This window comes from Tursiops truncatus, chromosome 16, assembly GCF_011762595.2.
Source record: "Tursiops truncatus isolate mTurTru1 chromosome 16, mTurTru1.mat.Y, whole genome shotgun sequence".
In the NCBI taxonomy this organism is placed as follows: domain Eukaryota; kingdom Metazoa; phylum Chordata; class Mammalia; order Artiodactyla; family Delphinidae; genus Tursiops; species Tursiops truncatus.
Window position 1 is genome coordinate 30,005,950 of NC_047049.1, and position 69,497 is coordinate 30,075,446.

The window sequence follows — 69,497 nt, forward strand, 5'->3', positions numbered from 1 at the left end:
CTTCTTGCTTTGTCTTCACATGGTGGAAAGGGCTAGGCGTCTCTTTCATAAGGCACCAATTCCTTTCATGAGGGTCCACCCTCACGACTTAAACACCTCTCAAAACTCCATCTCCTAATACCATCATCTATGGGGGTTAAGATTTTAACATTTGAATTTGGGGGTGATGCAAACCGTCATTTCATCATTTTGTAACAAGGCGGAAAATTCACACTGTATCAAGTGAAGGAAGCAGAATGCAAAATCTTTGTCAGCTTCTGGTTCATTTACAAGATGGACTCATTGAAGTGTCTTACTCAGTGAGAGTGAAAAAAAAAAGTTTGTAAAATGAATGTTTAAAGCCTAATCAGCCAAAAGCCCCAGGATCAAGCCTTAGTCTGACAAAATCATATTTACTGACTTGAATTGAGGGAGGGAATTCTGGAGGAATCTTGGAGTGCTGCTCTGCAAGAGAGGGGAGGGAAGCTCTTTTGTAAAGTTTGGGCTCTGGCTAAAGGATTCTGGGGAGTGTCTCAGGGGAGTGGGAATCTGGATTGCTTTCTGGTTCTGAAGTGGAATTAGGAGAAGAGGATATTAAGTAGGTGGAATTGAGTGCTGTCATGAGGCAAGGGTGGTTTAGCAAGTGGGTATCCACAGTAATAAATGAAAATAGCTAAGCGGGTTTAGACCATCACTGCCTGCTTTTTTCTCTTTCCAGCCCAAACTAGTCTTCACTCCTCAGGTCTGGCCAGGTTTTAACTCTTTTTTTTTTTTTTTTAATTGAAGTATAGGTGATTTACAATGTTGTGCCAATCTTTCAAAATGATTCAGTTATACACATACATACTTTTTTTAAAATTAATTAATTAGGCTGCATTGGGTCTTCGTTGCTGCACGTGGGCTTTCTCTAGTTGGCAGCGAGTGGGGGCTACTCTTTGTTGCGGTGCGTGGGCTTCTCATCGCGGTGGCTTCTCTTGTTGCAGAGCACGGGCTCTAGGCACGCAGGCTTCAGTAGCTGTGGCACACGGGCTCAGTAGTTGTGGCTCATAGGCTCTAGAGCACAGGCTCACTAGTTGCGGTGCATGGGCTTAGTTGCTCTGCGGCATGTGGGATCTTCCCGGACCAGGGCTCGAACCCGTGTCCCCTGAATTGGCAGGTGGATTCTTAACCACTGTGCCACCAAGGAAGTCCCCATTTTTAAAAAAATATTCTTTTCCATTTTGGTTTTTCCAAGGAGATTGGATATAGTTCCCTGTGCTATACAGTAGGATTAACTCTTTCAAATAAATTTGTTTCTACGCTTAAGTTTTGAAATTAGATTTTTTTCAAATAATATAAATGTACGTTTGTTTTTTAACCTGCAAAGGAATTCCAGTTTTATAAGACTCACTCCTGGGTGGGATAAGAAGAGTGGGAGGGAGACGCAAGAGGGAGGAGATATGGGGGATATACGTATATGTATAGCTGATTCACTTTATTATAAAGCAGAAACGAACACACCATTGTAAAGTAATTATACTCCAATAAAGATGTAAAAAAAAAAAAAAAAAAAGACACTCCTGCGGCCAAGAACCCTAGCCCTGGAATAAGAGCCCCAGCGACGCCCTAACACCAGCACTTCTTCCCTAGGAACTGATCTCCTCGGAGCCCCTCCCAGATCGGAGCCTGGAGAATACGTGAACCGGATGTTGACTCTTTTGCCATGGTAACGGACGTGAATACGGAAGTTACGCCAGAGGAAGAGGAAGTGGAGCGGGCTGCGAACCCACGTGGGTCCTGCGTGTGCTTCTAGGTCCTTGGAACCCGGTCCTTTAAGCTCACCCCCGGCTTAGTAGACATGGGTCGTTCGGGGAAGTTGCCCTCCGGGGTCTCGGCCAAGTTGAAACGCTGGAAGAAAGGCCACAGCAGCGACAGCAACCCGGCCATCTCCCGCCACCGCCAGGCCGCCCGCAGCCGCTTCTTCAGCCGGCCCTCAGGTAGCAGGGTCGCGACCCAAGCGCCGCCTGCGGCGGTGTTCTGGGTGGGCCTGGGTCTCAATGGATTTCAGCCTCTCTGCAGGCCGTGGGGCCCAAGCATCGGACCTTTCGCCTCCTAAAATGTCCGATCTGGAGCCTGTTGTAAAGGTCCACCCTTCCCATTTAAGAGATGCAGAAACTGACTCCACAGGAGGGAGATGACTTGGCTAGGGTACCACGAGTATCAGTCAGTACTCACGCCTGTAGTTAACCGTGGTGGCGCTTTACAAAGCGCTTTCACCCTCATCTCTTTCCCAGGCCCCTCACTGCAGCCCCCACCCGACTCCCACCGGGTTCCCTTTCTGAATCTGATAAGTTCTAGGTGTACAGTGGACTGCTGAGGCAGACCGCGTTCAGAATTTAGCCTCACTGGTTGGGGGCCTGGACTCCGCCTGTTTGTTTCCTAGGGGTAGTTCTTGTTCTCTTAGCCAAAAGGAGGTTCGGGTAAGAATTGGGGGCCTTACCCTTTGCCTCCGGTTCTCAGGAAAGAGCGACTTGACAGTTGATGCGGTAAAGTTGCATAATGAGCTGCAGTCAGGATCCCTGCGTCTGGGTAAAAGCGAAGCCCCTGAGACTGCCATGGAAGAGGAAGAGGTGGGACCAGCTCTCACCGAGAAGTCTTCGGGCACCTTCCTGAGCGGCCTCTCCGACTGCACAAACGTCACCTTCAGCAAAGTGCAGCGCTTCTGGGAGTCCAGCTCGGCTGCCCACAAGGAGGTAGGGGGGACTCTCAGGACAGCCGGAGGCTAGTGAGGGGAGGCCAGCTGACTGCTGTCCGGTGACAACAGGTGGAATCTCTGGATGATGTGTCACCCCTCCTACCCTTTGTGTCTGCTGCTTATTACCCCTCCTAGGGCAGGTTCCACTTTCTGCTTTTTCTAAGAACATCTTCCTGGCTCAAGTGTGAAGTCCCTCAGGGTATTTTCCTGACAGTTTTCAAATGTCCAAAACATTTTTTGCAAACATTTATCTCTTCAACTATACTTAACACAGGCCTTTTTATATATTGATAGAATGTTTTCAGGAAACATTTGTTGAGTAAATTGATACTGAATAACAGTGGTTAAAAAATGTTTTATCTAACAAGACCTAAATGTTATTTACCTTTTTTAGTTTATAAATTATATATACATATATTTTCATTGTTTAAATGAAAAAATGTCAAAACTATAAATGATAACAAAGTGAGGTGAGTAGAATAAAATATGAAAGTTGTTCTCCCAGCTTAACTCCTTTGTGGTAGTTACTGTTAACAGTAACAGTACTTTTCTAGACCAAAGCTGTCGAAAAGAGATGTAATGTGAGGCACATACATAATTTAAAATTTTCTAGTAGCTATGTTAAATAAAAGTAAAAAAGATGCAAGTGAAATTAACCTTAATTTTATATATCTCATTTAACCTGGTATACCCAAAATATTGTTGTTTCAACTTATAATCAATATTTTTAAAAGTGAGGTGTTTTTGCATTATTTTTATCATACTAAGTCTTCAAAATCTAGTCTGACACCTCCATTTGGAGGCTAAATCTTCATTGGCAATACTTGATTTGTATTTAAAGTTCATAAAACTTACAGTTGCAAAAGTAGATTCATATACCCAAGTAGTTCTAAATCTGTTTCCCAATAACTGGATAAAGTATTTGTTTTTAAATATAAATAATTTACAAATTTTAAGATGCAGTTCCTCAGTCACACTAGCCACATCTCAAGTGCTCAGTGGCCTCTTGTCAAATTACCGTTGTAGACTTTTTTACCCACATTTTGTTTAGGTTTACTGAAATGCCATTATATTTTATATATACTATTCTACAACTTTTTTCGCCACTGATCAGTGTTTCTGAGTTAATCTATGTAGTTGTTCACCATTATTTTCAATAGTTACATAGTGTTTGAATTTGTCATTATTATACAGTGAGTACATTATTAATCCCTTGTTGATGGCTGCTTTATTGTTCCAATTGGTTGCGGCAGTGAACACTTGTGCTTGAATGTTTACACATTTGTGCAGGTGTTTCCATATATAAGGGGTAGAGCCTTAGAGGTGGGTTTTGGGCAGATGTGTGAGTTTTCCTGTTGCTGGGCCCCGTGTGTGTTCCCCTGGCTCTGCTCTGGCTGCTGCTCATCTTGTCTGCTCTGGGCTTTATCAGGAGAATAATTTGTGAAGGAGGAAGGAGAAGAGGCTACCCTGCGGTGGGGTTTGATCGGAAATAGATGTCATAGGTACCTTCTCCCTCATGTGCAGATCTGTGCTGTCTTGGCTGCTGTCACCGAGGTGATACGCTCCCAGGGTGGGAAGGAGACAGAGACTGAGTACTTTGCTGCCCTGGTGAGTGGGTGTGACTTGCAGGTGGGCGGGCTTTCGGAGTAGCATGTTATTCAGGCTATAAGGAGAAGGCAGGGGCCCCTGCATGCGGGGGTAGAGAAGGACAACCTTAAACAGGTGAAAGCGCTTCAGTTATTCTCAGGTGGCTTGGTAAGCCTGGTGGGATTTGCTACATTATTCTTGTAAAACAAAATCCACTACTCTCGTTTATTTTTTTCTCCTAATCCATGAAACTGAGTTACGCCCAGGGGATTCTCTAGTAAAATTGTTTTCAAAGTGTAGTCTGGGGGTTCCCAAGACCCTTTTGGGGGTTGGTTAAGTCAAAATTATTTCCATAATAATGCTAAATCATCATTTACCTTTTTCACTCCCATGACCGTACCCCGGAGTTTCCAGAAGTTACGTGATGTCTGATGACATTTTGACAGCTCATAGAATTGTGCTTGCACATTTGTGTGTTTTAAAAAATTCTCAGTTTTAATTTTTAATATGATAAATATCAATAGATATAACTTTTGTAAACCAAATCTCTTTGGGCAAATCCTCAATACTTTTTAAGGGTGTAAAAGTGTGAGAACCACTGCTGTGGAACAGGGGCCAGCAAACTATATAGCCCATGGGCATAATCTGACTCGTGGCCTGTTTTTGTATAGCCCTAGGACTGGGAATGGTTTTTAGATTTTTACAAGATAGTTAAAATACACAAAGAAGAATACGCAGCAGAGACCATATGTGGCTGCAAAGTCTAAAGTATTTATTATCCGGCTCTTCACAGAAAAAGCTTCCTAACCTCTGCTCTAGACTAATGAAGCAGATAGCACTATATGGTTTTCATAATGTGTCAGGCAGTGTTCTAAATGTCTGATATATATTAATTCAATTAAACCTCACAACAACTTATGATCCCTATTTTACAAATGAGGAAACTGAGTCACAGAAAAGTTAAGTTGCTAGTCCAAAGTCACAGTGGTGGAGCTGGGATTTGAACCTCTGACACCAGCGTTCTTGGTCATAACCGTCCTGCTGGGCACACGGTGCCCGCATACCCCATTTGCCCAGCGTGACACATTTCCCATTCACACCCCATGGTCTGGCCTCAGATGACAACAATGGAAGCGGTGGAGTCCACGGAGTCTCTGGCCGCTGTTGCTTACCTGCTGAACCTCGTCCTGAAGCGGTGAGTCCTGGCTCCTTATAGGGGGAAGAAGGGAGTGGGGGTGGAAGGGAGGAAGAGGACCAGGGAATTATTAAAAGGAACAAAAAATGCTAAGTATCAGGTGGCATTCTACTGGCTCAGCCTCCGGGGTGGCCTGGGATGTTACAGGACAGAGTGTGAGTACTGGGGCCTGGGCAGGGGCAGCCCTGTGCAGCGAGTGGGGCAGGAGGTAAGGGTGGAGTGTTGAGCCACGATGTCTGGGCATCTGCAGCCAGGGGGCAGGTGGGGAGAGGACTTGGGGGAGTTTATAAGGGCCCAGCTGGTGGGTAGTGGAGAGCGGGTTGTGGAGAAGGTGGGGCAGGCAGGGAGCTCAGGTGCCATGGAAACGCACTGAACTGGGTGTCAGAAAGGGTGGGCTCGCAGAGTGACTGGGCCAGCGCTGCCCCGCTCTGTCCAGCTTCTCCTGCAGACCAGCTGCTCTCAGAGGCCCCTCTAGTCTTCTGACCTTCTTTCTTCTCTCCCTGTAGCGTGCCCAGCCCTGTGCTCATTAAGAAGTTCTCTGATACCTCCAAAGCCTTCATGGATATCATGTCAGCCCAGGCCAGCAGTGGCTCCACCTCTGCCCTCCGATGGGTCAGTGTTTGGGTCTCGGTGTCCCCCTGCCGTCTTCCAGAGCCCATCTGATTTGGCTACAGCTTGGACACTCCCTGGGAGGGGTATAGGCACCCTGTGGACCCTCAGAAAGCCCTTTGGCATTTTCTGGAGTTGGTGAGAAGCCGGGCTCTTTCCCACCTGGTTGAAGCAGGTGGAGCTGAGAGACTGCCTCTCCTCTGAAGGTCCTCTCCTGCCTGGCCACCCTTCTGCGGAAGCAGGACCTGGAGGCCTGGAGCTACCCCGTGACCCTGCAGGTGTACCATGGGCTGCTGAGCTTCACTGTGCACCCCAAGCCCAAGGTGAGGCCATGGGGCACCAGGACATGGGAGGGGGCAGCCACTCTAGTAACCGGGCTGGGCCTGGCCTGCTGAGTGGACTGGGGAGGTCGCCCTGAGCGCTGGGCTCTTGTGCAGAGGTTCTCCTCCTGCCTGAAGCCCTATCTGCTAGCTTCTCCTACAGGAGGGAGGGTCACAGTCAGGCCCATTTGAGTCTCTGCTGCCTCATTGGTCAGTGACGTGTTTAGTTACAGTGGCAGGAGAGTGGGCTGGAGAGGGGCTTTGAGTCACACACACCTGAGTTGAATACTGGACTCACTGGTTGTGCTGTGACCTTGGGCAAGTTACTTAACCTCTCTGAGTCTTGGTTTCCAAGCTGTAAAATAGGGATGATAATAACAACTTGGCTGCAAGGTCACGGTGACACTCTGGTGCTCCCCACAGGCCTGCTGCAGGTCCTGGCTTGTAGTAGGTGCCCAGTAAGTTGTGCTTGGCCACTCTGCTTCCTCCTGAAATTTAGGGCCGGGAACGTGTAACAGTCGTAAGAGTCACTCCCTGTGCTAAGTGCTCTGATCCCAGGCAGGCTCATGCCTCCTTCCCTGTGTATCCCTCCAGTGGTTCCCTCACTTGCTTCAGGTCTCTGCTGAAACATCATGTCACTGAAGTGACACTTTCCTGATCGCCATATAAAAAGTAACAGCCCCTGTTTTATTGTCTGCAAAGTACTTTTACCTTCTGGTGTACATTTCTTTATTTCCTACCTCCCAATGAGTTGTTGGTTCACTGCTGAACTGGCGGACACTGCATATTGCTGGATGATTGCATGAATGAAGGAATCCGTGTTGTAAAGGTGAGATACTGAAGCTCAGAGACTAAGTGGTCTGGTTTGCTCAAGGCCAGTTGGTGAGTTAGCAGAAGAGCAGGAATGGAAAGCGAGGTCTGTCTTACTCGGCAGCCCAGGAGTCCACACACACGCAGCCCCAGGCGTGTCCTTGGTCCTGTAGGAGGTGTGCGATCAATGCTTACTACTGGTGGTCATGAGAACCACACACACTGCTGGTTGAACACTGACCCGGCCCTGTCCCCCTTCCTTGTCCCTCAGATCCGGAAGGCTGCCCAGCATGGAGTGTGCTCCGTCCTCAAGGGCAGTGAATTCATGTTTGGTGAAAAGGCCCCTGCCCATCACCCTGCTGCCATGTCCACTGCCAAGTTCTGCATCCAGGAGATCGAGAAGTCTGGAGGTGGGGAAGCGCAGTTGAGAGTGGGCGGCGGGGGGCAGGGCCTGCTGCAGAGAGTGGGCTGGAGTCTCAGCTGCCCTCTGTCCACCAGGCTCCAAGGAGGCCACCACCACGCTGCACATGCTGACCCTGCTGAAGGACCTGCTGCCCTGCTTCCCGGACAGCCTGGTGAAGAGCTGCAGTGAGACTCTTCTCCGGGTCATGACTTTGAGCCACGTGGTAAGCTCGGGCCCCGGCGCGTGGGGACGCGCCGAGGAGGAGGGAGGGCAGAGCTTCAGACCCCAGGCCCGTGGTGCTGGCACTCGGGAAACTCACTGTTCAGGCCAAAAGCAGGGGCCAGGGTCTCCTGGCCCCCGCGCTGCTCTTAGCTACACCCAGGGACAACATCTCACTCCTGGTGTCGGATAGACTGGGCATCTTCTGTTGGGAGATGAGGTGAGGGAGAGGGTGGAACCATGGCAGGGCTGGTAAAGCATCAGTCCTCCCCCTACCTTGAGCTCTACCCCAGCCACAGACACGGTTATTTCTCTCTCTTTTTTTTTTTTTTTTTTGCATACTTAATAACGTCAGTATGACAACTTTAAAAATACATAAAAACGATCCCTTGCATTTGATATGCTGGCACAATTCTGTTAATCTCTATGTATTCTCTTATACTGTTTGTTCACATACGTATTTTAAAGCATTCATTATATAAATAACATGATCATTGTTTAAAAGGAAAAAAAAACATTCTGAAGTATATAAAGTAAAAAAATAGAAGTCTCTTTTTTCCTCCAAGTCTCATTTCCTAAGATAAATAGTACACAGACAACTTGCCGTGTATCCTTTCAGACATTTTCTTTTTAGGTAAGCAAACACATAAAAACGTGAAAATACAGCTATAATTATAGTGTGCCAACGATTCGTAGCCTGCTTTTTTAGCCCATTATGTTAAAAAAACATTTTGTTCGCATTTCTCCGTTGTTCTTGTTTAAATCATTTTTTTTCCTGGTGGCTGCCAGGACTTACTGAAGCAGCAGTTCTCTGAGTGTCAGGTGTAGGAGGCATGTTTGAGGTTCAGGGGGCCCAAGTCCCCGCAAGCCCACCGGCTGGAGTGGGATATTGAGGAACGCAGGGCCACCGTGGGCTTTGCGGTGGGTTCCCCACTAAGCCTCCGTGTCCTCTCCAGCTGGTGACAGCCTGTGCCATGCAGGCCTTTCACAGCCTCTTCCATGCCAAGCCAAGCCCGGGTACCCTGCCAGCAGAGCTCAACGCCCAGATCATCACGGTGAGGCCTGATGAGGGGACGGGGACATGGCTGTGCTGGGGGGCGGCCCTGTTACTTGTCTGCAGAGCGAGGTTGGATGGGCCGGGTTGGGCCGCCCCTGTGTAGGAGTCAGGTGGACGGGCAGCCAGGAGACTGGCCACCAAAGCCACATCAGTGTCCACGGGAGCTGGGGGCCCTGACTCTTGACTTTGTGGTAGTTAACCTAAAAAACCATTCAGCATGGTCTCATGGTATTAACAGGTACCTTGAGCAAAGGTTCTCAGTGTTAGGGATCTCTGGGTGGATTTGGGGAAGGGGGCACAAAGCCCCCCCAAATTGCAAAATGTTCGTATATGCTCACTTACATTTTCCGGAGAAGGGTTCTGCCTTTTGTCAGGTTCACAAAGGGTTGTGTGACCCAAGTTATTCTTGACTGCTCCTAGAGACTTTTTTCCCATAGAAGCAGAAGCGGAAGGGCTTCATTGATCAGGGAAAGGAAGGCCAACGGGGCTGTGAGTGCAGGGGGCCCCGTGTGCAGGCCCTGGGACGGGACAGTCACGGGGACGTGCTGTTGCCTAGGGATGGGAAGGGGTCGTGTCATTGGGCTGCTGCTGAACACACTTGCTCAGTCACCTGCTTATTCCCTGTCCCGCCCCTAGGCCTTGTACGACTACGTTCCCAGCGAGAATGACTTACAACCCCTGCTGGCCTGGCTGAAGGTCATGGAGAAAGCCCACATCAACCTGGTTAGGTAGGGATGCGGTGGAGGGCGGTCCCTTGGCCTCCAGCCAGGCCCCCTGCACTGCGGTACAGATGGGAGGGACATGAGCCGGAAGCTGGAGGGGGTGCGGCTTTCTGGGGAGGTGTGGTTCTGCACTGAGTGTGTGCAGACCACCTCTTGTGTTCGTGAAGGCGGGGCCAGGTCGCACAGCTTGTGTTAGCCAGGGCTGCCGCCTTTCCTGCCAGAGCTCCGAGGAGCTGAGCAGCAAGGCGGCCGAGAGCACCTTCCCCACCAAGAGGTGGGGCCCGAGTGCCATCCTGATTCCTGTCACCCCCGCCGGCTGTGCAGCTGGTTTACTTCTCAGAGGATATCATCCCCTTTCTGCGGCTCCACCCTACTCCCCACCTGGGTTAATGGTCCCCTCCTCTGGGATCCTCAGTCCTGCGAACCCAGTTTCTGTTTTGTGTCTCTGTCATAACAGTCACTCTTTTTACGCGGGCCTCTCACTGTTGTGGCCTCTCCTGTTGCGGAGCACAGGCTCCGGACGCGCAGGCTCAGCGGCCAGACCCCACAGAAGCCTTTTGTGTTGACAGGCTGCATCGGGACCTGGGACTGGGCCACCTCCCTCGCTTGTTTGGAACTGCGACAACCTGCCTCCTCTCCCCCCACTCGCAGGTGGTGACAGCTGCCACCCAGTGCCTTCAGGTACCTCAGCCCCCAGCCCAGCTTTAGCGAGGGAAGCAGAGAGCCTTAGAGCTCCCAGAGCTCACCCCAGGCCTCCAGCTGTGTCCCGGGGAGGAAGTTCTCAGGGTGGGGGTGAGCTTCCTAGAAGCTTTAGGAAGCAGTCACCTGGGAAGGCTGAGTGGCACTGGGGGGCTGTTTTGGGCCCAAACAGCTGTGGCCTCTTTTTGCAGGAGATCCTGAAGGAGTGTGTCGCTCCCCACATGGCTGACATCGGCTCCGTGACCTCCTCGGCCTCAGGCCCTGCCCAGTATGTTGCCAAGATGTTCAGGTGAGAACACAGCCTCTGCGTGAGGAGGGAATAAGGTGTGCCTGTAGAAAGTTCCTCGTGATGACAGGTACTCCTCTTGTCACTGTGGTGGGCCTTGCGCACACTGCCAGAGCAGCTGCTGTCGGTTTGAGCACTGGCCACACTCCAGGTGCCATGGTGTCATGCTCATGAGTGTGGACTTGGGGGCCCGTCATCTGGGGCTAGTTCCTCCACCTCTCAACACCTCAGGGTCCACATCAGTCTAATGGAGGTGTGGATTGAATGAGGTCATATATGTAAAGTTCTCAGAACAGTACCTGGTGCGTAGTTAAGTTCCAATAAATACCAGAAATTACTGGTAGTCCTTACAGTTCTAGGAGATAGGTGCTGACCCCATTTTACAGACTGGGAAAGCTGAGGTCACTCAACTAGTAAGTGGCAGCCTGACCGCAGAATCCACTCTACTCATGTGCTGTGCTGCCCTCCATGCCTACAAGAGAAGCCATTCACAGACCGGCCTCCAACCACCCAGGCCCTTCCAGCCGCCAGTGAGGAGCTTCAGAGCACCAAGAGGCTAGGATCTTTGGTGTTTCCTCTGGGTCTGTCTGCTCAGCTCCAAGGTGTGATGCTTTGGGTTCTGTTCCTTATGAGGACATAGGCCTGTTTCTTCTGGATACACCTGGAATGAAGTTTCTGGAAAACTGAGGAATAGAGCTGCTCCACCCCCAGCTCACCCCTTTCCCCACATTAGGCCATTCTTGCCTAGAGCCTCTGGGGCTCGACTTCAAGAGATGAGCTGACCACAGCGTGACTGGGCCGGAAGGGGCTAGCAGCCGGCCGGGCTTCCCCACTGTTGTGGCTTTTCTTCCTCTGCCCAGTCCACCTGTACCTACCCCATCTTCCCACCACTGGTCAGACCGAGAAAGCATGGGACAGTGACAACACGGGCTTTGGCGGCCCAGTTTGGCCACTAGAAGAGTGACACTGCTGGGCTACTTAGTCCCTTTGAGCCTCAGTTTCCCCATCTGAGGATGGAACAAATAACCTAGCTCACAGCTGATTTTTGAAGTGTGAGGATTATATAAATGAAACTCTTAGCACAGGGGGTACTTGGTAAACACTAGCTCTCCCCCTTGGCCTTTCCTGGGGCCTCACCCTTGCCGTGGTCTGTAGTTCCTGGTGCTGGCCATGGACTTCCACGGCCCTGACTGCCCACTCCCTTGGCAGGGCAGTGGAGGAGGGCCTGACATACAGGTTCCACGCATCATGGAGCTCCGTGCTGCAGCTGCTGTGTGTCTTCTTTGAGGCGTGTGGGAGACAGGCCCATCCTGTGATGAGGAAGGTGACTGGGGCAGCAGCTGGGCCGGGGCAGGAGGTGGCTGGGGCTGCTAGAGGGGCATGTGTCTCCGTTACCTCTGCGCTTTACTCCCCCACTGCCAGGGTCCACTGCAGGTGCCCAGTACTGTGTCCCCAGGAAGGCGACTGGGCCAACGTGGGAGGAACGAGAAGAGGGCTAAAACCACCCCTACCCCCACCGCCTAATGCCTTCTCACTAGTCTTAGCTGGAGTTGATGGTTTTGAAACTCACAGGGAACCAGTGTGATTCTCCCTCACCCCTATCTATTATCTTTTAATTTTTAATTCTCTAAATTTTCTGTAACAGGTGAGCATAGTACTTTAAGCAGCCTTAGGTCCCAGGGAGGTTACCAAAGCCCAGAGTAAACCATTTAAGGCTCAGGAATCACCTCCAGCTCAGGGAGCAGGTGGGAGCCTGAGGACAGGGCACAGACCCCTCACCAGCAGGCGGAGCAGCTCACGGCCTCGTGGGGCCTTCCCCAAGGGTAGGGCGTTCCTTGAGAGGCCTGGCCCGGGCCCCACTAGATTAGGTTGGCAACACCTGGCTCCTGTGAGAGGTTCTCAAGGAATGAGGCTCGCAGAGGGGCTCTGAGGGGCTGTAGTGAACCAGAGGGGGCAGCTCTGGTCTCGAGGGGCAGCTGCTCCGCAGTGCCTGCTAATTTATACTAATTGTACTGTGGGTCTGCGTTTCCCATACCTTCCCGGTTTTCAAGATAAACCGGATATCTACGTTTGTATATGAAATCTCCTGATTTTTACACTTTACTAACAAATACAGAATTTCTTTTCAAATCCTGGGGCATTGAGGAAGGCTCAAACACATCCAGGAGTTGAATTTGGTTAATGGTCTGTGACCTCTGGCGAGAGCATAACCTGACCCCACGCCCCCAACCTCGTCCTCTTGGAGACTTTGGCCCAGCCTCAGCCACGGGTGCCTGTGCTGCAGGCCCGTCTTAATGTCTGACCCGCGTCTCTTTGCTCCAGTGCCTCCAGTCCCTGTGTGACCTGCGCCTCTCCCCCTACTCCCCCCACATGGCAGCTCTGGACCGCGCAGTGGGTGCTGCCGTGGCCAGCATGGGCCCCGAGGTGGTTTTAGAGGCTGTGCCTTTGGAAATTGATGGCTCTGAGTAAGTGCAGCCCTGCTTGGCTTCCATTCCAGCCCCAGGAGAGCCACGTGGCTTGTTCTCTGCTGGGAGGGTGTCCACACCCTCGGCTGACGTCTCCACGTGCCGTGCGGGTCAGTGGGGGCGGCCAGAGCAGGACCTGTCCTGTTCCTCGGCTCCATGGGGAGACAGCTGCAGGCCGTCACCCCTTCCTCACCGCGCTTCCCCTCCCTCCTCCCAGAGAGACTCTGGATTTCCCTCGGAGCTGGCTGCTGCCCGTCATCCGAGACCACGTCCGGGAAACTCGACTTGGTTTCTTTACCGCTTACTTCCTGCCTCTGGCTACCACCCTGAAGAGGAAAGGTACGGGCCCACCACAGTCCTGGAGCCTCACTGGAAGGGTCGGGAAGGGCTCCTGGTCCAGCGCCCCAGCCTTAGGACGTTCGGCAGCCTCCCTGGGCCGAGCAGGTGGTCAGCCAGTGCTTGAGCGCCGTCATCAGCGGGGTCCGAGGCGTGGCCAGGCACCCCTGCCCCGAGGCAGGCAGACGGGCCTTTTCTCCCACCAGAGGAATAATTAGACAAGCACACACCGATTTATATATACAAAGATGTTCCAAGTAAAAGTCCTGACACAGCCCACACATCCCTCAGTGGGGCTCCAATGAAGTCAGTCATAATAAAGCCCCACCGTGGGACACAGAGTGCTCACTGTACAGAAGGAAAGAGACCGACAGGGGAATGGACGTGTTTAGTCCATGGTGAGCTGAGTAGATCAGATTGAAAGCTCAGCTCAGCCGCTCCACCGTTTGGTGACTTCAGGCAAGTTTATTCAACTCCCCTGGGTCTGCTCATCATCTGTAAAATGAGGGCGATAATTGCGATGGTGTGAGGATTAAATGCAATAATCACGTAAGTGCACATTACACAGGCTGCCATGTCGAACCTGCTTGATAAATGTTACCAGCTTTATTCTCAAGTAAAACCAGGTTTCAGAACAATATATTTATAAGACAATCCTTTTCACGTCTTTAAAAGTGTGCACGTGCTTGGAGAAATATAAGAAGGTCAGAAATGGGGAGGAAGATTTGCGGGGGAGATTGTGGGGAGATGTCGCTTTCTGTTTTACATAGGTCTTTTCATTTTTTTAGAACAAACGAGTGTTTGTTTAATAATAAGTGTTATGTTTCGTCTGTGGAGCAGGGGAATCGCCCATATTCCTGTCCTCATCATTGGGCTTTTGGTTTGGGTAAACATGAGGCCTGTCAGTCAGGAGCGTGCCCAGTGTCACACTGTGTCCTGTGTCACTCTAGCAATGGACCTGGCCCAGGCAGGCAGCACAGTGGAGTCCAAGATCTACGACACGCTCCAGTGGCAGGTAAGGGGTCAGCTGGGGGGTGTGAGGAGGACAGGTGGGCACAGGTTGCTGGTCGTCACTCTCCTCCATCATCCCCTCCCTCCCCAGATCTGGACCCTCCTGCCTGGGTTCTGCACGAGGCCCACAGATGTGGCCACCGCCTTCAAAGGGCTGGCGCGGACGCTGGGCACGGCCATCAGCGAGCGCCCAGACCTGAGGGTCACTGTGTGCCAGGCCCTGCGCACCCTCATCACCAAGGGCTGTGAGGCAGGTACGTGTGGGCTCTGGGGTCGGGGCTGGTGGAAGATGGCTGTGATGGTGCGAGTCCCCTGACCCTGCCTGTCCAGCTCATTGCTTGAGCCACCGCTAATCCTTTTCAAGGACCTGAGTGTCCACTGGGGACCCGAGGAGTTAGTAGGATGCTGAAAACGGCCCCTTCTCTTTCTTTACTCTCAGTGTACTGACAGCTGCTGGGAGTTGTCCAGCCTTTACGTGGGGCTAGCACTTGGCTGGCCCCATAGACTGTGGTGGCCCCTCGTCCTCTGTGCTCTGGCTTCAGCCTCTCCTGTCCCAGAAAAGCCCCAAACCCATGACCCTGTCACAGGTCCCCCAAAAGAATGCCTCTGGGCTGCAACCACAATGGCCTTTGAGGCAGGGTCATCTCCTGGCCCTTTTGTGCAAACTTTGGTCCTCCTGCCAGAGGCCGACCGTGCTGAAGTGAGCCGCTTTGCGAAGAACTTTCTGCCGATCCTGTTCAACTTGTACGGGCAGCCCGTTGCAGCTGGAGACACCCCGGCCCCTCGCCGGGCCGTGCTGGAAACCATCAAAACTTACCTCACCATTACTGAGCCTCAGGTGACCTGGTAGAGGAGGGGGAGGAACAGTCTCCGGTGGGTGAGTGTTGGGTTGGGGTGTTGGAAAGGTCAAGACCCTACCCACCATGGCTCACTTGGCCCTCTGCCCCCAGAAGAACAGGGGACCATATGCCAGCAGTAGGCTGGGCTCGAGCCTCCTCAAAAGGGAGGAGAGGAGGGGGAAGAGACGAGGGTGCAAATCTGTGACCTGCTGCTGCTGTGTATTTTCTCTTGAACAACTCCCTCCTTATCCCTTTGGGCTGCCAGTTGGTGAATGGTTTCCTGGAAAAAGCCAGTGAGAAGGTGCTGGACCCTGCTAGCTCTGACTTCACCAGGTAAGTGCCCCACTTGAGCTGGGGCAGCCCAGGGAGCTAGAGAGTATGTCTAGCAGAAGCTCTGTGTATCTGTCTGGAATTATTTAGGAAAGTCTTGAGATATTGAATGTCCCAGCTCTACCCTGAGGCCTGACCAGTTCCTCCATCCTGGAGCACCATCGTAGTCTGCTAGGGAAGTGTGAGGACCCTGGAGACACGCTGCCCGGATTCAAATCCCAGCTCTGCCCCTTATAAGCTGTGACCTTGGTTGAGTTATTTATCTACTCTGCTCTGTGCCTTCATCTGTAAAATGGGCATGATGATAATGCCTGCAATAGAGTTGCTGTGAGGATTGAAGGGGTTAAGACATGTAAAGCGCCAGGAACAGTGCTGGTACCTTATGAGTGCTGAGTTAGGTTACAGGCAGTGATTATTGTTCATGGGCTCCTTCGAGGCCCCTTGTCCTCCTCACCCTGACCTTTCCCACCTCCCCCGTACCCAGTAGACACGAGGACACTGATAGTGCATACCCTTCCCCAGCCTCCACTAAGCTCCTCCCTGGTCTCCTGTTGCTGAGCAGATTGTCCGTCCTGGACCTGGTCGTGGCCTTGGCTCCCCACGCTGATGAAGCCGCCATCAGCAAGCTGTACTCCACCATCCGGCCCTACCTAGAGGTGAGCCGTGGAGGCCGGGAGCCCCTCACGCCCACACCTGGGGGGGTGCGTGGGCCCTGTCTCCATGCCTTGCTGCTGCCCAGGATCGGGTTTTAATCTGCTTTCTCATGGCATGGCTGCCCTTTGTATCTGTCTAGCCCTGTACTCTATCATGTAGGTGCCAGAGTGACAGAAATGCACGGCCATGCTTGGGCCTCACCTGCTAAGATGCCTTTTGTAGAGCCGAGGCCTGACTCACTCACTAGGCCCATCACCGCCTGGCCTGATCTTCATCCTACCCAGCCTCATCCCCCTCTGAGCAAACCTGCCACTCCGGCCTCATTAGGCTGCTTTTAAGGGTTCCAGATATAACAGCCCCTTTGTGCCTTTGCACGTGCTGGATCCCCTGCCTGACATGCTCGCCCCTGCATGCTGTGGCTAACCACCAGGCAAAAGTCAGGCCTGCGTGACCTTCTGAAAACTGTCACCACTGCAACAGTATAATAAGCAGTTACCCAACAGCGTGAGAAGTGCTCTGGTGGAACGTGCAGGCAGACACACAAGTCCAGGGCAGAGTCACCTAACCTTGGGAGAGGTGTCCCGGCGGGGAGCGGAAGGGATGGAGGGCTGGGTAGGCTTCACTCCCCTCAGAGTCCCCTGCCTGGCCCAGAATCAGCCTCTCACTAACCTGTGTTCTCCCTGCCCTCCCATTGGATGTCACGAGCTCCAGAGGGCAGGGCCAGCTTCTCTGAGTCCCCCCCAGGGCCAGTCACAGCTCACGTGGCTGCTCTGTGCATGTTATTGGACCAGGTGAGGGTGGGGGGCTCCCCAGCCCCCTCTCTCACCCACCCCTGTCTACCATACGCCCTCCCAGAGCAAGGCCCATGGGGTACAGAAGAAGGCCTACCGCGTGCTGGAGGAGGTGTGCGCCAGCCCCCAGGGCCCTGGCGCCCGCTTCGTGCAGAGCCACCTGGACGACCTGAAGAAGACCCTTCTGGACTCGCTACGGAGCACCTCCTCGCCCGCCAAGAGGGTGCGGACTCCAGGGGCCCCGCTCTGCCCTAGGGGGGACGAGCAACCAGGAGAGGACCAGCGTGGAGACGCTTAGCGACTTCAGGGGCGGAGGTGGCACTGAGGGTCCTGACTGTTGTCCCCCTGTCCCGCAGCCCCGTTTGAAGTGCCTCATACATATCGTGAGGAAGCTCTCCGCCGAGCACGAGGAGTTCATCAGCGCCCTCGTCCCGGAGGTGCGGGGTGCGGGAGGGGAGTGTGTTGTGATTTGGGGTTCCTTGGAATGGGGCTCCTGAAGGCCTACCAGGATCGGGGAGGGCAGTAGTGGGAGTGGGGGTGGGCTGGATTCACTGTCTGGGAGCGTGAGTGCCCTTACCCGTCCGCTCTGCCTCAGACTGCCAACCCTGGGGTGGCCGGCTTGGGGAGCCCGTGCTAACGGGGCTGTCTGGGCAGGTGATCCTCTGCACCAAGGAGGTGTCGGTGGGAGCTCGGAAGAATGCTTTTGCGCTGCTGGTGGAGATGGGCCACGCCTTCCTTCGGTTTGGCCCAGACCCAGCAGGTGAGGCCCGGGTGGCATGGGGCTGGGGTGGGCGCTGTGCTCCCGGCCTGGGTGAGGAGGCACCCTGCACTCACCCATCAGAGAGAAAAGATAGAGGGAGCTGCCGGGCAGTGGCCCTGGGCGGGCTGCTCCTCTCTGGTGGGAGCCCCCCTTCCGGTTGGGCCCACGATGCAGCGCACACGGTGGGCTCTGCCCTGGGCAGCTCCTGCTCTCTGCCCTCCCAGAGGCCCTGCAGCGCTACCTCGTCCTGATCTACCCCGGTCTCGTGGGCGCTGTGACCATGGTCAGCTGCAGTATCCTGGCCCTGACCCACCTCCTTTTCGAGTTTAAAGGTAAACGCTATTTCCTTGAAGGCCTGGGAAGCCCTCGGGGTAGGAAAATGCCCAGGAGGTCAGGACAGGGTGGCTACTGAAACAGGGAAAGGTCCTGGGAGGGAGGACGAAGAGCTGGAACCAGGCCTGACCGCCTCCCGCCTCCTCTCCTGCCCAGCTCGGCTTTCCTCATCCCACAGCTGCCCGCATCCCGCTTTCAGAGTGGGTCGGAGGAGGTTAGGTCCCACGCCTAGATTTTCGTCCCGGTTCTGCCTCTTACCAGCCATGTGACACCTTGAACAAACTTAGGAACCTCCTGGAACCTTACTCTCTCATCTCTAAAATGAAGGAGAAAACCAGCACCTGTTCACAGGGTGTCTGAAGGACTAGAGGAGATGCTGGCAGAAAGTGACTAGACACGTGCCAGGCACTTGGAAGTGTCCCCCAGGTGTCAGCTCCCACTCTTGTGACGCGGCAGGGGTCTTAGGTCTGGGTGGGGTTCCAGGTGTCTCTGACAGTGGCCCTCTGGCCACCACAGGTTTGATGGGGGCCAGCACGATGGAGCAGCTGCTGGAGAATGTGTGCCTGCTCCTGGCCTCCCGTACCCGCGACGTGGTCAGATCAGCACTGGGCTTCATCAAGGTGTCAATGGTCGTCATGGACATGGCACACCTGGCCAAGCACGTGCAACTGGTGGTGAGTGTCCCCTTCCCCTCGGCCAGTGGCATAGTGGCCCGCGAGCTGCCGGCAGAGACCCAGTGAGCCTTGAGGCCAGCCAGCTTCAAACACTTTTCTGGCTACACGCTGTCTTGTGCAGCAGAAGGTAATGCAGGAGCCCTGGAAGAGACCAGTGGTGGAGGTAAAGGGCACAGCACCCAGGCTGCCACTTGTCACCCCCCGCAGCCCCTCCACAGCAGCAGGGGCTCTGCAGGGCAGGGGGCGGTGGGTAGGGCCACCCCTTGTTTTACGGATAGAAAACTGAGGCCAGAGATTTTCCCAGGTCACAGTGCTAGTGAGAACAGTCCTGGGAACAGAACTGCGACTCTGGGCTGTCGCTCGGAAGGGACCCAACCCTCCCTTTTTATTTTCCCTCTTGCACTGTGACCTTCTGGGTTTGAGAAGGCTTCTCTAGATGCCCCTGCTGGGCTGCAGAAGGGCCTGAAGAGCCCTCTGGTATTGGGTCCCTGGCCCCCTCCTGCTGGGCATAAGGCGTGCAGCAAGCTGGGACTGTCCTGTGAGCCCTCCGTCCACTGCACCCGCCACCTCAGTTTCCCACTTCCAGCTGGGTTGAATCGCATCAGGGCTCTAGGTCCCTCTTGCCTGTCATCTTTGCATCTGGCCTTGGGTTGGGTCAAAGTGAGAAGGGGCAGATGAGAGTCAGGATGCCTGCCCCTGCCTGCCAAACCCTGCCGCCTAACTGGGGCCAGCGATGGGGAGGACGGCCTGAGTGGTGACCTGTCCTGGAGTGACTAGGGTTTATACAAGCCTTCAAAGGATCGAGGGGGCCCTGCACCACCAGCCTCACTGAGGGACACTGCAGATGATACCTGCTGGCCACGTGTTTCTCACGAAGGCTGGAGTGCGGTCCAGCCAGAGATTCATGCAGGGCAGTAGGAGGGACTCGTGGAACCAGGAGAAACCCATGGTGTGGGGGGCAGACAGGGTGAGGGGGCGCATCTTCCCCCTGAGGCCCCGCTGCTCTGCCCCGCAGATGGGAGCCATCGGGAAGCTCTCGGACGACATGCGGCGGCACTTCCGCATGAAGCTTCGGAACCTGTTCACCAAGTTCATCCGCAAGTTCGGGTCTGTGCCCTGACTGGGAGGGAGTAGGGGAGGGGTCGAGGGGTTTCCAGTCCCACCAGAACCGCTGCCGAGAAGGGGCCAGGCTGGGGGGCTGGAAGGGCTCTGGCTGGACACCTCGCTCTGGATAGCGCTCTCTGGCCCGGGCACCTCACTGGCCCGTCTCTACGGCCTCAGGTTCGAGCTGGTGAGGAAGCTCCTACCAGAGGAGTACCAGAAAGTCCTGGTGAACATCCGGAAAGCAGAGGCCCGGGCCAGGAAACAGCGGGCCCTGAGCCAGGCCGCAGCGGAAGAGGAGGTGGAGGAGGAGGAGCCCTTCCGGGGCAAAGGCGACAGGTGAGACCCGTGGCGGGACGCTGGGGGCCGGGTCTCCCCTGGCCCGAAGCCTGCCCAGGCCGTGCCCAGCTGCCCTCCCTCTCCTGGAGCGCCCTGACTGGGGCTTGTCTGTCCTTAGCATCGAGGAGATTTTGGCTGACTCGGAGGACGAGGAGGACGAAGAGGAGGAGAGGAGTCGGGGCAAGGAGCAGCAGAGGCTGGCCCGCCAGAGGGGCCGCGCGTGGCTGAAGGAGGGTGGCGGGGATGAGCCCCTCAACTTCTTGGACCCCAAGGTGGCCCAGCGAGTCCTGGGTGAGTAAGAAGCGGCTGGCCCGTGGGCACAGGGGACAGGCTTGCCCTGGGCCAGCTTTAGGAGCGGAGTGGCCTCTGGGGAGGCCTGCGGGCACCCTGGCCTCCCACACATGCACATCACAGTGCCGCGGGCACTCATCCAGTCACAGACCCAGGCTCGTCGGTTCTGATGAGGGTGTGAGCGGGCTAGGACGGGCCTTCCACCTCCTCACCTCCCGACTCTGCCCCGCCAGCCACCCAGCCTGGGCCAGGTCGGGGCAAGAAGAAGGACCACGGCTTCAAGGTGAGCGCCGACGGCCGGCTGATCATCCGTGAGGAGGAGGATGGCGACGCCAAGATGGAGGAAGAGGAAGGCGCTAAAGGTGGGGCCACCTGCCCATTCAGGAGCTGCAGCTGGCCTGGGCCAGGGCTGCTCTCATTTGCTCATTCATCCACTCATTTATTTGTTCACTCAGCGACCATTCTGGGGGGAAACATAGGTAAAAACAGATATAAGGAGCTTGTATCGCGGGCAACTTTCTCAAATTTTTTGTTTCTCAAACTCTTTTGACCACATTGAGAAATCTTTTTATGGTGTAACCCAGCCATTTATACAGTACTTCCATAATTCAAACAAAACTTTCAAAAGGCAGTAGTACTTCCTCTTACCATCTGTGATACACTCTGTTAATCTCTCTTCTATTGTATTCTGTTCTGTTCTGGTTATTTGCTTGTCCTCCTCCTTTTTGAAAATGTTTGTGTTTTTTTATTCCAAGCGTAAACTTGGCTGAGGCCTGGAAGCTTATTTATTGGTGAAAAGAGCCAGACTCTCCCGAGTCATTGTCTCCTGTTGTCCAGGGGCTGCTCAGGTGTAACATCTCCAAGTCCCATTTCGTCTTTCCTGTTCCCTCTGCATTTATCTCTGTATTCACGTATCTCTGTACATATCACGTAAGATCACAAAAGCCTGGGTCTTCTAAATTTTATGTCTTCCTCTTTATTTTGGTTCTCACCGCCTGCTCACCGCAGCCACTCAACCAGTGCTGTCACTGCTGCCCCTGCAACCCGACTTACTGGTTTTGTGACTGTGGACAGTCATTTAACCTCTCTGTGCCTCAGTTTCCTCACTCCAAAGCGGGTGTAATACCAATACCTACTTCAGAGGGTTGTAGTGAAGATGAAATGGTGACCTGAACAGCATATAGAGGTGCTGGGGATAAATGTGGTGACACTGTTTCCAGATCTGGCCTCATCATTGTCCCCTTCTCACCCTCAGTGTATCCCGTCTCCTTGCTCCCTTCTTTTTTTTTTTTTTTTTTTTTTTTGCGGTACGCGGGCCTCTCACGGTTGTGGCCTCTCCCCTTGCGGAGCACAAGCTCTGGACGCGCAGGCTCAGCGGCCATGGCTTATGGGCCCAGCCGCTCCGCGGCACGTTGGATCCTCCCGGACCCGGGCACGAACCCATGTCCCCCGCAGCGGCAGGCAGACTCTCAACCACTGCGCCACCAGGGAAGACCTCCTTGCTCCCTTCTTGCGCATGGAACCCTGACGCTAAAAATGCCCACCTGCCCCCTGCCCCCTGCCCCCACCTTCCCAGCCCCTCTCCACTCTTTCAGATCCAGTGCAAGTCCTTCTTTGTGGCCTTTGCATGGGCCCTTGGCTTCAGCCGTGTTCCCTCAGAACTCCCGACAAGCCCAGGGACTGCCAGGCTTCCGTACTTAGTCACACGCTTCTTATGACGTTTGGTTGTTGATTGACTTCACTTCAGTTTGTCTTCCCTCCAGCTGATCAGTTTCAAAGTTCTTTTTTTTTTAAAATATACTGGTAGCTTTTTTAAAAAAATGGTAAAATATGCGTAACGTGTAATTTACTATCTTAACCATTTTTAAGTGTACGGTTCACCAGCGTGAAGTACATTCACATTGTTGTACCGCCTATCACCAGAGCTCTTCATCTTGCAAAACTGAAACTCTGTACGCATTAAACAGCAACTCCCCATTTCCCCCTCCTCCAGCCCCTGACAGCCACCATTCTGCTTTCTGTCTGTATGAATGTGAATTTGAATATGAGTCGAGGTTCTTCATGTAAGTGGAATCATTCAGTATTTGTGCTTTTGTGTCTGCTTAGCATAATGTTCTCAGGGTTTATCCGTGTTGTAGCTTGTGTCAGAATTTCCTTCCTTTTTAAGGCTTGCCTTATTCTGTTGTATATCTAGACCACATTTTGTTTGTCCATCATCCATCAGTGGACATTTGGGTTGCTTCCATTTTTTTTTTGGTTTTTTTTCTTCCACTTTTTGACTACTGTGAATAGTGCTGCTATGAACATAAATATACAAATACGTCTTCAAGATCCTGCTTTTAGTTCGTTTGGGTATATGCCCAGAAGTGGAATTGCTGGATCATATGGTAGTTCTGTCTTTAATTTTTTGAGGAACCGCCCTACTGTTTTCCATGGTGGCTACACTATTTTACATTCCCACCAGCAGGACAGAAGGGTTTCAATTGCTCCACACCCTCTCCAACCCTTGCTGTTTTCTGTTTCATTGATAGTAGCCATCCTAATGTGTGTAAAGTGGTATTTCATGGTAGTTTTGTTTGCATTTCCCTAATGATTAGTGATGTTTAGCGTGTTTTCATGTTTGTTGTCTATCTTTTTGGAGAAATGTCTACTCAAGTCCTTTGCCCATTTTTGAATTGGTTTTTTTTTTTTAACATCTTTATTGGAGTATAATTGCTTTACATTGTTGTGTTAGCATCTGCTATATAACAAAGTGAATCAGCAATACATATACATATGTCGCCATATCCCCTCCCTCTTGCATCTCAGGTGGTTTCTTTTTGTTGTTGAGTTATAGGAGTTCTTTATTTATTCTGGATATTAACTTTTTATCAGACGTATGATTTGCGAATACTTTCTCCTATCCTGTAGGCTGCGTTTTCATCCTGTTGGTGTGTCCTTTGACATACACAAGTTTAACATTTTTAATGGACTCTAATCTATCTTTTGTTTATCTACCTTTTGTTGCCTATGCTTTCTGTTGGTTCATACTTCTTTATATCGCCACACAATGCCTAGCACAGATGCAGGGAAAGGTTTTTAAGCAGGGGAATAGGGCAGTCTTCCCAGCAAAGTGGAGTGTATGTGGGGCTGCGGGAATGCCTGGCTCCCCAGGAAACCTGGGGCTTTCTTAGAGTCTCAACAAAAGCTGTATTCACTTTAGAAGTCAGGTCACTGCTTCCTTGAGGGGCTGTCGTCCGTGGGGCCCAGGATGGGAAGGAGGAAGGGGCAGCGTCCAGGGGTCTTATCTTCCACGGGATAGGTCTTCTGGGGCTGAAGTTGGCAGCCCTTGCACCCTGATGAGCCGGGAGGAGGCAGGTTGAAATTTGTGTGGGCTTTGGGAGGACAGGGGTGCTCCCTGAGTGTTCACAGGTCTCTCTTCTTATTGGCTCCAGGGGAGGATGAAGAGATGGCTGACCTGATGGAAGACGTGGGCATCAGGAGTGTAAGTAATTCCTGCTGCTGGAGGGCCGGGGCCCTTAGACCTAAACCTTGGGCCTCACAGCTTCTCGCCGTCTCCCCGCTCCCACACACTCACTTGCCCTGCTTCCTCACTGCTCAGTGGAGCCTCGGGGTGGCACACGGCAGGCAGCCCAGGGCATGCAATGTCACGGCTGACCCCTCTGTGGGGTGTGGAGAGAGCTTGGCTCCCTCTGAAGCACCCAGTGCCTCCTTCGGTGTTGGCTGTATTGTCCAGCTGAAGGAAGAAAGAGACGGTCCCTTGTCTTTCCACCGAGGGCATGTGCTGTGCAGGCAGCAGGGGCAACAGCCGGCCTGCATGTTGCCAGGGGCCGGCTCCACTTGGGGGAGGGGCACCCACCACTGAGGAGTGCCGAGGGCCCCATGTGTCACCTCACTAATCCTCCCAGGAGGTAGGGGCTCTCTATCATCCGCAGCCTGCCCGAGGCCACAGGGGTTGTTAAAAGTGCATGTCTCCGGCCCCAGACTGAACTCAAATCCCAGCTTATATGTAAAATGTGTGGCACTTAGTCACACTAAGGAAGTGGTGGCTGTTCATCGTTGTCACCATCATCATCATTATTACATCTTTCCTGGAAATCTTTTTCTGGCTGAAGCCTGCCAGATTCCTTGAGCACATCCTCACAGGGGGCTTTGCAGTCCCTCTGCAGCCTACCCTTGTTCCTGGCCAGGGGAACTGACGGCGGCTGTGGAAGGATGGCCCCCATCACCTGCCATTGGGATCCCTGGGGGCTTTTTTTTTTTTTTTTTTGGTACGCGGGCCTCTCACTGTTGTGGCCTCTCCCGTTGCGGAGCACAGGCTCCGGACACGCAGGCTCAGCGGCCATGGCTCACGGGCCCAGCCGCTCCGCGGCATGTGGGATCTTCCCAGACCGGGGCATGAACCCGTGTCCTCTGCATCGGCAGGCGGGCTCTCAACCACTGCGCCACCAGGGAAGCCCTCCCTGGGGGCTTTTTTGCATAACAGTTGCTTAGTCTCACTCCTCTGCCCTCAGTCGTGGGAGCATAAAATGCCAGGGTGCAACTGACAGCTGCAGTTGCCAGTGGGCAGAACTGTTGCCAGGTGCCAGCTGAACCAAGAACAAACTGAGCCGTCACCTCCATGATGCGGCCAAAACCACATTTCCAGCCCGTTTCTGTTTCTCCACGAGGAGCCCCTTCTGCTGGGTCTCAACTAACAAAACTGGATGTCCTGGTTCCCCAGACACACTTGTGTGTGCTGCAGCCTCCTTCCCTTTACCTGGCGCACCTTCTCTTCTATCTGGCCCCTAAGCCAGTGAATGCCCCTCAGGTGCCTTGGGTCCCTGGGGAGCTTTAGCCTCAGGAATCTGTAGTTGGAACAGGCTTCCCGGGCAGTGTGGGAGAGACACTGTGGGGCAGCCAGCCCTGCGAGCTCAGATCTCCCCACACAACGGCCCTCCGCCTTGCCTGGTTGTCAGTTTCCGGGCTCAGATCTCCTGGTGGACTGGGCTGCTGTCAGGCCCACCTCTCCCTCTTGGAGCTCCCAGCACGGTGCCTGGCGGGTAGCATTTGCCTCGTGCATACAACTCCGGAGATGGTAGCGTTGTTGAGCGACCGTAATGACTGACTTGAGCAGGGGTCTCCCACCTGCCTGAGGGCCCCGGGAGCACAGGAAATGGGTCTTGTCCCCTGTATCCCCAGGGCCTGCACTTAGTCAGAGATCAGTGAGTCTGACTAATGGGGAGGGTGCAGTGGAGGTCATGTGAGACGAAGTACCGTTAAAGCTGTTCTCCCCAGAGAGGCTGAGGACCTCATCCCCGTTAGGAAGGCTGGGCTAAACTGAGGTCAAGGTGCCCAGATGGGCAGCTGTAGCCCTGTTGGGGGAGTTCAGCGTGGAGAGGCCTAGCAGTGGAGCAGCCGACATGAGCTCTGCAGTGAGGACCTGGGCTGGAAGCCGCGCCTCTGCTGCCGAGCAGTGTGGCCTTGCCTGGTTACTTGCCCTTTCTGAGCTTTTGTGTCCTCATCTGTACGGGGGATCGAGTGCTTGGCAGAGAACCTTTTCTATTAACGCAGGTTACAATTCCTTTTGCGGCTCCCATTAGTGAGTATCATCGTGTCCCCTTGTTTATGAACTTTGCTTGTTACCTCTTTCTAGAAAAAGCACCAGAAGCTCAAGCACAAAGAGGCTGACAGTGAGGAGCTGGAGGTGCCCCCTCAGTACCAAGGTGAGGCTTCCTCTCTCCTCTCTTGCAGCAGGTTCCCTGTCACCTGCACTAGGCAGGGTGTGTTGCAGGCAGGGCCAAGAGGTTGCATGGCCTGGTTGTACTCAGTTGGCACCAGCAAAGATTGGCTGATATGTCCCATAAGACTGGGCTGGGGACCAAGGGGGTCTGTGGGTGAGGGAGAGCCTGGGGGTTAGGAGATCTGTGCACAGAACCCCCAGCCCTTCTGGAGAGCCCCTGAGCCCCATCTCTTCCCCACCCACCCAGGCTTTCCTGAGACTTTTGCAGCCCACCCTTCTCCTGGGAGATGTCTGCCTCTCTTTTCTGGCTTTGAGTCAGGCCGATTTGACCTATGTTGAGGGTGGCAGTTGGGAGGGCTGCCCAGGGAGTTCCCCTGTACAGTTGTTTCTGGGCTCCCAGGCTGTTCCTTTCCCCAGAGTAGCTGCTAGAGGTACCAAGGTGGCTGCCCAAAGCCAGGAGAAGCCTCTGTTGCCTCACCTTTGCCTCCTTTCCCCCAAGGCAGCCCCTGCAGGGCCCCTGCCCCCAGGCCCTCGAAGCAGAGCTCTTGCTCTGCATCTGGAGGTCCAGGGGCTCCTGCGGGAGGTCCCTGATGCCAGTAGCAGGTATGCTGTCAGAGCCCCACAGCATCCTTACCCAGCTGGAGTGCCTCAGGGCTCCTTCTCGTTCTGTGGCCCCCCAGGCCAGGGCCCAGCTCACCTCCTCTGCTCTGAGATGGTGTGGTGCAGAAGCAGTGGTACCACACGATGCAGCAGGAGGCCTGGGTTCAGGACTGCTTGGCCAGCTGCTCTTAGCTGTGTGACCTTGGCCTGGTCACGCTGCCTCTCTGACCTTCTAGTTTCTCACCTTTAAAGGAGATTCATCTGGGTCATCTAAGAGAGCCCTCCCTAGTCGGCACTATGTGATTCCATCCATGACTGTGTGGAAGTCCGGGCTGGAAATAACACTGGCCTTGGAAGCACTTAGATCTCTCGAAGCCGCAGTTTTCACGTCTGTACGATGGGATAAGAGCTGCCTTTCTAACTCACAGTTTTGGTGTGAAGCCTGAATGAGATCAAGCCTTAGTGCCTCATTTTACAGATGAGCTTAAGAGGCTCCAGAAAGTTAAGAGCCTTGCCTGCGGTTAGAGCTGGGAGTTGAACCCCAGTCTGTCTGGCTTCAAAGCCTATGTTCTTTTCCCCAGAACAAATGGAGCAGATTTAGTTTGGAGAGGGTGAGGTATTTTATGTTAGTCGAGGATATATGTGTTTCCAGAGGTCACTGGTAGGTCTCTGGATTCAGGTCAGTCTGAGGAGCTCAGTGGTCTAATTGTCAAGTTGCTGGACAGTCCCTTCTCGAGGAAGGTCTTTGTCCTTTGTTGGTAGGGGACAACCATTCGGTCCTGGCTGTGACTCATCTCCCCAGCAGCTCTCCGGGCAGAAGGCTGCCCGATTGCCCTGGCCTTGCCTGACTCATGGCCTCTGTGTTCCCCCTCTAGCGGGAGGCTCTGGCATCCATCGCCCTGTGGCCAAGAAGGCTACCCCCGGGGCCGAATACAAGGCCAAGGTAAGAGCTGCCGGTGGGGCAAGGACTCTCCTGGCAGAGTCTCTGGGGAAGTGCGGGGCAGCTGTGACCATCACTGCCCTGGGGAGGCACCTTTGTGGAGCCAGCCTGAGGCCACACTGAGGGGTACACAAAGGTTTTGTTAGCACCTGAAGTCCAGGCCTTGTTGGATGGCTGTCCAGGGCTGCAGAAGCTCTTTGGCACCACCTGAGGCAGAGAATGAAGGGAAGGGAGGATTCAGCCTGTCAGGTCAGGGGCAAGGGTGGAAAGAGAAGCCCACCCTCCTGGCTGACTCTGTTTCTCTGGGTGAGCAGAAAGCAAAGGGTGACATGAAGAAGAAAGGTCGGCTCGACCCCTACGCCTACATCCCCCTCAGTAAAACCAAGCTCAACCGCAGGTACGGCGTGTGCAGGGTCGGGGGTGAGGGCTGTGCTCGTTACACTCTCCACTCGATTGCTCAAGTCTCTTCTGGTTTTTTATTAATTAATTTTATTTATTTATTTTTGGCTGCGTTGGGTCTTTTGTTGCTGTGCATGGGCTTTCTCTAGTGTGGTGAGCGGGGGCTACTTTTCATTGCAGTGCGCGGGCTTCTCTTGTTGCGGAGCATGGGCTCTAGGCGCATGGGCTTCAGTGGTTGTGGCTCATGGGCTCTGGAGCGTAGGCTCAGTAGTTGTGGCGCACGGGCTTAGTTGCTCTGCAGCATGTGGGATCTTCCCGGTCCAGGGCTCGAACCCGTGTCCCCTGCATTGGCAGGCGGATTCTAACCACTGCGCCACCAGGGGTCCCGGTTTTTTATTCTTACTTTTTCGCATGCACCTTCAAGTATCCTTGACTTGAACTGCCCTTTTAAACATGATGGGTGTGGTCTGCACAGATCACGTGCCACCCACCACCTGGCAGCGCCCCTTCTCCCCTGTTCCTGCTGGTGCTGGGGTGGGGACACCACCCTTTGATGTTATGGGAAGGGGGGCTGCCTTTTCTCGACGAGACGTGACCCTTCTGATCCTTGTCCCTGCAGGAAGAAGGTGAAGCTGCAGGGACAGTTCAAAGGCCTGGTGAGAGCTGCCCAGCGGGGCTCCCAGGTGGGACACAAGCTCCGCAGAAAGGATCAACGGTCCTGAGCCCCGGGACCCCCTGGGCTGCTCTGTGGTCCAGCCTGAGGCCCCTTTTTAGCCCTCAAGCTGCCATGACGCCAGGTCCAGATGCAGCAGTCAGTGGGAGAGCCTGGACTCAGAATGACTTGTTGGAACCAGGACTGGTTCCCGGAGGTGCCCTGGATTTTGGAAGCTCCAAATGGGAGTCACCCTTTAGAGATGTCCCTGGGGCCTGGAGATGGGAATGTGGCCTCAGTGCCTCTGGGTAGGCTAGCGAGAAGGCTGTGCTTTCCGTCCAAAGTGTTTGCAACAGAAGAGATGGTCTTCCTTTCCTCTGGCTGCCTGTCGCCATGTGGCACTCTGCCTGGCTGCAGTCTGGCTTTGTGAGATTTGCTATGATCAGACGTAGAATAAAGATGCAACACTATGTGTTGTAACTAGAAACACTGTGTTTTATCACCTGCCCCCCGCCCCCCCCACCCCGCCGCAAGTACAAGAACAGTGTCTGGTCATTGGCAACAGTGGCTTGACCACTTGCTCTCCTGTCCCAGCATGCTGTCGGGGGTGCGTAGCGTGATAGCCCTGGGTCAGGCTTTGGATCTTGCCCTTTGTATCTTTTAACATCTTTATTGGAGTATAATTGCTTTACAGTGGTGTGTTAGTTTCTGCTGTATAACAAAGTGAATCAGCTACACCTATACATATATCCGCATATCCCCTCCCTCTTGCGTCTCCCTCCCCGCCTCCCTATCCCACCCCTCTAGGTGGTCACAAAGCACTGAGCTGATCTCCCTGTGCTATGCGGCTGCTTCCCACTAGCTATCGGTTTTACATTTGGTAGTGTATATATGTCCATGCCACTCTCTCACTTCATCCCAGCTTATGATTCCGCCTCCTGGTGTCCTCAATTCCATTCTCTACATCTGTGTCTTTATTCCTGTCCTGCCTCTAGGTTCTTCAGAACCATTTTTTTGTTTTGTTTTTAGATTCCGTATATATGTGTTAGCATACGGTATTTGTTTTTCTCTTTCTGACTTACTTCACTTTGTATGACAGACTCTGGGTTCATCCACCTCACTACAGATAACTCAATTTCATTTCTTTTTATGGCTGAGTAATATTCCATTGTATATATGTGCCACAGCTTCTTTATGCCCTTTGGATCTTGACCCACCTGTGTCAGGAGGTCTCCCTGACTTCACAGTCCCAGTTAGAAGGTGATGTTTGTAGCACCAGAAGGGGCAGTGAATGCTCTGGGGCTGGTCTGTGGAGCTGTGGTTGAGCACCAGGAACTTGGACTGAAAAGGGGAGGCAGGACATCCCTGGTGGCGCAGTGGTTAAGAATCCGCCTGTCAGTGCAGGGGACACGGGTTCGAGCCCTGGTCTGGGAAGCTCCCACATGCCTGTGCGCCACAACTACTGAGCCTGGGCTCTAGAGCCTGCAAGCACAATTACTGAGCCCATGCACCACAACTACTGAAGCCCGCGTGCCTAGAGCCCGTGCTCCGCAGCAAGGGAAGCCACCACAGTGAGAAGCCCGTGCACCGCAACAAAGAGTAGCCCCTGCTCACCGCAACTAGAGAAAGCCTGCGTGCAGCAGCGAAAACCCAATGCAGCCAAAAATAAATTTTTTTTTAAATAAAAATAAAAAGGGGAGACAGCCGGCTGAGAGCTGCAGCACTGGCTGCCCCAGGGCACAAGTTCCTCCCAGCAGCTTTGTTCACTGATTCAACGGACTGTTTACTGAGCCCCTCTGTGTGTCAAGTGCAGCCTGATCACCCAACTTCCTGATCTTCACATTCTCTTTTTTCCCAGACAAGTTGTGGTACAAAGAGCAATGTGATTCCTGCTGTCCAGCTTTTGTTGGTCTGGAGCAGAGAAGGGATTGGTGCAGAGCTCCCATTGCTCCTAAGGTCATTTGTCCCATCAGCCCAGGGAACCCCTTGTGTGTGCTTTCCCGGCAGGAATCAAGAAGCAAAGAACCGCACCCCCAGGTATGCTTGTCCCCGGCACTGGATTGATAATTTTTATTATCTCAAAATCTCCCCATTTGAAATGGCTCCCAGGAGGCCCTGTGCACCATTCCACTCATCCTCTAAGGGGACACAAGTCAGCTTGATCAATTGCCCCCAAATTAGGGCATTTTCTCCTGCTGATTTTGGGCTAGGAAGCTGAGAGGAACCACACTCCGCCCAGAGGTGGCGCTGTTGACATGCCTTGTTCACAGAAAGTCTGAAATTTGAGAGCAAGCAAGAAAAGTCAAAAAAAAAAAAAGTCAAAAGAGGTGGCTATTAGACTTGCAAAGGTGGTGCAACCATGACCCCCTGTCGTTACACTTCTGGACACAAGGTAGGTCAAGTTAAGCTAGCCCAGCCCTTTCCTGTTCCTTTTCTCAGGAAATGTAAGCACATGCAGTAGGAAGCTTCATGTAAAATAAGTATGGGTGGGAGCCAACTGCCCAGGATCGATGTCTTAAAATTTTGAAGCAACTTGCTTACTATGGCGTATTTTCCGAGGAGCTTTGTTTCTTTCAAAGGTGGGAGGGGCGGGTGACCTAGAAAGGTTTGTGTTAGTGATGTGTTGAACTCCATATCCTTTGGGAAGTAGGTTTCAAATGCAAATTATCTTGATGCAAAGGCAAGAATTAATCTGCTCCAGAAACTTGCAGGTGCTTGAAACATCTGTTAGGAAAGTCAGTGCCGCTTTTGTTTCTACAGTGGGATGGAGGGGAATTGGGCGTATTCATCAGCGCGAGACTCATTTGATTTCAGGGCAACTAGAATGGTGGAGAGCCTCCAACAAGATCCAGATTTACTACTTTAATTTCGTTATGCTTTTGACAGTGTCAGAATCTGAGACTTCAGGCTTTCTTTTCTGGGGTCCATCCTCAGAAATGGAAGACAAAGCGTACCCGCCCTGGCTGCACCAAAACAGCAACCCTTGTGCTGGCCGAGGATTTGGCATCATGCTGGGGATTTGCAAAGGCAATCTGCTCGTGTCCCCCATCATCATGACACTTCTGGACACAGGTGGGTCAGGTTAAGCCAACCCTCCCCCTTCTTGGGAAATGTTGCTTCTCAAGATGGCGTCAGCAGGCCTGATGGTGGCTGTCCCCACAGTTCATTCCTGGCATTGGCTGTCTTACTAGGTCTTTGGCTCATTTGCAAGCCTGCCTCAGTCCACATGTTTGATCCTGTGTTTTCTCTGTTGTTTGCAACAAGTGGGAAAATTACTTAAGACGTTTAAGTAGTCTCTGTTTTCATTCATCTTGGTTGCATACGTTTCTTCAAAAGGTAACTTAGAAAATTAGAATGTATTCTGTATTTTACTTAAAATTAACGAAGATTTGGGAATTCCCTGGCGGTCCAGTGGTTAGGATTCCACGCTTTCACTGCTGAGGGCCTGGGTTCAATCCATGGTCGTGGAACTGAGATCCCACAAGCCGCGCAGCATGGCCAAAAACATAAATAAATAAAAATAAAGTTTCACAGAACGTTTGAAAAAAAAACAGAAAAGTGAAAAATGGGCTAGAATCCTTCCACCAGATTCTCACTGTTAATCCTATATATTTCATCCCTGTTTCCTTTTTCTATACACAGGGCTTTTTTGGATAAAAAATAGAGTTTTAAATTACAAGATTATATTCTAAATTTGCACTTGGCTATCACAAAATTTTTAACCTACTGATGTATAAACCCCATAAACATGTTTTCAATGTCCTGGCTTAAACATCTGCCCAGTAGATGTAGCTCGGTTTACTTAGAAAGGATCTTTGAGTCCATAAGTATGTTGCTCCTTGATGTATGCAGGAGTTTAATGCCACTAGATGCTGGATCATGTGCAAAGCAACATTTAGAAAATGACATGACGACAGCTCTTTGTTCTATTTTTTGGTGTACATTATTATGATTGGGTAGATGACTGTACTCCAGAAAAGCACCCTGATTTGGGGCAGTGTAAGCTGGCTCGCCATTTCCTGAAATTGCGCTTAATGTCACTGCTGCCATTAGAAATATTTACCAGGCTCCTAATGAAGGGGGCCTAGTTTCGATCCCTGGTTGGGGAACTAGATCCTCCATGCCACAACTGAGACCCGGCGCAACCAAAATAAATAAATATGTTTTAAAAAGAAAGAAACAATATATTTACCAGGTTGTTAGAGGCTGGCTGAGTCATCCAGGCCCAGGGTTGCAGTGCAGGAAGGTTTTCTCCCATTTGGGGCTGTGGTCAGTAGTCTGTAAGTATTGATTAAGAAAGTAGGTGAAGGTGTGGTGGCCTGCCACTGCATGTGCAGGCTGCGTGCACATCCCCGGGTGAGGTCTGGATATCAGCTTTGCAAACCTAAAATCAGAGTCGATCGTGTTCAGAGGAGAAAAAATAATCTCACAAGAGGCCTAGTCAAATTTGCCATTTATTAATTTGTAATGAGAAATATAAGTGCTACAGGGCCAGAGACTTGGTGTCATGGTGACTGCTCCATTCATGCGGTCCCCTGCAAAGGGAGTCAAAATCAGAGGCTTTAGTGAGCATGAACCTGGGCAAAGGGAATCACGTGAGTGATATGTTAGTAATGTCACTGTGGTAGGATGGCTGTCCTTGGTGTATGGGATATATCTTGCCCACTGGGTCCCTCTCTGTTCTGGTTACTGTTGCAGAACAGGCCTAAGGTCTGTGGTACCTTCTGGGTTCTTTGGAGCCACTTACCTGCTGTCCAGAAGCTTTTCTGAGATTTCATTTGGCTCCTGCTTTCTTCACATGCAGGCATGCCTGGATCGCATTTCCAAGCCCAAGCAGGGAGGTGTCCTGTTCCCTCTGGGGCCTTGTGCAGATAACTTATCCTGTCCATCTTGTGTGGACCTGCAGGGTTTGACTTCTAGAGGGCAGCTTGATTTCCAGATTCCAGGGATGTCACCCTGTAGGTCCATAGGTACCAATTACAGAGCTGATACAAGTTTAGGCCAGAATTTCAGAGAGGACCTGAGGCGCCGCTGACAGGCAGATGGATTTGTGAACCATGCCAGGAATAGTCCATACAGTCCTTATGGCTCCTCTGTAGGTCTTGCAAGATCTTGAAAAGTCTTGCTTTGCACCAGAATGGTCGCTATGCCGTAGATCTTGGACTTGAGGCAACTGAGCCTGAATAACAGCCAATAACCCCGGGACCAGCCCTCCGTTGTAAGTATGCTCAAAAAAATGACGAGGCACAGTGTTACCCGAGCAGATTTTACACTTTACACGGTCGCCTGTGTGCCTGTATTGATCGGATCGTTGTGTGATAATACTTATTGAAAAATGCCTTCCTTAATCATTCCGGCAGCTAGTTCAACTCCTTCCGAGTAGGTGCGTACACCTCCAAAACAAGTAGTAATCAGCGAGCAAAGCTGACAGCTAGTATTTGTTTTGAAGAAAGCCCCTCCCTCTCCACTGGAGGGTCATTAGAGGGAATCACATGGATCCCCTCCCTTGGGACTTCACACAGGGACATAGTCACACCCGATCCACAGTTGCCAGATTCAAATCTCCTGTGCAGGTACAGAGGACAGTTACAAGCCTCCTCATGTTAAGGTGATTACCGTCGTGATTCCCACTTTACAGCTGAGACCCCAAAGGCAACATTAAGCAGGTGGCATTAGGGAGCACCCAGGCCTCCAGAGTTCAAGCCCACACTGCCCGAAACAGAAGTAGCTTAGCCCCGGGTGAGCACGGTGTTGCAAAGAGGCTTGGCTGTGAATTTCAAAACACCGCGTGCGATTGGGACACCAGAGTCTGTTCTTCCCATAAGTCATCTTGCAGGCTCTTCACCCCCAAAGCCCTGCAACTCAGACTAAAACTAATTGCAGAGGAAGTTTCTTTGTACTTGGTGAGGGGAGGGTGGAGCTGTACCATGACTGACGTTCTTGAGGGCTGGGAGGGCCGGGAGGGGTGGGGTGGGGTGTGGTGGGGTGGGGTGGGACAGCGCTGCTTGCTGGGTATTCATTCCTCTTCCTTGTACCCTTTCAAGGAGGGGTGGAGTCAGCCTGCAAGTCTTTTCTTTCTTCCTTTCCATCATTTTCTTCATACACCTGCACTGTGCATTTACTCTGAACAAAGGACTTCCTTCCTTCCCTCTACAAAAACATTTTGGGAAGCGTGGGAGATACAGTAGTACGCAAAGCAGACAGGAACTTTGCCTTCACAAAGTTTATGAGGAGGGGACAGACAAAATAAATATAAAGCACACGGGGACTTCCCTGGTGGCGCAGTGGTTAAGAATCCGCCTGCCAGTGCAGGGGACATGGGTTTGAGCCCTGGTCCGGGAAGATCCCACATGCCAGGGAGCAGCTAAGCCCGTGCGCCACAACTACTGAGCCTGCGCACTAGAGCCTGAGAGCCACAACTACTGAGCCCACGTGCCGCAACTACTGAAGCCCGCGCACCTAGAGCATGTGCTCCGCAACAAGAGAAGCCACCGCAATAAGCAGCCCACGCACTGCAACAAAACGTAGGCCCTGCTCCCTGCAACTAGAGAAAGCCCGCACACAGCGACAAAGACCCAACGCAGCCAAAAATAAAATAAATTTTTTTAAAAAAAGAGGAAATGAGCAGACCTGCTGGGAAGTTGCTGTTAACAATCCAGACAAGAGGGGACGGTGCATTACGCTGGGGTGGGGAGTGGTGGCGTCAGTGGTGGAGATGGTGAGAAATGGCTCTAGGTGGTATGAAAACTGCCACATGAAGTTCAGTGCTGTTCGTGGAGGGATCTTCAGCCACAGTAGAGGGAAGCTGGGCCCCTTGTTTTCTGGACCACGAGGCCTGGACATATTTCATCCATTCCATCATTCAATCCTTTTTTTATCATTGCTCCCTATATGTCTGGCACTGTCCTAGGCACTAGGGATACATCAAAGAACAAAACAAAGAGAACTCCTAGCCTCAGTGAGGTAACCCAAAAAATAAATATGGAATTGAAGTATGTTAGCTGGCGATAAGTGTTACAGAGAATTATAAAGCAGAAAAGGGGACAGGGAGTATTGGAAGGGAAGGAGGGGTGATTTCAACTTTAAATTGGGCAATTAACTTTAAATTGATTAAGGACTTGAATAATTGAGGCTTTAGCTAACTCCTCTAGATGGAGGAAGTAGCAAGAGCAAAGGCCCTGAGGTAGGCATGTGCTCGGGTTATTCAAAGAAAAGTGGTTGGAGTTGAGAGTAAGGGAGATGAGCTGGCGTAGTGTCTTATATGCCACTGTAAGGACTTTGACATTTTCCTTGCAGTGGAAAGGGGAGCCATTGGAAGACGGTGAACATAGGGATCACATGATCTGGAGTGGCCATCAACTGAGATGGGAAGGACTACAGATGAAGCATTTGGGAGCTGGAGAGTCAGGAGTTCAGTTTTAGACAATTGAGTTTGAGATGGCTATTAGACGTCCAAATGGAGATGCAGCTGCTAGAGCAACTAGATATATGAATCTGGAACTCAGAGGAGAGCTCCCAGGGTAGGTGTATTCATTTGGGAACATGTGTGTGTCTGTCTGTTTTCAAGCAAATAAACTGGATATCAACAAGTGGGTGAGTATAGATAGAGAAAACACATCTAAGGCTAAGCTTGGAACACTCCAACATTAAGGGCAGATAAGAACAGCCAGTGAGGTAGAAAAAAACAAGACAAAACAAAATAAAACACAAAACAGGAGAACATGGTATCCTAAGTGAAGATAACATTTCAAGGAAAAAGAGGTTATTAGCTGCATCAAATCTGCTGAAAGTTCAAGTAAGGTGAGGATTATTGGATTTAGTAATACGAAGGTCATTGGTGAGGAGTTCTGTAGCAATTCAGTCCAAAATTCTCTGACGTTCAACTAAAAAAAGTAGGATGCCGTGTATAAGATAAATGAGCTACAAGGACATATTGTACAGCACAGGGAATATGGTCAGTTTTATAATAACTTTAAATGGAGTATAATCTATAAAAATTTTGAATTGCAAAAAAAATTCTGAATAGCTTTATAACTATTTAAAAAGTTGGAACTCCACAAAGAAAACTCCTGGTCCAGATGGCTTCACCAGCAAATATTTAAAAATAAAATTACATCAATCTTGCACAAATTCCTTCCTACGGTAGATAAAAGGGAACGTTCCAACCCTTTTTTTTTTTTTTTTTTTTTTTTTTTTTTCCGTACGCGGGCCTCTCACTATTGTGGCCTCTCCCGTTGCGGAGCACAGGCTCCGGACGCGCAGGCTCAGCGGCCATGGCTCATGGGCCCAGCCGCTCCGCGGCATGTGGGATCCTCCCAGACCGGGCACGAACACGTGTCCTCTGCATCAGCAGGCGGACTCTCAACCACTGCGCCACCAGGGAAGCCCCCAACCCATTTTATGAGACTAGCATGACCCTGACTTCAAACTCTGTCAAGAACATTATAGGCATACCTTGGAGATATTTCAGGTTTGGTTCCAGACCACCACAATAAAGCAAATACTACTACAATAAAGGGAGTAACACAGGGAAATTCCCTGGCTGTCCTGCGGTTAGGACTCCACGCTTTCACTGCCAAGGGCCAGGGTTCAATCCCTGGTCGGGGAGCTGAGATCCCACAAGCTATGCGGTGGGGTCAGAGAAAAAGGGGAGTGGGGGGAAGTAACATGAAATTTTTGGTTTCCCAGTGCATAAAAGTTATGTTTATGCTATGTTGTAGTCTAAGTGTGCAATATCATTATGTCTGAAAAAAACAACGTATATACCTTAATTTAAAAGTACTTTATTGGGCATCCCTGGGGGCGCAGTGGTTAAGAATCCACTTGCCAATGCAGGGGACATGGGTTTGAGCCCTGGTCCGGGAAGACCCCACATGCCGAGGAGCAGCTAAGCCCATGTGCCACAGCTACTGAGCCTGTGCTCTAGTGCCTGTGAGCCACAACTACTGAACCTGCACTCCTAAAGCCGGTGCTCCACAAGAGAAGCCACCGCAATGAGAAGCCCGCACACCGCAGGGAAGAGTAGCAACCCCCCCCTTGCTGCAACTAAAGAAAGCCCATGCGCAGCAACGAAGATCTAAATAAGTAAATTTATTTTTAAAAAGTACTTTATTGCTAAAAATAAAGGAAGTAGGATGAAACATTTAAAAAGACAAAACTTTTTTGAATTTTATTTTTATATACAGCAGGTTCTTATTAGTTATCCATTTTATACATATTAGTGTATATATGTCAATCCCAATCTCCCAATTCATCACACCATCACTTTCCCACTTTGGTGTAAAAAGACATAACTTTTAAAAAGTAACAAAAAGCTAACAGTATAGTGAGGAATTACCTGACCAAGCCTCAGGAGTAGATAGGACTCAGAGAGCCCAGCAAAAGGGAAACTTTTGTTTGGGTGGATGCGTGGTGGTGCAAATTACAAAGAGTCTGTTGTGAGGCTGAAATGCACTTTTAGGGGCCTCATGAGGTTAAGGAGACAAAAGTTTGAGTTTAGGAATCACCAAGAGTGGAGACCCAAATAAATTATACACACACCTTAAGCTGGGACCCTAACGGACTACAAACTGGGACTAAGGATAAATCTAAGGTATGTCACATACACTTGGAAATTACCATCAAGTTGTCTGGGTGGCCCAGGGAATCTTGAGGCTAGGATTTGGAGTAAGGTGTTTCCAGACTCCTAGGGTTCCCAGGAATTTGATAGAAACAAACAAAAATCCTATGTGGAGGATGACATCATCCTAGCTCCCAAATTATTTGTATAAATAATTTTTCAAATACAATGTCCAGTATTCAATCAATGATAACCTTGCATACTAGGAGACAAGGTATGAGTAAGAAAAAGAAACAATAGCAAGAACAGACCACAGGCAATCTGTTTATACCTCTATGACTTCACTCATCACACTGTGTTGTTGTGGTCTCTTTCTCAATGTGGAGATTTCTTGGTTGCTTCCCCAGCATTCATTCCATTCTTTTCCCTTCCGTACATTCTTGATTTCAGTTCTGGTAAAAATGTGATACTGGAGAAGTCGACTCTATCACCAGCTGTAGGAGTAGGGCATGTGAACTATCGATGGAGTCTCTCCTCCTGTCCACAAGATTGACCCAGGGGTGAGCATGTGAACTAAGTCAGTCCAATGCATGAATCCCAGACCTTCTGGGAAAGATTCTGATACCCAGACTCTCTACTCTTGGATGAAGAAGCATGTCCCTCTAAGAGTTGCTGGCTGCAACACTGAGTGTAGCTAGCTACAGGATGAAACCAACGCCATGGAAGAGCAAACTGGAAAGAAATCAGGCCTTTAGTGACATTTTTAAGCTGCTAGATCAAGGTTCATCTGAAGCTAGACCTGCTTCTAGAGCAGCACTGACCAATAGAAATATAATGCAAGTCACCTATGAAAATTTTCTAGTAGCCACGTTTAAAAAGAAAAAAGGTGAAATTAATTTTAGTAATATATTTTATTTAACCTAATATATCCAAATATTATCATTTAACATGTAATAATGTAAACAATTATTAATGAATAGCTTACATTCTGTTATTGATGCTAAGTCTATGAAATCCAGTGTGTTTTTTTGTGTTTTTTTTGGCTGCGTTGGGTCTTCGTTGCTGCGTGCAGGCTTTCTCTAATCGTGGCGAGCAAGGGCTGCTCTTCGCTGCAGTGCACAGGCTTCTCATTGTGGTGGCTTCTCTTGTTGCAGAGCATGGGCTCTAGGTGCACAGGCTTCAGTAGTTGTGGCACGTGGGCTCAGTAGTTGTGGCATGAGGGCTCTAGAGCGCAGGCTCAGTAGTTGTGGCACACAGGCTTAGTTGCTCTGCAGCATGTGGGACCTTCCTGGACCAGGGCTCGAACCCGTGTCCCCTGAATTGGCAGGCGGATTCTTAACCACTGTGCCACCAGGGAAGCCCATCCAGAGTGTATTTTACACTAAACAGCACATCTCAATTCAGACTAGCTACATTTCAAGTTCTGAATAGCCCTGTGTGGCTGGGAACCACAGCTCTAGAGTTTTCCTTTATTGACAATAAATTTCCTTAAAGCAACGTTTAACTGCTTTGTTGATATATAATTTATATACCATAAAATTCACCCACTGTAAATGTACAGTTCTATGATTTTTTTTTTTTTTCAGTACGCGGGCCTCTCACTGTTGTGGCCTCTCCCGTTGCGGAGCACAGGCTCTGGACGCGCAGGCTCAGCGGCCATGGCTCATGGGCCTAGCTGCTCCGCGGCATGTGGGATCTTCCCGGACCGGGGCACGAACCCGTGTCCTCTGCATCGGCAGGCGGACTCTCAACCACTGCACCACCAGGGAAGCCCCAGTTCTATGATTTTTAATATAATTTATCACCAACCTCCAGTTTTAGAACATTGCCATCACCCCCAACACTTCCCTTGTGCCCCTTTGTTGTTACTCTCTGCTCCCATCCACAGCCCCGGGCTGGTCTGCTTTCTGTCTCTGTAAGTTTGCCTCTTCTGGATATTTCACATAAATGGAATCAAGTCATATGTAGTGTTTTGCATCTGGCTTAACATAGTTCTTCTTTGACTTAACATAGTGTTTTTGAGGTTCCTCCATGTTTTAGCATGATTCAGTAGTTCATTTCTTTTTATTGCTGAATAGTATTCCAGTGTATGGGTATACACACATTGTGTTTATCCATTCACCAGTTGATAGCCATTTGGATTGTTTCCACCTTTGGGTTATTATGACTAACGCTTCTAGGAACATTCAGGCCCAAGCCTTTTTATGGACTTGTTTCCATGTCTCTTGATAGAGTCTTAGGATTGGAATTCCTGGGTCATACGCTAAGTTTATGTTTAACCTCATAAGAAACTGCCAGACTGTTTCCTTTCTTTCTTTCCTTCCTTCTTTCCTTCCTTCTTTCTTTCCTTCCTTCTTTCCTTCTTTCTTTCCTTCTTTCTTTCTCTCTTCCTTTCTTCCTTTCTTTTCTTTCTTTCTTCACCCTGCAGCTTGTTAGATCTTAGTTCCCAGACCAGGGATTGAACCTGGGCCCTCAGCACTGAAAGCACGGTGTCCTAACCACTGGACCGCCAGGGAATTCCCCAAAGTCACCTTTTTTTTTTTTTTTTTTTTGCGGTACGAGGGCCTCTCACTGTTGCGGCCTCTCCCATTGTTGAGCACAGGCTCCGGACGTGCAGGCTCAGGGGCCCAGCCGCTCCGCGGCATGTGGGATCTTGCCGGACCGGGGCACGAACCCGTGTCCCCTGCATCAGCAGGCGGACTCTCAACCACTGCGCCACCAGGGAAGCCCCAAAGTCACCTTTTTAAAGCACACAATTCAGTGTTTTACAACTGTCACCACTAATTCCAGAACATTTCCACCACCCCAAAAAGAAAACCTATACCCATTAAGCAGTCATTCCTCATGCCCTGCTTCCCTTCCCCCATCCCCTGGAAATCTACTTCCTGTCTCTATGGATTTGCCTATTCTGGACATTTTATATAAATGGCATTATATAACACGTGGCTTTTTGTGTCTGGCTTCTTCCATTGAGCCCAATGCTCTCAAGTTTTATCCATGTTGCAGCATGTATCAGTACTTCGTTCCTTTTTAAGGCTAAATAACATTCCATGTATGGATATACCATATTTTGTTTATTCATTCACCAGTTGATGGACATTTGGGTTGTTTCTGTTTTTTGGCTGCTATGAATAATGTTGCTATGAATATTTTTGTGCAAGTGTTTGTATGGATATGTGCTTTCAGTTCTCTTGGTTATATGCCCAGGAGTGGAATTGCTGGGTCATATGCTAAGGCCATGTTTAACTTTTGGAGGAACTGCCAAACTGTTGCAGTATTTCACATTCCCATCAGCAATGTATAAGGGCTCCAGTTTCTCCACATCTTTGCCAACACTTGTTATTGTCTGTCTTTTTTTTTTCCTTTTTCCAGGCAACTGGCGCTTCTTCTTTCATTGTGATAAATTATACATAGCACAAAATTTACCATTTTAGCCATTTTAAGTGTACAGATCAGTAGCATTAAGTACATTCACATTGTTGTGCAACCATCACCACAATCCATCTCCAGAACGTTTTCATCATCCCAAACTGAAATTCCATACCCATTAAACAACCCCCATTCCTCCGCTCCCCCAGCCGCTTTCTGTCTTACTTTTTGTCCCTATGAATTTGACTACTTTAGGTACTTCATATAAGTGGAATCATGCAATATTTATTCTTTTCTGACTGGTTTATTTCACTTAGCATACTGTCCTTAAGGTTCATCCATGTTCTCATATGTGTCAGATTTCCCTTCCTTTTTTTTTTTTTTTTTTTTACTTTATTTTTTACTTTTGGCTGCATTGGGTCTTCCTTGCCGTGCACGGGTTTTTTTCTCTAGTTGCCGCAAGAGGGGGCTACTCTTCATTGCGGTGCGCGGGCTTCTCATTGCGGTGGCTTCTCTTGTTGCGGAGCACAGGCTCTAGGCACGCGGGCTTAGCAGTTGTGGCTCTCGAGCTTTAGAGCACAGCCTCAGTAGTTGTGGCGCACGGGCTTAGTTGCTCCGCGGCATGTGGGATCTTCCCGGACCAGGGCTCGAACCCGTGTCCCCTGCACTGGCAGGCGGATTCTTAACCACTGCGCCACCAGGGAAGCCCTTCCCTTCCTTTTTATGGAGGAATGATAATCCATTGTATGACTATATCACACTTGTTTATCCATTCATAAATCTGGATGGACATTTGGGTTGTTTCTATCTTTGGCTATTGAGAATAATGCTGCTATGAATGTGGTGCTTTCAGTTCTTTCAATTTGGGTTATATACCCAGAAGTGGGATTGCTGGATCATATAGTATTTCTGTTGAACTTTTTGAGGCTTAGAGCCACTTCTAAAGGACAGGGGCCACTAATTAAGGACCCTTGGCCCCCAAAGTTCCTACCTTACATTTGGTTGGGCTGTTTACCTTTTAGAGGATTTTCCCTTTGTGTGTAGAAACCACTAAGCAACCATGCTTTGAAATGATTTTATTTACAATGTACTCTCATTTTTCAGAAAAGAGAATAGCAAAGTCCCCTTTGAGGATCCAGGTTTGGAAGAAAGCACAAAACACAGCAGCAGCAGCTCAGGGGGGTTACTCATTGATGTATTCAGCTGCCTTTGCTCTTGCTCCGCAGCCAGCCTTCTTTTCCTGGCTGAAGGCTGCACGGGATGGGGCAGGCTCGGAGCTCTCATTAAACACTGGCTGAGGACTTGCCTGGTGGCGCAGTGGTTGAGAATCCGCCTGCCGATGCAGGGGACACGGGTTCGTGCCCTGGTCTGGGAAGATCCCACATGCCACGGAGCGGCTGGGCCCGTGAGCCGTGGCCGCTGAGCCTGCGCTCTGCAGCCGGAGAGGCCGCAACGGTGAGAGGCCCGCATACCCAAAAAAAAAAAAAAAAAAAACACTGGTTGAGCCAGAAAAGTGGGTTCTGGTTAAAATTTTTTTTTAAAGTAGGGACTTCCCTGGCAGTCCAGTGGTTAAGACTCTGCACTTCCCATGCAGGGGCGTGGGTTTGATCCCTGGTCGGGGAACTAAGATCCCACATGCTGCGCGGTGTGGCCAAAAAATATAAATAAATAAATAAATAATTGCTCCAAAACCAAGGGAAAAAAGAGTTTTAAAAAAGTAAAAGTAGGTGCCTTTCACTTTGGGTACACCCAATCAACACCCTTCCTCCTCCTACAAGCATGGGAAGTGGTTTGGTAGAGCTGATAATACTTTTGTAGGGATATCATGGTGGTAAGAAGAGGGAGGATGAGAAATTAAAAAATTATATGTGATAGTAATAGTAATACAAATAGTAATAACTACCATTACTATAACAACTACCATTGCAGAACGTCCCTTGAGGAGCCACGTTGCCCTCAGTGTTGAGGACCACTGAGTTACGGCGACCAGCTATCCTGGTTGGCCTGAGATTAGGGTAATTTCCCAGGACAGCAGGCTTTCAGGGCTAAAACCAGGAGGGTCCCAGGCAAATTGGGATGGTGGGTCACCCAAAGGCCAGTCCCCCACTTGCTAGCTGTGTAACCTTGGGCTGGTTACTTTACTTCTCTGTGCCTCAGTTTCCCTAGAGAGAATATCCTCTCTATATTATAGATCTCTATATTATACTATAGAGATGATCCTATCTAACTCACACATTTGTTTTGAGGATAAGATAAAATGTATGTGTAAGGCATTAAGCTCAGTACATGGCACAATGATAACTACAGATAAATGCTAGGAATTATTACCTAAATTCTTATCTAATTTAACCTTGAAGGTTTGTTTGTTCTTTGGGGGAGACAGCAATTTTATTTTACTTAAATGTATAGTCCGTCTGTATCCACAGATTTATATAATAAAAGCCAAATATATGGCAAGACTGCTAGAAAAGAAAATATTAAAACCATATAGTAGTAGAGAGAAAAGAATGAACCCCAAATCAAGGCTAACAGGTTTCTAAAAGTGTGCATTCACAGGGCCTGGATTAAGAGGGAGGGGCCGTGGTTTACTTGGGGCTGTCAAGCTGAGCACCAGGTGCAGCTGGCTCCTCCTTCTCTGCTTAGAACAGCTCCTAAATTAGATGGTTTTATTATGTCCATTTTACAGAATTGGAAACAGAGTAAAAAGCACAAAGTCTCCCAATGCCCTTGTCAGTTTTTTCGGCACTAGCTGCTGGCCATCCTAATTTTGCAGGAGTAATACGATGAAGGGTTAGAGATTATGGGCCTGGATATCACAGCCGAGCTGCTCACGCAGCATCCTAGAGCCAGGGCAGCCTTCAGGAGTTGAGTCCAAACTGCTTGCTTTGCAAATGGGACCATGAGGCCCAGAGCTGGGACTGCTGTCCCCAGCATCCAGGTACTGGAGGAACCAAGACTACTACCCAAGTCACCCAACTCCCAACGTGGTGCCCCCTCTAAAGTTGGTCAGGACCAGAAGGCTGTGGGCCCTGGACAGCTCACTAGACATAGGGGCACAGGCCTGTGACGGGTAAGAATGAATTTAGACAATGTTCTCAAGTCTGTATTTCCAAATGGGCTTATGTTTTCCCAAATGAAGTCATGTGCTTTTTCTGAGGAGGAGACCAGCACTGTCTCCAAGGAGGTCTGGTGTTTTCCTGCACGAGTCTGAAGCAGGAAAGAGAAGGCCTCAGTGCACTTGTGTGTCAGGGTCTGTAGATGCTGGACTCACCTGTGCCTTCCCTCCCCCAAGAAACCAGAAGCAAAGTTACTCCAGGAGGAAAATCCAGAATGGCCTACTTGAAGTGAATGGGGGGGAGGTTACAGCCTCCCAAGCTGAGCTCCAGGCTGTGGTGACCCTGCCAGGACTTCCCGCACCCTATGAGGCCTGGTCTGTCACACAACCAGCAGCCCATTTGTCATCTTTCCTACTTTCCCATATGATGTGACTTATAGAGAACTTATAGAGCATATGTCTTTCATGTTCCAAGGCAATTTTTAAAATATTTATTTATTTATTTATTTTTGGCTGTGTTGGGTCTTCATTGCTGTGCATGCGTTTTCTCTAGTTGCGGTGAGCGGGGGCTACTCTTCGTTGTGGTGCACGGGCTTCTCATCGTGCTGGCTTCTCTTGTTGCGGAGCACGGGCTCTAGGCACGCGGGCTTCAGTAGTTGTCGCACATGGGGTCAGCACTTGTGGCCCATGGGCTTAGTTACTCTGCGACATGTGGGATCTTCCCAGACCAGGGATCAAACCCATGTCCCCTGAATTGGCAGGCGGATTCCTAACCACTGCGCCACCAGGGAAGTCGCCCCGAAGGCAAATTTTTGATAATCAACTTTATTGCAGTTATATTTCACATATAATTAATTTACCCATTTTAAGTGTCCATTGAGGTTTTTTCTTTTTTTTTTTTTTTTTTTTTTTTCAGTACGTGGGCCTCTCACTGTTGTGGCCTCTCCCATTGCGGAGCACAGGCTCCGGACGCGCAGGCTTAGCGGCCATGGCTCACGGGCCCAGCCGCTCCGCAGCATGTGGGATCTTCCCGGACTGGGGCACGAACCCGTGTCTCCTGCATTGGCAAGCGGACTCCCAACCACTGCGCCACCAGGGAAGCCCCTCCATTGAGTTTTTTTTAAGGTTTTTTAAAACATTTATTTATTTAATTTATTTTTTTGGCTGCGTCGGGTCTTAGTTGCGGCATGTAGGATATTTCATCATGGCACAGGCTTCTCTCTAGTTGCGGCACGAGGGCTCCAGGGCATGTGGGCTCTCTAATTGAGGTGCGCGGACTCAGTAGTTGTGGCGTGCAGGCTTAGTTGCCCCACGGCGTGTGGGATCTTGGTTCCCTGACCAGGGATCAAACCCGCGTCCCCTGCATTGCAAGACAGATTCTTTACCACTGGACCACCAGGGAAGTCCGAAGGGTCCATTGAGTTTTGACAAATGTATACACCCATGCATCTGCCACCATAATTAATATATGGTGTGTGTGTTTACAGTTTGTTTTGTTGTTTGGGTGTACAGTTCTGAGTTTTAACACCAGTGTAGATGTGTGTAACCATTACCACAGTCAGGACACTGAGCAATTCCATCGCCCCCCCATTGCCCCCCAAAACTCCCGTGCTCGTCTTTGTAGTCACAGCCTCCCCTCCACCAACTGAACCTTTGGCGACCACTGATCTGTGATCTGAACCTACAGTTTTGTCCAAGGCAAATTCTAATCATGATTACCTAGGTCGTAATTTTATTAAAAGTAACCCCTTTCCCTTTAGGCACTGTACTGTATCCACTTTCCCAACCAACACCCTTAGCACAAAGGAGAGAAGCAGGTAACCAGGAGAAAACTTTGGGATGGGAAGGACGACTGAAGATCTTTATCAGGCCCACCGTGGTCCCCTGGCTGCCTCTGGACTAGCCTTTGCTTCCTTAGCAAGGGAAGACAAAGACCCAGTTCACCTTGGCCAGAAAATCATGCAACAGGAGTGAGGGAATCAGCTGATCTGACATCTTCAATGTGACTTCAAAGTCGAAAAAGAGCGGCGACCTGCATTGGAAGCATGGTGAAGTTGCGATGACTTCAAATCCCCAAATAGATTGCTGTTACAATTATAGAAAAAGAAAGAACTAGATCAAATACCAGATACAGAATAGAATTTTTCTTACTGAGGTGAAATTCACATGCATAAAATTAGCCATTTTAAAGTGTACAATTCAGTGACATTTAGTACACCCACAGCACTGTGCAACCACCACCGCTATCAAGCTCCAAAACATTTTCAGCACTCCAAAAGGAAACCTCGTACCCTTTAGCAGTCATTCCCCCGCCACCACCATTCTCGCTCCCCAGAACTAAGCAACCACCAATCTACTTTCTGCCTCTGTGGGTTTACTTATTCTGGATATTTTCACATGCATGACCTTGTGTTTCTGGCTTCTCTCACTTAGCATGTTTTTGAGCATCATGTTGTAGCACATCGGCACTTCATTTCTTTTTATGGCTGAGTAATATTTCATTGCATGGCTCTACCCCAACTTGTTTATTCATCTGTTCATGGACCACAGCATAGAATTCCCCTTTCTTTAGGCTTACACATCACTAAGACTATTTCTGCTTCTCAGAGCTTCACTCCAACATCACCCCTGCCAAGGTCATGTGATAAGTCTTCCCATACATTTTTTTTTTTTGCGGTACGCGGGCCTCTCACTGTCGTGGCCTCTCCCGTTGCAGAGCACAGGCTCCGGACGCGCAGGCTCAGCGGCCATGGCTCACGGGCCCAGCCGCTTCGCGGCATGTGGGATCTTCCCGGACTGAGGCATGAACCCGCGTCCCCTGCATCGGCAGGCGGACTCTCAACCACTGCGCCACCAGGGAAGCCCCCCATACATATTCTTATGTAATATAACAATTTTGTAAAGAAAGGATCACCCTCCATTTTACAGATTCAGGATCTGAGGCACAGAAGGATGACATGGATGGATGCAGGTGGAGTTCCAAGCCTAGAGTCTGTCTCTTCATCCCCGCTGGTGTGTCTGAGTACAGGTTACTGAAAACAAAGTCCAGGTGGAAAGCAAACTCCTTGCGAAGAATTTCAATGCAGTCCAAAAAAATTCAGAAAATCCTTGAATTCTGTGTCCTTCCACGGGTGATGCTGAATACCCTCCATGTCTCTTTCCAGGCAGGTGCCCAGCGTGCCAGGCACGCAGCTCTCATCGCTTCCCTTTCTGATACCCTCTCATTACTTTTAATTGCATCTGAGCCTCTCTAGCATCTTGTATTTTGATTCCTAATCCAGGGCATTTCTCTGCCTCCCACTGGTCCAGCACAGCACTTTCCTCTCTCGGAGCTCTCCAGAGAAGTGCCCCCAGAAAATGGAACTGGTCTTTTGTAATGAATTCATCTTTATAATGAATAGTATAATAACCAAGTCCCGGCATATTTACATAGCAATCTCCACACAAAAGCAACATTACAAAGGGAAGATTTTTAAAAGAATGCCATCTCAGCTCCATTTCCCTTAGTACTAAGAACACTATGGGAATTACCCTGACAAGAAAAGAAAAACGACTTCCAGGGATGCTGGGTTAGAGACAATAGCTACACCAGCTCCATTAATGTTTAAAGTCAATGGAGCATAAAACTGCTTTTCTCTACTTACGGGCAGGCATCATCTTACAGAGAGGAGAAAAAAAAATTCCGATTTATTTAACTCTGCTGAAATCCATAAGCCCTCCCCTAATTTTCATTCCCCTTGAAATTCTCCAGTAAGTACCATCAGAATGAAAATGAAAATCACTCTCTCTGGGGGAAATGGCTTTCAGTCCTCATCAGTAAAGCGTGTGAAGAGCCCTCCACATAGATGCAGGAGGAAGGCTGCTTGTTGGGAAAGGATCTGTCAGCAAAACCTGCAGAACTAGTTGTAGGGGGTCACACCTTGGGATTTGGGAGCCTTTGGGCTGACTTCAAGAAGGCCTTAATCAATCCCAGGTCAGGGTGGTCCCGGGGCAGAATTCAGGGACAAGGCAGTTTCAAGGGAGTAATGCCTTGGGGGTACGTTTTACTTAGTGGGCTGTAAGGGGGAAACTTTATCATGAATATATTAGCTGATTCCCTCAGGGAATCGCTGGAATTAAGCCAGGCCTCTGTGAGTAAACCATTGGACCTAATCCCACGTTACATTTGTGTAATGCCTGACAAAGCCTGCTCCCATTATCTTATTTGATGCTGAAAGCAATCCTCAGAGGGAGGCAGGGCTGGGATTATTTTTTCCATTTTACATGTGTTTTCGCTTGTAAACTGATTTGCCAGGAGCCACACACCCAGACACGGCAGGAATGAGACGTGAATCTCTTTAGGTCTTGGTACAACCTGTTCAAGGTTTTTCTCGACTTCGCACACAGACTGATCATAATATTCCCAGCCCCACCCAGTCCTTACAACCTTTGGCTTAACCAGCAGCTGGGAGCTGCTCAGGGCAGAGCTTGTGTTTACAGTGCCCAAACACCTCTGTCCTGAAGAACTACAGCCCTGCCTGACAAGCTCTGTGGTGGGAAAAAAATCGTATCATCTCCCTGCACCAGTGACCAAAATGAATCCAGATAGATTTGAAAAAAATCAAGGCACTAGAAAAATCTCAGGAAAATAGAACGTAATATTTAATAACTTTCTGGAGGCAAGAAGACTAAATTTAGCATTGTGTTAGAAGTTTCAAAGGAAGGTACTTTATGTAGATTTGACTATATTAAAGTTTAAGTTTTAGTGAAAAAAAAAAAACTCCACAGGGCCAACAAAAACCGAAGAAATATTCACAGCAAACTATGAAAGAAAAGAGTGAACTTCTGGCATGTAGAGGAGTCATGCAAATACAAAAGAAAAAAATCAATAGGAAAAACTTATTAGAGAACTATTCACAAAAAAAGGAAGTACAGTTGGTTAAACATTTAGAAAACTACTCTACCTAACTAAAAGCAAAGAAATAAATACTGAAATGAGATCCATTTCACCTACAAAATCAGAAAAATAACTATAATACTCAAGTATTAATACCAGTGAAGGCGCAACGAATAATGTATGCTTACACATGAATGATGAGAGAGTAAATTTACCCAACTGTTGGAAAGCAATTTGGTACATTTATCAGAAACCTTAAAATATCCATATCCTTTGACCTGAATTCCCATTCCTGGGAATATGTTCTTAGGAAAGAATCAACACGGAAAACGTTTTACACACAAAAATGTTAGTCACGCACTTATTTACAACGGTAAAATGAGGTAAACCGCAAACGTTAAAGGAATTATTTAGTAAGTTATGGTACAGCCACTTAATGGAAACTTGCGTAATCATTACATGTTCTCAAGGCGCATGCAATAACACGAACACCGTTTACGGGATAATGCTAGTGGAAAAGTGTATAACGTTGTATACGAGTGGCTGTTTGTATAACACTTTTATAGAAAAAGGCTGGAAAAGAAAAACTTTTAATATGTGAACCATGTTTGACTCCTATGATTAGAGAGGTTTTTTTCATCGCCCTATATTTCTATTTAAATCTTTTTTTACTGGCCGCGCGGCTTTTTTTTTTTTTTTTCTTTAATGAACAAAGTCTAGCCAGGCGGTGGCGCGTCTTTCTCTCGCGCTGGGTCGGAGCGCTTGAGGACTAGGCGGAGGGAGCAGGCACCGAGACTCCACCTCAGGGCGATTCCGCCCTCCATTACGAAGTCCCCTCCCCGCCCCCAATTTCCCCAGCCCCACCCCTCCCAAGCCAGCTGGTCGCATGGTCCGCCCCTCCCCCACCACTCCCGGGCCCCGCTGACTGCGGGTGCGCGGGAGGGGGAGCGGGGCCGCCCAAGTCTTGCTGACACGTGGGGAGGGAGGAAGCGTCGGAGGATGAGTGGTTGGGTGTGTGGGTGGGTGTGTCCGTTAGTGGGAGAATCCAATCGTGGCCACCTCAGAGTCTCCATAGTCCTGTGCTGCTAATCCGGTCGGGGAAGTACGAAGCTCTCCCCATGCCCCAGATCCCCTCCTAAGCAAACACCCAGCGCAGACACAAGAAGGCTCCGGCCGCGGCCCTGCGCTGCCCGTGACGGCCCGCGCTGCGCCACTTCCTCGTTTGTCCCCCCTGCCCCGGCGCGGTGGTAGGGCCCGGAGGCAACGTCACCCATTGTTTACAAATCAACCAGAGCCGGTAGGATTCCGGCTCCCGCGGCTGCTGGCGCGCGGCGAGAGTGCCTGGCGGGCTCCGGCTTCCGCGTCCGCCCCGGCTCCGGCTTCGGCCTCAGCACCGCGCCCGGCTCCGCCGCGGCCCACCGAGCCCCGGGGGCAGCCGAGCCGCCGGCGACTCCCGCAGAGCTCCGGGTGCCCGCGCGGGGGGCCATGCCGTGCCGGAGGGAGGAGGAAGAGGAAGCCGGCGAGGAAGAGGAGGAGGAGGAGGAGGAGGAGGAGGAGGACAGCTTCCTCCTACTGGAACAGTCGGTGACTCTGGGCGGCTCGGGCGAGGTGGACCGGCTGGTGGCCCAGATCGGCGAGACGCTGCAGCTGGACGCGGCGCAGGACCGCCCGGCCTCCCCGTGCGCGCCCCCGGGGCCGCCACTGCAGCCCCCGCGACCCCCGGCGGTGGTGCGGGCGGACAAGGCCCGAGCCCCGGCTCTGCCGTTGCTTCTGCCGCCCGCCTCGGCCGAGACTGGGGGTCCGGCGCCCCCGGGGGCCCTGCGCTGCGCCCTCGGGGACCGTGGCCGGGTGCGGGGCCGGGCTGCGCCCTACTTTGTGGCCGAGCTCGCCGCAAGCCCCAGCGCGCTGCCCGGGCCGTGCCGGCGAGGATGGCTGCGGGGCGCTGTCGCCTCCCGCCGCCTGCAACAGCGACGATGGCCCCCAGCCGGGGCGCGCGCCAACGACGACGACCCGCACAGGCTCCTGCAGCAGCTGGTGCTCTCGGGGAACCTCATCAAGGAGGCCGTGCGGAGGCTCCAGCGAGCCGTCGCCGCGGTGGCAGCCACGGGCCCCGCGGTACCCCCCGGACCCGGGGGCAGCCGCAGCCGACCGGACCCTGTCGCCCTTCAGCCCTCCGGCGCCTTGCACTGACCCTGGGCCCCTGGAGGAGGAAGAAGCCGCTGCGGGGACCCAACGGCGTCCTGTGCCTTCCCCAACCTTGAGCTGAAGCCGCCGTTGCCGTCCTGGGAGCGACCGCCTAGGCTGCAAGGAGGCTAGTGGGGAGAGACCTCAAGCCGAGAAGTTACCCGCCCCGGCGAGGCTGTCGGCGAAAACTTGAGCGTGGAGAAATGCACGGGCCAGGGCGCGTACGTGTCGCGTGAGAATTTCCCCGGCCACCTCGGGGACAGGAACCTGGGATAAAACTGGGAGAACTATGGCAGCTATTTGCATCAACTTGTACCTGACTTAACTCTTGGGGGTGTCGTGTGCTTGGATTGTTTAAAGATACGGCTCCAAGGGGCGAGAATCGCGAGGGCTTTGTAAGAATACTTGAAAACTGATGACACGAATACATTTTATTTTCCGGTGGAGGAACTTAGTGAAAATGGTGCTACAATTGCTGTGCAAAGAAATTCCGGAGGGAAGAAGAATGTAAAAGCTTGGTGGTGGGTGGGTTGGCATCGCCCGCCCCCTTTCTGCCATCACATCGGTGACTGGTCGAGGTGGGAGATGTGAGCTCCAGTTGTCGGGGGTAGGGAGGTGGAGAATTTTGAAGGTGGGTCGAGGTGGATGTGGACTTTTAAATGACTTGACCTTGCCACCTGTGTTTCAAGGTCACGGTGTGCTTGGACGGAAGGTTGTGGGCTTCCTGGGAGAGCTAACTGACCGCTGTGTCTTTTTTCTCTTGCTCCGAGAAGAGCCCTGTCTGTGCTTCGCCACCTCCTAGCGTCTCCAGAGGACACACAGGTGGAGAGGGCTGTGCGAGGAGAGAGATTTTTTTTTCTCTGTTCTCTCCTTCTGTCCAGAGCTCCTCCTCCTCCCGTGAGGCCACTCCTGGCCGTGCCATGAGATTTCTCAGAAACAGGCATAAACAATGTCTTATGTCTCTTTCCTGCCCTCCCGGCTGGCCTTTCTTATTCCACCCTTTCTGATGTCTTCACTGCATGGATGAGACCCCGGCTGTTTTTCTGCTCTGTTCTGGTCCTCTGTGGAGCCATAGGTCTGAGCTTTCGTGGGTCTTCACCCCTCAGTTTCCTTCTGCCACCAGCTCTTTGTGAGTGACCGAAACCGTTTTTTAAATGGGACTCTCCAAGAGGAGAAACCGCAGGCTTTACCCGTATGAAACTTGACGGTGCTTTAAGTAAGGTGCCACCCCCAAACTGTAAAGGAGCTAAACTAATTTTTTTAAAAGATTCAATGGCTTGTTCATCCTCCAGATGTAGCTATTGACGTACACTTCGCACCGGAGTGTCTGAAATTGTGGTGGTCCTGATTTATAGGATTTCTTAATTAAAGTGTCTGCTGAATAAATTTGGTTTTTGTTTTGGAGCATGCTTTGGCTTTTTGGTGGAAGGTGGGGGAAAAAGCACAGAGGGGACACCTTTCATAATGAAGTCGTGATGGAGAGGGGACTTTGGGGTCGAGGTGTGAGATGGAGACCAGTGGAGCTGCAGTCGATGAGTGCTTCTGGGTCGATGTTCCACAAGATCAGAAAATTCAGTCCAGGTTTTTAAAAACATGCTAGGTGGGCTTTCTCGCCCTTTTTGGAATAAGAACATAGTCCAGAAACTTTCTAGGCTGGAGGGCAGAGACCAAGCGATTTGCTGTATCTGGAGGAGGGTGGAGGGAGGTGAATTTTCTGATTTATTTGTGTTTGAAGAATGGTGAGGGTTTAGACAGAGCCTGCCTATTTTCTCCTTTGAGACTGACCCAGTCTTGAGCTGTGGCCTAGGGAAAGACAATAGGGTTTTACAGCAGTGTATTTGGTAGTTGTAAAATGGGGTGTTTTGAGCAGATGGGGGTTCAGTTAATTAAGTGGCCCTCCTGGTTCTGCCCTCAGTCTTATCTTCCCCAGGCTTGGGGCCCTTTCCCACAAGGAACCCTTTCTTGGTACAGCCCAGCTCTGCTAACCAGCCCCAGGGGCACCTGTCCTGCCCAGCACCTTCTCACACGGGCTGCAGCGGAAGGCTGCTCAGTGACTCAGTTTGACTCAGCCCCGCTGCTCAGCAGCTGTGTCATAGTAGGCAAGTCACAGCTCTGTGCGTTTTCCTCCTCTCATGTATAAAACAATTAATACTTCATAGGTTGGTTGGGAGGGTAAAACGAGGACCTGAGGTGTCTGGGACACTTAAGGGCTTATAAAATGACAGCTGCTGATTCTTGCTGCCACCACTGGCCCTTCTTCCTTCAGTGGCCCCCATCTGTCTCTTCAGCGTGCCCCACGTGCCCTAACACTTCAGCCACCCTTTCCTTTCCACTGTGAGCACAAGTCACTGCCACCTCGTTTGCTTCTGTATCATATAAGTCCCTTTTCCTGAACTTCCAGAAGGCCACCTCCACACACCTTCCAGATGGTCTGTCTCTGCTGTCATCATTCCGGGGGTTGGCACTTGACACACGTGCCAGGTACTGTTCTGGGTGTTTTGAATCATTATCTCATTATGTCATGGCTTTATTCGTCATGAGGTAGGCACTATTTTCTCCATTTTATAAATGAGAACACCGAGGCCCAGGAGATTAAGTGATTTGCCTGAAGCCACCACCTTTTAAGTTAAGGAGCTGGGATTTGAACCCAGGCAGTGTGGCTCTAGTTTCTCCTGCTTTCCTCAACCAGAGCTTCCAGTCATGCTGTACCACCTCCATGAGACTTTCTTGACACCATTTTCTCCCATGTTGGATTTATTAAAGTTCTTAAGAGCATCCCACAAAAACCTTGACCCAATAAATGCCTCAACACAATAGCATCACCATTTTCAAACTTTTCTTGCAGGCCAGCCACATATGTGCAAGGCACTGGGGATCCGGGATGAGGCAGGGTTTCAGACATCCTGGAAGAAACCATAAGCAGGTTTGGGGCCAAGACCTTCACATAAGGTAATAGGAATTGCATGAGAGAGGCACAGATAACAAATGGTAGATGGCTGCTTTTTTTAGAACCTCAAGTCTGTAAGATGAGGGCATAGGGCCAAGATGGTGAGGTCTCACCCAATGCAGCTGTCTTCTGGGTCTGCAACATGGCCAAGACAGCACTCAGGAATGAAATTAGAGTGGTGACTGTAGACTGACAGGACCTGAAGATCTTCAGGAGCTGAGAAGCGAGGTGGAGAGAAGGAGAAAGGGGACTGAGCCCTGTTTGGGCAGGAACCCTGGTAGGCACCTTTTTGTTTTTGTTTTTTTTTGCCGTATGCGGCCTCTCACTGTTGTGACCTCTCCCCTTGCGGAGCACAGCCTCCAGACGCGCAGGCTCAGCGTCCATGGCTCACGGGCCCAGCCGCTCCGCGGCATGTGGGATCTTCCCGGACCGGGGCATGAACCCGTGTCCCCTGCATCGACAGGCGGACTCTCAACCGCTGTGCCACCAGGGAAGCCCTGGTAGGCACCTTTTACAAGACGGCCCTTCACTCTTTACAATGGGGAGGGGTAGGAATTGTGGGTGGTCGAACAGGATCTAAACTCATGACTCTTAAGCTGAACCTCTTACCTTCTATCTGAGCCTACCCACACATTTCCTCATGAACCTCAGCCCCAGCTACCAATCAGCCGTTTGCAAAGGCTGTAGAGAGCAGAGTCCTGGGCCTGGGGAAGTGTCTGTGCAAAGGAGGCATTGGCCGTTCCCAAGGTGTTGCGGCTTGGGATAGCCCATTCCTAGTACTTGGCCCAGGGATGATTGTGGCTGGGATATCCCTAGTCCCTTGGAGTGGATGGGCACAGAACTGAGGACATGGGCATGGGCAGAGTTGAGACAACTCCATCTTCTGAAGGATCCAAGGTCTAGGTTTCCCTGGTAACATTCTGCAAGTCTTGAGTCCAGAAGGACAAGAGTAATAGGGAAGTTGCAAGGAGCTGGTTGTGTGAGTGTGTGTGGTCGGGGAGGGGCTTGATTAGGAGTTTCATGTGGGAAGTTACAGGGACCGCAGCCTGGTGCCTCTTAAGTGATTAGGAGTTGGAAGAGAGATTAGGGCTGAAGATAAAGACTTGGCAGTTAGGGTTAAGAGGGGTGGACGGAGCCTGGGAGATGCTGTCAGTTGGGAAGGAAAAACACTAGCCAATGTACGTAGCACTTACCATGTGCCAGGCTCTGTGCTAAGCACTTTACAAAGACCAATAGTAGAACCCAGAGAAGCCAAGGGAGGCTGAAGGGTGAACTGTAAGGGATGGTTGGGTATGTGTGTCTACATGCACAGGTGCACACGCACAAACGCAGAGCTATAGCTATGTGATCACTACGTATGCCCTCCGTGGTCAGGTCCAGGGTATATGGAATCAGAGCTTGCTCCGTGACCTTCACTGTTTTTCTTTAATCCTGAAGTTATTCAGCTTCTCTTTATCAGCACCGTTAAGCAGTGTGTTTCGAACATCTGCCCTGTGAGTTCTTGCTCTGCTTAACCCAGCTGAAAAGAAGAACTATTTATGGTGCATTTGGAGAAAGGTGATTATGACTCCGGTGTCTGGGGAGGATTTTCAGGAAAACCTAGGAAACCGAATCTAATTTAGACAGTAAAAAAAGAAACGGGCAAAAGGCAGGGCAAAGGTAACAAGATGATAACCAGCTTGTGATTCTTTTTTAACCCACCCAAATCAATAAGTCAAACAAACTCCCTGAACAGCCTATCAATTGTGGGTGGTGAATTTTACCTCCTGTGAGTCAGTTAATTGATAAAGCGGAGCAGTTAATAAACCCCTTGGTATCAGATTTAGATTTCATTCTATTGTAGCATAAGGTACAGAGAAGAAGGATTCCTTCACACGAAAACATACCCAGCCATCTCAGGCGTGAAGGGTTATACAAGGTTGTTTCAACAGCCAGCTGGTCCCTGGCCTCCCTGTGGTAGGACAGTTTGTGACTTAGAGTGCTGTCACAGGGGACAACCACCTCTAAGGTCTCCCTGAGTCCTGCCCTTCAAACCTACCCAGACTGAGCGCCCCATCCCTTCGTGCCCCCTCTAGGAGCCTTATCCTTTATAGCATCTTCCCTTCAATTCCACCCTTTGCCACTGTCCTCCAACCACAGTGGGACGAGCGCAGGTCTCTCCTGCTTGAGCAAAGCTTCCTTTGGTTCTGTTTTCCCTTTTTAGTTGCTGTCCCTCCTTTCCCATCCTCTCCTCTAGGCACCACAATTCATCATCTGTGCCCCAAGCACTCACTTAGCCTCCACAAGTCTGTTGAAGTTGCCCGTTTGTTTGCTCTGCAAGTATTTACTAAATGCCAATACCCAGGTGTTGTTACTAAATGCACCTATGTTTCAGACAGTGGCCTAAGCATTTTTACTAGCATTAGCTCAATGAATCATCACAACCTGATGAGGCAGGAACTTTATTATTATCAGACTTGGCGGACAAGGAATGGGAGGTGAGAGAGGGTTAGTAACCTGCCCAAGGTCACAGGAAGGAGCTTTAAAGGAAAGAGCTGAGATTGCGACCTAGGCAGTCTGGCTCCAGAGCCTGCATTTTAACAGCTATCTGGTGCTGTATTGAGGACTATGGGTTTTCTTTTCGAAATGTCTCCTTTCTTGTCTTTTTCTGTCTTTTTGCGCCGAGACCCTTATCACCTGGTGCCTAAACTCTTTGAGAAAAGAAGACATTCACATATGAGCCCCTGAGATAACCCTATAATGACAGTAAATAAAATGAAGAGTGAGAACAAAATGAACTTGAAGATCACCTCCTGTGAAGAAGTTGCACAATTTTCTCAGTACAAATTATAGATGGGAGTGGACAGGGCAGGCATGAAGACCTACAGCTGAGCACTGAATTTGATTTAGAAGGATTTCTGATAGGAATGGGGGAGTTAAGAGCTGTGGCTTCAGAATGCCCTCCCCACAAACCCTCCCCCCCCCCTTTTTTTTTTCCTCTGTACGCGGGCCTCTCACTGTTGTGGCCTCTCCCATTGCGGAACACAGGCTCCGGACGCGCAGGCTCAGCGGCCATGGCTCACGGGCCTACCTGCTCCGCGGCACGTGGGATCTTCCCGGACCGGGGCACGAACCCGTGTCCCCTGCATCGGCAGGCGGACTCTCAACCACTGCGCCACCAGGGAAGCCCAAACCTCCCCTTTGTGATATTCCTGCTGCCCCTACTCTACGAGTCCCAGTCCTGAGCTGTTTTCAAGGTTTGGCTTGAAGGGGACCTCCACCCTTTTCTGATTAAACCTCTTCTAGACTGATTATTCCCTTCCTCTACTCTTCCCTTCGCACTTTATACAACAGGGGTGCATGTTTAAGAAACGTCTTAACTTCAGAGCAAACAGGTTTATGCCTTTTAAGAAACATACTGAAGAAGTCAATAAAAGGCAGGATTTTCCACAAAAGACTTAAAGTAGTGGCCTTAACGCAGTAGCTTCCAGGAATGATGTTTTGTTTTATAAGAGTGTTTATTGGCTATTTTGCTTCTCATACATGAGCTAATTTCACCTTCACCGGATTCTTCAAGGTAGGTGCTGTACTTAGCCCCATTTAGCAGGTGAGTTAATTGAGATTATTGAGGTGAAGGATCCTGTCCCAAATCACACAGCTAACAATGCAGGGCTGCCTGCAGAGCCCACGCTCTTATCTATTACACCTCCTGAGACACATTGTTATGGGCAGGTCATTTGTTTTCCCTTCAGTTATGGATGGAAAACCAGGAGGAAGCGCTGCGTGGGAGAGTTTTGCTGCTTTGTCTGCACCAGCCTTCCTGGTGTTCAAATGGAGTGCACCTCAGAGTGGAAACCTCCCTGTGCTTCCATCTCTAAATGAGGGGGTAGCACTAGACCACTGAAGGCTGAGCTCTCTCGGGGCTGGCATTCTGTGATTACTGAGCATCAGTGGAAGAGGGGGGAGCTAATTGAGTGAGTTGGTAATTTGGTTGCCAGGGTAACTCTTTCCTGATTGGAAGGTAGGGATCACAGGGTTTGACACAGACTTTGCTGGATAGGAAAGTGGTGTCTGATGTGCACTCCATATTTCTGCTTCTGAGCTGGAAAAGGAAAGAGCAAAAAAGGGTAAAATAGAATTCAAATATTGTAGCATTTATGCCTAATTTAGAATGAAATCTTGGGGTGGCAGACTCTGGAGTTCTTTGTGAGGTGTGGCATTCTTTTCTCCAAATCACTTATTTGTCAATTTCTGTCTTTTAGTTTATTTAGTGTTTTTTTCATTGACTTTATAGCTTTGGTCTTTTATCTTACCCAGGCCATTTTCTGTGGCCAGCTGTCTTCATAGGATGCTGAACATAAGAAAATGGTTACCGCATACCTGGCTTTCCCTAGCTCAGCCTAGGGATCTGGGGCATGGTTTTCCAGGGTTCCAATGGCAGGATCATGATGTTGGACAACTGCAGGGGTATCGTTTACATCGTAGTATATGTGTGGACTTCTGCAGTGAACAATATTGGACTATGTATGATGGTAGCAGGCTATTGGAAAGAGGCCTGAGCTGGATGACCCGAGCCCTGGGTTCTAGGTTCTGTTAGGCCTTTGACTTCGTAAATGACTTTGTAGGTCACTCTGCACTGCCCCCTTCCTGGAATATTTTTCCACCTATAAAATGGTCTAATAACTTTCTTTTTAATATTTATTTATTTGGCTGCACTGGGTCTTAGTTGCAGCACGCAGGATCTTTAGTTGTGGCATGTGGACTCAGTTGCGGCACGTGGGATCTAGTTTCTGGGGGCGCAGAGTCTTAGCCACTGGACCACCAAGGAAAAATGGTCTAATAACTTTTAAAAATCATTAATGTAAACCCTGACTTATTCCAAAAGATGTCTTGGGGGTGTCTAGTAAGATCTTGCAGGATTTTTAAAGATGGACGGTTTACACCCTGTGATGGTTACAGGGTTATAGTGCAGTTAAAGCATCTCATAGTAGGCATGAGTTTTCTCCAGTCTTCCTTTTTGAAGGAGGGGGTTGTATTACATGAACCCTATGGTTGAGTCTAGCCTTAACCAGTCATTACAAGAAGCCAGCACGTTTGGGGCAGTGGCATTGAATCATGGCCATCTTGGCCCTGGATTGCTCCTAACTCTTTGACCTCCAGGAAATCCCACCTCATCTAAGAAGTGAGGACTTCAGGGCTCCTCCAGTGCCAGGGGAAGTCGGCACCTGACCACTTTCCTTTCGCTCAGAGCTCAGAGGTGGTAGCCCACTGCATTGTTAGAGGCCCCCTTCCTCAGTTGGTGTTAGAGCCTCCATAGTCACCATCCCTTTGCTGGGTGGCACTGGACTGAGGCTTCCACAATCCTTCCTGGGCAGGTTGTGGGAAATGGCTGGCTTGGTGTGTTCTGGAGGTACTTCTCAGAGACCATCAGGGTCTGTGTGTGTATTTGAAGAGAGAGAATGGGGAGGTATAAACAACAGGCATTGCGTCCAAAGGGGAGTTAGAAAATCAGGTCTCTAAATCATACAGCACTCAATCCAGAAAGCACCTGTGGGATCACAGCATGCCCTTGTTTTATGAGAAACCGAGGACCCAGTCGATTGGCTACCAAGGGACAGTCCTGGGAAGGAAGGGGTAGGACTGGACTATTCATCTCCAGGATGTGCCAGTCACAAGGAGCCTTTTTCTCATCATCTCATGTCTCATCTGTTGTACAGATGAGGAAACCGAAGCTCACAGAGGTTGAGCAACTTGCCCAAGGTCCCCATTTAATAAGGGGACCTGAACCCTGGATATCCTGTTGCCAGCATGGCTCCTTCCTGGAGGAAACAGACCAAAGTAACTGAGAACAGGAGGGACAGAGATGGGCTGTTCCATCACTGCTTAGGGAGAGAATGGGAGTGAACGTGCCAAGGGCAAAGAGAGGAGTCCTTTCATACCCTCCCAGTTGGCTTTCCCACTGCAGGTTTGCATCCTGAGCAGTCCCTAACCAAGGGCTGCCCCAGCCTAAAGGGCCACCTTGTGGAACAAGTCCACTTAATGGCCATAGAAAGAAAAAAGTGATAAGCCTCCCAGTCTGAAGTGACTGACTGATCTGATGTCCTTTGTTAATACAGTCAGAAGGAGCTTCTCCAGCACTGACTAGTAATCCAGAAGGCTCTAAGGCTTTAGTGCATGGGATTGGTCCAAAACCTGACCTCGCTTTCATTTAATTTCATGCCAGCACCAATACACACCCAGCCACTCAGGCCCTGTCTAACTAGTGAGCTGCTCAGACACAAAGGCGCTCTAATTACCATCCACAAGCCAGGCTGACAAGGATTTCAAGTGTTTTCATGTTTATGGAGATCAGAGAAACGTGTTCTGTGCATCTCTCCCACCGACGACAAGTATAAAATAAAACCAAACAAAAAACCCAACGCATTTATTAAAAACAGATATTTCAGTTAAGTTAACATCCTATAATCAGGATAGCCACAATTCCAGACACTCCGCTGCGAAGTGTAGGTATGTCAATAGCCACATCTGGATGATGAACATGCCATTGAATCTTATAAAACTAAAACACCAACAATACCGTCTTAGATCCTTCAGACTGAGTGAATGTTATGTTACAAGCACTTCACCAGGTTCACAATGGCAAAGCCTGCAGCTTCTCCATTTGGAGGGTCACATTTTCTACTCGGTTTCCTTCACTTACAAAGGCGAGCTGGCATGGCTGGGGGAGGGGCAAAGGGAGGAAATCAACTCCATCTATCCCGGGAATTGCAGCTGTTATTGCAAAAGGCCCCGGAGAGCCCATTATAAGCTGCTGTGCTAGGCTGTGTGTCCCTGGAGTGCCCCATCACGTGGTGTCTCCTCAGCCCCCAGCTCGGGGCCCCCAGGAGCGCCAGCGCCACCCGCTAGAGTAGGACAGCAGAGCCGAGGGGAAGAGAAGGGACCCGAGGCCACTTCTCAGGGCAGTTTCCGTGAAAGCCCGGGGCGCGGCCGCCCGCGGGAGGCACTGGCGCCCAGCACGTCGCCGCCTCCTCACACCCGCGGTGGCAGCGGTGCGCGTGTCCTCAGGAGACTCCAGCACTTGCAAAACCCCTTGCTCTACTCCGAGTACAGGCGGAACCTGGCGACTCTCCCCTGCTGGAGCCCCGCAATCTCGTGTGCCCCCAGGAAACAGTGATCTTGAACCCGAGAAGGGGCGGACAGGCTGTGAAAATACACTTTCGAGGGGACCGAGGGTTCAACTCCGCGCCTTGCCCTCCCCTTTCCCCAGCACCTGTCGGCCCCACCTCCCATCAGCATCACAGGCGCACCGCCTTCCCCCGCCACTCAGAGAACTTCAGGCAGTTGCAAAGCGGGGGCAGAGAAAAGGTTACGTCTATTCAATTCCCCAAAACGTCCTTTCCCGGTGCCGCGTGTTTTGTATCAAGAACCAGCACCCCAAAATACACGAGATGGGTTTTTTTAAGTGTCGTAAAATTTCAAGTCTGGCAGTTTGAGGTACTCCCTGAAAGGATCTACACAGGTTCCTCTCCCCCAAAGTGGATCAGGAACCAGCCCTGGAAAGGTAAAGCAAGTAACTGGGATCATCCTCGTCCTCTGGGCGTTCGGCGATCCTAAGAAGCGTGGGCTGTGACCACATGGTCATCAGGCTGGAGGACCCGGAGAGACTGCGTGGAACTGCACGCTGCGCCACCAGGACTGGTCACGCCGATGAGGAGTCCTGCTGACTGTGAGCTTGGGGTGCGCTCTTGTAATCTGCCTTAAATAGGACCAACGAAGTCTTGTTTTTCAACCACATCGGGGCCCTCGACCTCAGTTCCCACGAAAACATTCGCGATTTTTCGATTCCTCGTCTTCATTAGTTATTTTCACGCTTCCAAAAGCGCGAGTTCACCAGTCTGAGTAGAGACGCAGCCCTCAGGGGGAACCCCTTGCCCTCCAGGCAGAGGCTGGCGCTGTGGCCACTCTCGGGGTGTTAGCTGCCGGGGACTAGAACGCCGTCGCCAGTTCTGAGCTGCGCCCTCCTCCCAGACGAGCCAGGGTCGCTGCAGGCCGGGCGAGGGCTGCGGGGCAAAGGGGGCTCATGCACTGGGGCCGACAGAGGGCCCACGAGCTGGCGTCGGGGAAGTTTTGCGTGTAACTGCAGCCGTCGCGAATGAAGCCTCCGCACGGCCTCCTTGATGAGGTTCCCCGAGATCACGAGCTGCTGCAGAAGCCGGTGCGGGTCGTCGTCGCCAGTGCGGGCTTGAGGCTGTAGCCCGCGTCGCTGCTGCAGGCGGCGGGAGGCGGCGGCGTCCCGCAGCCATCCTCGCCGGCAAGGACCCGACAGCGGCTGCGGGGCGCCTCGCTTGTCAGCTCCCGAAGGCCCATCAAGGCTGGGCTGAGGGGGCAATGGGGACAGCGCGCTGGGGCCTGCGGCGAGCTCGGCCACAAAGTAGGGCGCAGCCCGGCCCCGCACCCGGCCGCGGTCCCCGAGGGCGCAGCGCAGGGCCCCCGGGGGCGCCGGACCCCCAGTCTCGGCCGAGGCGGGCGGCAGAAGCAACGGCAGAGCCGGGGCTCGGGCCTTGTCCGCCCGCACCACCGCCGGGGGTCGCGGGGGCTGCAGTGGCGGCCCCGGGGGCGCGCACGGGGAGGCCGGGCGGTCCTGCGCCGCGTCCAGCTGCAGCGTCTCGCCGATCTGGGCCACCAGCCGGTCCACCTCGCCCGAGCCGCCCAGAGTCACCGACTGTTCCAGTAGGAGGAAGCTGTCCTCCTCCTCCTCCTCCTCTTCCTCGCCGGCTTCCTCTTCCTCCTCCCTCCGGCACGGCATGGCCCCCCGCGCGGGCACCCGGAGCTCTGCGGGAGTCGCCGGCGGCTCGGCTGCCCCCGGGGCTCGGTGGGCCGCGGCGGAGCCGGGCGCGGTGCTGAGGCCGAAGCCGGAGCCGGGGCGGACGCGGAAGCCGGAGCCCGCCAGGCACTCTCGCCGCGCGCCAGCAGCCGCGGGAGCCGGAATCCTACCGGCTCTGGTTGATTTGTAAACAATGGGTGACGTTGCAGCCGGCCCCTACCACCGCGCCGGGGAGGGGTTGCGCCGTACCGTTGAGGGGCGGGGCGCCCTCTGGGCAGGGGTCCCGGGTGAAGCCTTGATACCTCTGAGTTCTACAGCCCTGAATGCTGTCTGCGGGGGGCACTGGGGAGCCGATCCTCGCTCTCTCGGCCGGGCGTGATCGGTATTTCCAGAAGATGGACACCGGCGTGGCCTCTGTTGGTTTCTTCCACGCACAAGCAAGGACACTTACACCCACACACCCACACACTTCTCTCCCTTAGGCGCGTCAACTCATCTGTTTTTGGCATTTGCACCTTTGAGGTCCGGGATGCTGGCAATTTGGGAAGTGATGGCAGAGCGAGTGAAGCGAGTGACGGAGAGGAGAAGGCGTCAAGCTAGGGATCTGTCTGGAGATTAGGCAAACGAAGCTGAAAGAGACGAAAAGGAAGACGGAGACCTTGTGGTGCGATGGGGGTGGAGGATTGGGAATTGGCAAAGAAAGGCCACTGATTAACGTTTTTTTGATCAGGAGTGTGGGTATGTGGGGACCTGGACTGGGGCTGTCATTACTGGAGAGGAGGTTGCTCGTCTTGGGAGGGGCGGCGAGCTAGAAAGTTCTTTTAAGAAGAATGCCTCAGCCCAGTAGGGGAGTATCCTTTCTGAGGGGGTAGCAAGAGAAGAAAATGGTCAGCTATTTGGATGGAAATGGAGATACGGCCTCCGTAACCCTTCATGATATCATGGTTAGCTTAATGATTAACTAAGACTTCATTTTTTAACAGAAAGAGGTAGAAAACGATCCTTCACCGTCACGTTGCCTGGAGGTTTAAAATCTTTATTCAAGATCCCAAACCCTCAGGCCTAACTTCCAAACATTACACTTGTAGGTAGTTTTTTGGTGGACCAACCTTTACAGGGAAGGGATAGTATCAGGGTGATGGAAATTTTCTAAAACTGGATTATGGTAATGGTTGGACCATTAAGTTTTAAAAATCATTAAAATGAGTGAATTTTATGACATGCAAATTATATGTCAATAAAGCTGTTTTAACAATTAGCTGCAAAGCATGCACACACAAACACAGAAACCAGGCAGTAGAGAGCTACTTTAAAATGTGGAGCAGGGGAGTAGCATGATTTAGAAAGAGAGAGACTGGAGCTTGGGGATCCAGATAAGTAGAAACAAGGGTCTTGGTGGGCAGTTCCAAGATGATAATTACAGGAGCAAACTTTTCGAGAAGAATGGGATGGAGGAAAGAGGTGGGAAGTTGTTAAAAAAAGAGTTGGGCTTATTTTTGTCAGGTGTGGAGGGAAGAATGTGAGAATAAAAGAGGAAGAGGCAGTTTGAAGAAAGCAAATGGATTTTTTAAAATTAATTTATTTTTGGCTGCACTGTGTCTTTAGTTGCGGCAGGCGGGATCTAGTTCCCTGACCAAGGATCGCACCCCGGGCCCCCTGCATTGGGAGTGTGGAGTCTTAACCACTGGGCCACCAGGGAAGTCCCCAGCAAATGAATTTTTAAATCTTGGGAATCGAGACTTCCACAGGGTGTCATAAAAATCATCACCTCCTTTTAGTGGATTCCTTAAGATTTTCTATATATGAGATCACATCATCTGCAGACAGAGATGAAGTTTTGCTTCTCCCTTTCTAATCTGGATGCCTTTTATTTTTCCTGCCTAATTGCCCTGGCTGAAACCCCTAGAACAACGATGAAGAGAATTGGTGAGGGCAGACATCCTTGTCTTATTCCTGATCTTAGGGGAAAGCATTCAGTCTTTCACCATTAAGTTTGATGTTGGCTCTGTTTTTTTTTTTTAATTAATTAATTAATTAAATTTTGGCTGCATTGGGTCTCCTTGCTGGCTTTTTTTTTCTAGTTGCCACGAGCAGGGTGCTACTCTTTGGGGTGGTGCAGGGGCTTCTCACTGTGGTGGCTTCTCCTGTTGCAGAGCACAGTCTCTAGGTGCGCAGGCTTCAGTAGTTGTGGCACGCAGCCTCAGTAGTTGTGGCTCATGGGCTCTAGAGTGCAGGCTCAGTAGTTGTGGCACATGGGCTTAGTTGCTCTGCGGCATGTGGGATCTTCACGGACCAGGACTTGAACCTGTGTCCCCTGCACTGGCAGGCAGATTCTTAACCATTGCGCCCCCAAGGAAATCCTTGGCTCTGGGTTTTCGTAGATGGCCTTACTCAGGTTGGGGATGTTCCCTTCTTTTTCTGGTTTGTTGAGCATTTTTTATTATGAATGGGTCATCCTCTCTATTTCTTTATTTGAAATATATTTGACATATAACCTTGTGTAAATTTAAGGCATCCCCTCATTTACAGTCATTCATTTGAGAGTGTGGTCAAAGCAGCACTTATTAGCTAGAATATTCTGAACCTAATTAGTTAAAATTTTTAAATGAAAATAATTAGCAGCAGTCTAAAATTTTTGTTTTTATTTTTTGATTCAAAATTTGTAAGCCTAATGCATGCATCGTTGTGTGTGTGAAAATGGTACAACCACATTGGGAAAAGTTCTGACAGTTGTTTTTTGTTGTTATTGTTGTTTTTTTTTTTTTTTGCGGTATGCGGGCCTCTCACTGTTGTGGCCTCTCCCGTTGCGGAGCACAGGCTCCGGACGCGCAGGCTCAGCGGCCATGGCTCACGGGCCCAGCCGCTCCGCAGCATGTGGGATCTTCCCAGACCGGGGCACGAACCCGTGTCCCCTGCATCGGCAGGCGGACTCTCAACCACTGCGCCACCAGGGAAACCCTATTGTTGTTTTTTTAAGAATTGATTTTAGGGCTTCCCTGGTGGCGCAGTGATTAAGAATCCACCTGCCAATGACTACTGATCCTACGCTCTAGAGCCCACGAGCCACAACTACTGAGCCCACGCACCACAGCTACTGAAGCCCGTGTGCCTAGAGCCCGTGCACTGCAACAAGAGAAACCACCTCAATGAGAAGTCCACGCACCGCAACAAAGAGTAGCCCCTGCTCTCCACAACTATAAAAAAAAAGAATTGATTTTATTTTGTTGAGTGGATGCTTCCTCTTACAGTGATATATGTTTATTGATATAGAATGATGTCATACTGTTTTTTTAAAATTTTTTAAAATTTATTTAATTTATTTTTGGCTGCATTGGGTCTTCCTTGCGGAGCAGTGTTCTAGGCGCGCAGGCTTCAGTAGTTGTGGTGCACGGGCTCTTCCCAGACCAGCGCTCAAACCCGTGTCCCCTGCATTGGCAGGTGGATTCTTAACCACTGCGCCACCAGGCAAGTCCTATATCTTGATATCTTGATTCCAGGTTTCCCAGGTGTATGCATGTGTTAAAAACTCATTGAATCATACACTTAGAATTCACTGTATGTAAATTTTACATGAAAAGTAAAAACTACACAAATATTGATTTCTAGTTAATAGGCATGCTGGGTGAAATATACTGATGTTTGCAATTTATTCTCAAGTGCACAAAAATGTGAGACGGATTGATATATAGATAGAAGGATGGTTAGGACAGGTAGGTATATGATAAAGCATGTATAGTAGAATGTTAATGTCACTGTATAACCCAGCAATTCCACTCCTAGGTATATACATGAGAGATTTGAAAACATGTTCACACAAATATTTGTACCCGAGTGTTCACAGCAGCATTATTCATAATAGCTCCAAACTAGAAGAACCTAAATGTTCATCAGCAAATGAATGGATGATAAAATGTTATCTATTCATACAATGGAATATAATTCATCATAAAAAGGAACTAAATAGTGTTATATGCTACAGCACGAGTGAACCTTGGAGACATTACGCTAAGCAAAAGAAACTAGACACAAAAGGCCACCTATTGTATGATTCCATTTATATGAAATGTTTGGAATAGACAAATCTTTCTATCTACAGATAGAAAGTAGATTAGTGGTTGCCAGGGTTGGGAAGAGAGGGAAATTAGGACTGATTGATAATGGGCATGGGATTTCTTTTGGGGTGATGAAAATGTTCTGCAATTAGTGGTGATGTTTGCACAATATAGTGAATACACTTAAAACCACTGAAGCACACACTTCAAAAGTGTACACTTTAAAATTCACTTTAAAGTGAATTTTATGTTATGTGAAGTATAGCTTAATTTTTTAAATGCTAAAAAAAATGTTAATGGTAGAATCTGGGTAGAACTAGGTGCTGGGTAATAGGGTTGTTCATTGTTAAATTCCTTCAATTTTGTTGACTGAAAAATTTTAGAAAAAAATAAATTAAATGTTAGAAAAAAAAAAGCCACAGAAAGGGGGTGATTACTTTTGTGACTGCTTTTAGAACTGCCCAGGGCACAGAGGGCTGGCTCCAGGCTGACTATTGGGAAGGAAGGGAGAAACTGTACACCCTGCTGGCATGTTACCTAATGCCTGACAGGGCAATCCTGTGGATTCACACTCCAGGGTTGAAAAGATGTAGACAATCTGCTGCGCGTCGACTAAATTCTTGCCCAATGTGGAGGATTTCCAACTGTATGGCAGGATTGGGGCTTGCCACTGTTTTAGAGACCAGCAGCATCCCTGAGTGATGGGCCTTGGAAGCAGCAAAGCAGACACAGGCGTGCTCCTTTTCCCCTCCCTTCATTGCCCTCCAGCTCCCAGACAGGGAGGCTCTAGGAGCTGGGCTGGTTGGGGAGGAGGGATTTGTACTGAGAGAATTTAAGAGATTAGGGGATTCACACTGAGATGCAAAGAGGTGCTAATGAGTTATTAAACACCTCTCTGTAGAGTAGCAGCTACAGAAAGCTGGAAACACTGGGAAGGCAGAAGTTGAAAATGTCTTAGAGACTGCTTATGGGGCAGGGGAGATAACTGTCCACTGGTTAAACGGGGTGCTAGGAATAGTCAGGTCTGTAACTCAGTAGTTAAAATGGATTAAAGGATTGGGCTAACACTGGTGCAACAGTGTGGAGTATTTTGCCATTTATAAAAGTAGAAAGGACTCAAGATTGGAAAGAAGGTTTAGAGGGATGCAGCCCCAGTGGTGGAGACTGGAGTAATGTACTGAGTAGAATAGGGTCCCTTCCAAATTCATGTCCACCAGGAATCTGTAAATGTGACTTTATTTGGAAATAGGGCCTTTGAAGTTGTAATCAATGTAATGTGAGGCCGAACTGGATTAGGGTGGGCCCTCATCTAGTGGCCGGTATCCTTTTAAAAGAGGGAAATTTGGACACAGAGACACACAGGGAGGATGCCATGTATGGACAGAGGCAGAGATTGGAGTGATGTTTGCCACAAGCCAAGAAACACCAAGGATTGCCAGCAATCACCAGAAGCTAAGAGAGAGCATGGAGCAGCTTCTCCTGCCGAGTCCCCAAGAAGGAACCGGCCCTGCCAACCGACACCTTATTTATATCAGACTTCTGGCCTCCAAAGCTGTGAGAAAATACATTTCTGTTGTTTTAAGTCACCAGGTTTGTGGTAATTTGTTACAGCAGCCCTGGGAAACCTAGTGCAAGCAGTTTCAAGGAATTGTTTAAAATGTGTAAACTATGGAGATTCAATGGAATAACTGAAGGCCTGAGAGCCTCTCTGATGGATTTTGAGTTATACTAGGCCCAGCCAGATCTACCATTAGAACAGGAAAAAAGAATGAAGAGATGAAAAGACAAGGGGCCA

The 69,497-nt window shown here is 50.4% G+C and overlaps 3 protein-coding genes across 4 annotated transcripts; 2 read left to right on the forward strand and 1 right to left on the reverse strand.

The window, feature by feature from the left end:
• The first annotated feature begins 1,713 nt into the window (after nt 1–1,713).
• On the forward strand, nt 1,714–29,344 carry RRP12 (ribosomal RNA processing 12 homolog). Of its 2 annotated transcripts, XM_019939733.2 has the most exons (34): nt 1,714–1,955; nt 2,479–2,711; nt 4,238–4,321; nt 5,419–5,495; nt 6,002–6,107; nt 6,311–6,427; nt 7,506–7,644; nt 7,733–7,860; nt 8,813–8,911; nt 9,550–9,641; nt 10,205–10,316; nt 10,526–10,623; nt 11,830–11,944; nt 12,943–13,085; nt 13,303–13,424; nt 14,372–14,436; nt 14,524–14,686; nt 15,116–15,270; nt 15,537–15,604; nt 16,164–16,257; nt 17,111–17,269; nt 17,403–17,483; nt 17,701–17,806; nt 18,031–18,138; nt 18,656–18,813; nt 19,829–19,920; nt 20,095–20,253; nt 20,372–20,544; nt 20,778–20,906; nt 23,979–24,028; nt 26,180–26,249; nt 27,742–27,809; nt 28,121–28,203; nt 28,825–29,344. In XM_019939733.2, the coding sequence occupies exons 1-34, from the start codon at nt 1,817–1,819 to the stop codon at nt 28,925–28,927; spliced, it is 3,888 nt and encodes a 1,295-aa protein (XP_019795292.1). In that variant the 5' UTR covers nt 1,714–1,816; the 3' UTR covers nt 28,928–29,344. The 2 variants fall into 2 exon arrangements, with proteins under 2 accessions (XP_019795292.1, XP_073650223.1); XM_073794122.1 differs by lacking the exon at nt 18,031–18,138.
• Nucleotides 29,345–50,747: 21,403 nt separating this feature from the next.
• On the forward strand, nt 50,748–53,304 carry FRAT2 (FRAT regulator of WNT signaling pathway 2). Its single transcript, XM_019939582.3, has one exon. The coding sequence runs from the start codon at nt 51,202–51,204 to the stop codon at nt 51,904–51,906; it is 705 nt and encodes a 234-aa protein (XP_019795141.2). The 5' UTR covers nt 50,748–51,201; the 3' UTR covers nt 51,907–53,304.
• A 7,924-nt stretch (nt 53,305–61,228) lies between these two features.
• Nucleotides 61,229–63,847, reverse strand: FRAT1 (FRAT regulator of WNT signaling pathway 1). Its single transcript, XM_004321188.4, has one exon. The coding sequence runs from the start codon at nt 63,630–63,632 to the stop codon at nt 62,799–62,801; it is 834 nt and encodes a 277-aa protein (XP_004321236.1). The 5' UTR covers nt 63,633–63,847; the 3' UTR covers nt 61,229–62,798.
• Nucleotides 63,848–69,497: the final 5,650 nt, after the last annotated feature.

Coding starts and splice junctions, on each gene's coding strand:
- RRP12 (XM_019939733.2), top strand. CDS start 1,817: ATGGGTCGTTCGGGGAAGTTGCCCTCCGGGGTCTCGGCCAAGTTGAAA. Junction 14,437..14,523: donor ACGACACGCTCCAGTGGCAG/GTAAGGGGTCAG, acceptor CTCCCTCCCCAG/ATCTGGACCCTCCTGCCTGG. Junction 17,270..17,402: donor CCTCCTCGCCCGCCAAGAGG/GTGCGGACTCCA, acceptor CCTGTCCCGCAG/CCCCGTTTGAAGTGCCTCAT.
- FRAT2 (XM_019939582.3), top strand. CDS start 51,202: ATGCCGTGCCGGAGGGAGGAGGAAGAGGAAGCCGGCGAGGAAGAGGAG.
- FRAT1 (XM_004321188.4), bottom strand. CDS start 63,632: ATGCCGTGCCGGAGGGAGGAGGAAGAGGAAGCCGGCGAGGAAGAGGAG.